This window comes from Mesoplodon bidens (assembly GCF_964165515.1).
Source record: "Mesoplodon bidens genome assembly, chromosome: Y".
NCBI lineage: Eukaryota > Metazoa > Chordata > Mammalia > Artiodactyla > Ziphiidae > Mesoplodon > Mesoplodon bidens.
The window spans coordinates 39,894,000-39,954,947 of NC_138180.1; the positions used below are offsets into that span (position 1 = coordinate 39,894,000).

General features: G+C 40.5%; 1 pseudogene across 1 annotated transcript; it reads left to right on the forward strand.

Annotated features, from left to right (window-relative positions):
• Positions 1-15,505: 15,505 nt before the first annotated feature.
• On the forward strand, positions 15,506-58,469 carry LOC308609663 (ubiquitin-like modifier-activating enzyme 1; annotated as a pseudogene). The gene is made up of 20 exons: positions 15,506-15,901; positions 41,735-41,900; positions 46,460-46,557; positions 46,646-46,792; positions 46,916-47,091; positions 47,211-47,315; positions 47,406-47,486; positions 47,817-47,972; positions 50,444-50,610; positions 50,733-50,929; positions 52,570-52,634; positions 52,856-53,051; positions 53,713-53,774; positions 53,897-54,079; positions 55,742-55,828; positions 56,254-56,346; positions 56,470-56,651; positions 56,938-57,039; positions 57,144-57,216; positions 58,333-58,469. The product of its transcript is annotated as a ubiquitin-like modifier-activating enzyme 1 (transcript).
• The last annotated feature ends 2,479 nt before the right edge of the window (positions 58,470-60,948 follow it).

Genomic DNA, 60,948 nt, shown 5'->3' on the forward strand with positions numbered 1-60,948 from the left:
TGGCACTATCACCACAGGCACGGTCAATGTGGGCCCTGTCACCATGGGCCTTCTCACACTGGGCACTGTCATCATGGGCACTGTCACAATGGGAAGTATCACCATGGGCTTTGTCAGCGTGGGCACTGTCTCCGTGGGCACTGACACTATGATATCTATCACCATAAACACTGTAAACATGGACACTGTCACCATGAGCATGGCCACCATGAGCACTGCCACAATGAGCACTGTTATTTATGGCACTGCAATCATGAGCACTGTCACCATGAGCACTGTCACCATGGGCATGACACCATGGGCACTGTCACCATGGGCATTTTCACACTAGGTTCTCTCACCATAGGCATTATCACTGTGAGAATTGTGAACATGGGCACTGTTACCATGGACACTCTCACCATGAACACTCTCACCGTGATCACTGTTACCATGGGTACTGTCACTGTGAGCACTATCACCATAGGCAATGGCAGCGTGGGCACTGTCACCATGGGCACTGTCATCATGGGTATTGTCACCGTGGGCAGTGTCACCATGGGCAAGGCCACCATGGGCAATACCACTGTGAGCACTGTCACCACGGGTACTACTATCATGTGCACTGTCACTGTGAGCAATGTCAGCATGGGTTGTCACCGTTTGCACTGTCACCATGATAACTGTCAACATGAGCACTGTCACCATTTTCCACTGCCACAATGTGCACTACCACCATGTGCACTGTCACCATGGGCACTATCACCATGAGCACTGGCACCATGAGTACTGTCATCATGGGCACTCTCACCAAGGGCACGGCTACCCTGTGCACTGTTACCATGGTCACTATCACCGTGAGTACTGTCACCGTGGGAACTACCAACATGGGCACTGTCATCATGAGCACTTTCACAAAGGGCACTGCCACCACGGCACTATTCACGTGAGCAAACTCACCATGGGCACTATCACCATACGCACTGTCAGTTTCAGCACAATCACCATGGGTACTGTAACCCTGACCAATGTCACCATTAGCACTGTCATCATTCTCAGTATCACCGTGTGCACTGTCACCATGGGCACTATCACCATGAGAACTGTCAGTCTGAGCACTGTCACCATGGGTATTGTGACTTTGGGCACTGTCACCGTGAGCTCTGTCACCATGGTCACTTTGCCATGAGCACTGCCACTCTGACCACTCTCACTATAAGAACTGTCACCATGGGCACTTTCACGATGGGCCCTTCCAACATTGGCACTATCACCATGAGCACTGTCAACAAAAGCACCGTCACTGTGGGCAGTGTCAGCATGCACAATGTCACTGCAAGGACTATCACATTAAGAAATGTCATGAAGGGCACTGTCAACATTTTGCACTGCCACCATGTGTACTATCAACTTAGGCACTGTCACCATGAGCACTTTATCACTGAGTACTCTCACCATGGGTAATATCACAATGGGCACTCTCACCATGAGAACTATCACCATGAGCAATGTCATGATGGGCACTGGCGCAATGGGTCTTGTCACTATGAGCACTGAAACAATGGGCACTATCACCGTGAGAAATCTCACCACGGTAACTGTCCCCAAGGGCACTGTCACAGAGAGAAAAGTCATCATGGGAACTGTCCCAGTCAGTATTCTCACCATGGGTACTCTCATTGTGGGTAATGCCTCCGTGAGCACTATTACCATGAACACTGCTACCGTGAGCAGTAGCATGATAAGAACTGTCACCATGGGCACGGCCAGCATGGGCACTCTCAGGGTGTGCACTGTCACCAGGGGCACTGTCACCATGAGCAATGTAACCATGGGCACTCTCACCATGAGCAATATCACCATGGGCACTGTCACTCTTTGCACTGCCACCAGATGCACCATGACCATGTACACTGTCACCATGGGCAGTGTCACCATTGGTAGTCTCACTATGGGCACTGCCACCATGAGCACTGTCACCATGAGCACAGCCACCATGAGCACCGTCACAAGAGCTGTCATTATGAGAACTGTCACCATGGGCACTTTCACATGATTACGGTCACCGTGGTTATTGTCACCTTTGGCACTGTCAACGTGAGTACTATCACCGTGAGCACAATCACCCTGAGCACTGTCACCATGGGCACAGCCTCAATGCGGACTGTCACCGTGAACACTGTCACCATGGGCACTACCATGGTGAGAACAGTCACCATGGTCACTGTCACCATGGGCACTGTCCCCGTGAGCACCATTACTAAGGGCATAATCACCATATGCACTGTCACCATGATAACAGTCACCATGGGCACTGTCAACATGGAAACTATCACCATGAGCAATGTCACCATGAGTAATTACAACAGGATCACTTTCACCGTTAGAACTGTCACCGCGGGGACTCTCACCATTGGCACTGCCACCGAGGGTTTGTCATGATGAGCACTATCACCATGGGCAGTGTCTCCATGGGCAGTGTCACCGTGAGCACTCTCAATATTGGCACTATCAACATCAGCACTGTCAGCATAGGCACGGTCACCGTGAGCACTGTCATAAAGGGCATTGTCACACTGTGTGCTGTCACCATGGGAACAGTCACCGTTAGCGCTCTCACCATGGGCACTGTGATCTTGGGCACTGTCACCATGGACTCTGCCCCCGTTGGCACTGTCACAATGGGAAGTATCACCATGGGCTTTGTCAACCTAGGCAGTTTCCCCGTGGTCACTGACACCGTGACATCTATCACCATAAACATTGTAAACATTGGCACTGTCACCATGAGCACTGGCACAATGAGCACTGTTATTTATGGCACTGCCACCATGAAAACTGTGACCCTGAGCACTGTCACCATGGGCATGACACCATGGGCGCTGTCACCATGGGCTTTGTCACCCTAGGTATTCTCACCATAGGCATTATCACTGTGAGAATTGTGAACATGTGCACTGTCACCATGCGCACTGTCACTGTAAGGACTATCCCTGTAAGCAATGTCACCGTGAGCAATGTCCAGTGGGCACTGTCACCTTTTTGCACTGCCACCATGTGTGGTGTCACCATGGGCACTTTTACCATGAGTACTCTCACCATGGGTAATATCACCATGGACACTGTCACCGTGAGCACTGTCACTATGAGAATTTTCACCATAGCCACTGTCACAATGAGAACTGTCACCATGGTCACATTCAATGTAATAACTTTCACCTCGGGGACTATGACCATTGGCACTGTCACCGTGGTGTTGTCACCATGAGCACTATCTCCATGGGCAATGCCTCCATGGGCAGTATTACCATGAGCACTGTCACCATGGGAATTGTCACTTTAGGCTCTGTCAGCATGGGACTGTCACCATGAGCACTTTTTCGATGAGCTCTGTCACCCTGGGTATTGTCACCATGGGCACTATCACCGTGAGAGTTGTGAACATGGGCAATCTCACTGTGGACACTATCACCATGAGCAATGTCACCATGAATACTGTCACCCTGTGTATTGACACCATGGGCACTGTCACCATGAGCACTATACCGTGAGAATTGTGAGAATGGGCACTGTCACCATTGGCACATTCATCATCGGCACTATCGCCATGAACACTGTCACCATGAGTACTGTCACTGTGTGCAGTTTCACCATACACACTATCACCCTAAGAACTATCACCGTAAGCAATGTCACCAGGAGCAATATCACCATGGGCACTGTCACCATTTTGCACTGCCACTATGTGCAGTGTCACCATGGGTAATATCACCATAGGCACTATCATCGTGAGAAATGTGACCATGCAGAATGTCTCTATGGGCACTGGTACCATGGGCATTGTCACTGTGAGCACTGTAACAACGGGCACTCTCACCGTTTGAAATCTCACCATGCTAACTGTCCCCATGGGAACTGTCACCGTGAGAAGTGTCACCATGGGCACTGTCACTGTCGGCACTTTCACCTTGGGCACTGTCATTGTGGGCACTCTCACCATGGCCATTGCCACCTTGGACTCTATCACCATGAACACTGTAACAATGCCCATTATCACCGTGTGCAGTGTCACCATGGGCACTATCACCATGAGTACTGTCACGTTGAGTAATATCACCATGGGCACTGTCACCGTGAGCACTGTCACTATGAGAATTTTGACCATAGGCACTGTTACCATGAGAAATGTCACCATGGGCACCGTCAACATGGAGACCATCACCTTGAGCACTGTCACCATGTGCACTGTCACCATGGTCACATTCAATGTAAGAACTGTCACCACGGGGACTATCACCGTTGGCACTGTCACTGTGGTGTTGTCACCATGAGCACTATCACCATGGGCAATGTCTCCATGGGCAGTTTCACCATGAGCACTGTCACTATTGGCCATCTCACTATCGGCCCTGTCACCATGGTCATGGTCACCATGAGCACTCTCACCATGGGCCTTGTCACCCTGGGTGCTGTCACCATGGGTGCTGTCACCGTGGGCACTATCACAATGGGAAAAATCAGCAAGGGCTTTGTCACCAAGGGCACTGTCCCCATGGGCACTGACACCGTGACCTCTGTCACCTTAAACACTGTAAACATTTGCACTGTCACCATGAGCACGGTCACCATGAGAACTGCCACAATGAGCACTGTTATTTATGGCACTGCCAACATGAGCACTGTCACCATGAGCACTGTCTCCATGGTCATGACACCATGGGCACTGTCACCAGGGGCATTGTAACCCTAGGTACTCTCACCATAGGCATTATCACTCAGAGAATTGTGAACATGGGCACTGTCCCATGGGCATTATCACCATGAGCACTGTCACCATGAGTACTCTCACCCTGGGTATTTTCACCATGGGCACTGTCACTGTGAGCCCTACACCATGAGAATTGTGACTATGGGCACTGTTACTATGGACACTCTAACCATGGGAACTATCACCATGAACATTGTCACAATGAACACTGTCACTGTGTGCACTGTCACTATGTGCACTGTCACCATAAGGACTATCACTGTAAGTAAAGTCACCATGAGCAATATCACCATGGGCACTGTCACCTTCTTGCACTGCCACCACGTACACTGTCACCATGGGTAATATCACCAAAGGCACTTTCACCATGAGAAATATGACCGTGCGGAATGTCTCTATGGGCACTGGCATCATAGGCCTTCTCACGGAGCACACTGTCACAACGGGCAATATCACCGTGAGAAATCTCACCATGCTAACTATCCCCATGGGCACTGTGACCGGGAGAAGGGTCACCATGGGAACTGTCACTGTCGGCACTTTCACTTTGGGCACTGTCATTGTGGGCACTGTCACCATGGCCACTGCCACCTTGGGCTCTGTCACCATGAACACTGTAACAATGTCCATTATCACCGTGTGCACTGTCACCATGGGCACTATCACCATGAGCACTGTCAGCATGTGCACTGTCACTATTTAGCACTGTCACCAGGTGAACTACCACCAGGGGCACTGTCACGATGTGCACTATCACCGTGAGCACGGTTACCATGGGCACTGTAACAATGCACAGTGTCACCATTGGTACTGTCCCCATGGGAACTGCCACCAAGTGCACTGTCACCATTAGCACTGTCACCACGAGCACTGCCACCTTGGGAACTGCTATTATGAGCACTGTCACCATGAGAACTGTCGCTATGAGAACTGCCACCATGGGTATTTTCAACATGAGTACCGTCACCATGGGTATTGTCACCATTTGCACTGTCACCATAAGCACTATTACCGTCAGCACTATCACCGTGAGCACTCTCACTGTCGTCACTGTCCCCACGAGCACTGTTGCCCTGGGTACTGACACAATTCGGACTGTCACCATGAGCCCTGTCACCATGGGCAATATCACTGTAAGCACTCTCACCTTACTCACTGTCTCATGGGCACTGTTACCATGAGCACTGTCAACATAGACAATAGTGCTGTGGGCAGTGTCACCATGGGCAGTGTCACCATGGGCACTGCCACCATGTGCACTATCTTTGTGAGCACTGTCACCATGGGTACTGCAACCATGAGAAATATCACCGTGAGTACTGTCTGCATGGGTTGTCACCATGTGCACTGTCACCATGAGAACTGTCAACATGGGCACTCTCACCGTTTTTCATTGCCACCATGTGCAATGTCACCATGGGCACTATCACCGTGAGAATTGTCACCAAGAGTACTGTCATCATGGGTACTGTCACCAAGGGCACTGCCACCACGTGCACTGTTATCATGGTCACCAGCATCGTGAGCAATTTCACAATGGGTACTACCACCATGGGCATTATCAACGTAAGGACTCTCACCATGGGCAATATCACCATGGGCACTCTCACCATTGGCACTATTGCCATGAACACTGTCACCATGAACACTGTCACCGTGTGCAGTTTCACCATACACACTATCACTGTAAGGACTATCACCGTAAGCAATGTCACCATGAGCAATATCACCATGGGCACTGTCACCATTTTGTACTGCAACCATGTGTAGTGTCACCATGGACACTTTTACCATGAGTACTGTCACCATGAGTAATATCACCATGGGCACTCTCACCATAAGCACTTTCACTATGAGAATTTTCACCAAAGGCACTGTCACCATGAGAACTGTCACTATGGTCACATTCAATGTAAGAACTGTCACCACGGGGACTATTACCATTGGCACTGTCACTGTGGACTTGTCACCATGAACACTATCAACATGGGGAATATCTCCATGGTCTGTTTCACCATGAGCACTGTCACATTTGGCACTCTCACAATCGGCACTGTCACTATGGGCACAGTCACCATGAGCAGTGTCACCATGGGCCTTGTCACACTGGGCACTGTCACCATGGGCACTTTCACAATGGGAATTATCACCACGGGCTTTGTCAGCGTGGGCACTGTCCCCGTTGGCACTGACACCGTGACATCTATCAGCATAAGCACTTTAAACGTGGGCACTGTCACCATGAGCACGGTCACCATGAGCACTGTCACCATGGACCTTGTCACATTGGGCGCTGTCACCATGGGCACTGTCACCATGAGCATGCTCACCTTAAGCACTGCCACAATGAGCACTGTTATTTATGGCTCTCCCAACATGAGCACTGTTACCATGAGCACTGTCACCATGGGCATGACACCATGAGCACTGTCACCATGGGCATTGTCACCCTAGGTACTCTCACCATAGGCATTATCACTGTGAGAATTGTGAACATGGACACTGTCACCATGGGCACTATCACATTGAGCAGTGTCACCATGAGTACTGTCACCCTGGGTATTTTCACCATGGGCAGTGTCACTGTGAGCACTACACCATGAGAGTTGTGACTATGGGCACTGTCACCATGGACACTCTCACCATGGGAACAACCACCGTGAACACTGTCATCATGAACACTGTCACCATGTGCACTGTCACCATGAGAACTGTCAGTATGGGCACTGTCACCATTATTCACTGCAACCGTGTGCACTACCACCATGGACACTGTCACCATGGGCACTATCACGGTGAGCACTGTCACCATGAGTACTGTCATCATGGGCACTGTCACCAAGGTCACGGCCACCATGTGCACAGTTACCATGGTCACTATCACCGTGAGCACTGTCACCATGGGAACCACCAACATGGGCACTGTCATCATGAGCACTTTCACAATGGGAACTGCCACCATGAGCACTATTTTTTTTTTTTTTTTTTTTTTTTTTTTTTTTTTTTGCTGTACGCGGGCCTCTCACTGCTGTGGCCTCTCCCGTTGCGGAGCACAGGCTCCGGACACACAGGCTCCGCGGCCATGGCTCGCGGGCCCAGCCGCTCCGCGGCATGTGGGATCTTCCGGGATAGGGGCACGAACCCGTGTCCCCTGCATCGGCAGGCGGACTCTCAACCACTGCGCCACCAGGGAAGCCCCATGAGCACTATTAATGTAAGCACTCTCACCATGGGCACTATCACCAAGGGCACTGTCAGTTTCAGCACTATCACCATGGGTACTGCAACCATGACCACTGTCACCACAAACACTGTCACCATTCTCAGTATCACCATGTGCACTGTCACCATGGACACTATCACCATGAGAACTGTCAGCCTGAGCACTGTCACCATGTGTATTGTGACTTTGGGCACTGTCACCATGAGCACTGTCAACTTGGGCACTGGCACAATGTGAACTTTCACCATGAACATTGTCATCATGTGCACAATCACTGTTAGAACTGTCATGGTCGTCACTGTCAAAATGGGAACTGTAACCGTGAGCACATTCACCGTGAGGGTTGTGACCATGGGCACTGTCACCATGGGCAAGGTTCCCATGGACAATTTCACTGTTAGTACTGTCACCATGGACACTATAACTATGGGCACTGTCACCGTGAGCTCTGTCACCATGGGCACTTTCACCATGAGCAGTGACACTCTGACCACTCTCACCATAAGAGAGGTCACCATGGGCACTTTCACGATGGGCACTTCCACCATTGGCACTATCACTGTGAGCACTGTCAACAAGAGCACTGTCACAGTGGGCAGTGTCACCATGTGCACTATCCCCGCAAGAACTATCACATTAAGCAATGTCACAATGGGCACTGTCACCATTTGCACTGCCACCATGTGCACTATCACCTTAGGCACTGTCACCATGAGCATTTTACACTGAGTACTGTCACCATGGGTAATATCACCATGGGCACTGTCACCGTGAGAACTGTCACCATGAGCAATGCCATGATGGGCACTGGAGCCATGGGTCTTGTCACTATGAGCACTGAAACAATGGGCACTATCACCGTGAGAAATCTCACCATGCTAACTCTCCCCAAGGGCACTATCACAGAGATAAAAGTCACCATCGGAACTGACACAGTCAGGATTCTCACCTTTGGCATTCTCATTGTGGGCACTGCCTCCGTGGGCACTATTATCATGAACACTGGTACCGTGAGCACTATCATGATAAGAACTTTGACCATGGGCACGGCCACCATGGGCATTCTCATGGTGTGCACTGTCACCAGGGGCATTGTCACCATGGACACTGTCACAATGAGCATGATAACCATGGGCACTCTCACCAATGGCACTATCACCATGAGCAATATCACCATGGGCACTGTCACTATTTTGCACTGCCACCAGAGGCACCATGACTATGTGCACTGTCACCATGTGCAGTGTCACCATTGGTATTCTCACCATGGGCACTGCCACCATGAGCACTGTCACCACGAGCACTGCCACCATGAGCACTGTCACAAGAACTGTCCCTATGAGAACTGCCACCATGGGCACTTTCACCATGATTATTGACACCGTGAGTATTGTCTCCTTGGGCAATGTCATCGTGAGTACTATCACCATGAGCACTATCACCCTGAGAACTGTCACCACAGGCACAGCCTCAATGCGGGCTGTCATCATGAACACTGTCACCATGGGCACTATCACGTTGAGAACAGTCACCGTGGTCACTGTCACCATGGGCACTGTCACTGTGAGCACTGTCACTAAGAGCATTGTCACCATGAGAACAGTCACCATGGGCACTGTCAACATGGAGACTATCACCTTGAGCACTGTCACCATGAGCAATTTCAACAGGGTCACTTCCACCGTGAGAACTGTGACCATGCATACTCTCACTATTGGCACTGCCTCTTAGGGGTTGTCACGATGAGCACTATCACCATTGTCAGTGTCTCCATGGGCCGTGTCACCCTGTGCACTCTCAGTATTGGCACTATTACCATCGGCACTGTCATCATCGGCATGGTCACCGTGAGCACTGTCACAATGGGTGTTGTCACAATGGGCGCTGTCACCATGGGCACAGTCACCATTAGCACTCTCACCATGAGCACTGTGATATTGGGCACTGTCACCATGGGCTCTGTCACAGTGGGCACTGTCAGAATGGGAAGTATCACCATGGGCTTTGTCAGCATGGGCACTGTCACCATAGGCATGGCCACCGTGACATCTATCACCATAAGCACTGTAACCAGGGGCACTGTCACCATAAGCATGGTCACCATGAACACTGCCACAATGAGCACTATCACCATGGGCAATGTCTCCATGGGCAGTTTCACCATGAGCACTGTCACTATTGGCACTCTCACCATCAGCACTGTCACCATTGGCACGGTCACTGTTAGCCTTGTCACCATGGGCCTTGTCACACTGGGCGCTGTCACCATGGGCACTGTTAAGGTGGGCTCTGTCACAATAGGAAGTATCATCATGGGCTTTGTCAGCGTGGGCACTGTCCCCGTGGACACTGACACCGTGACATCTATCACCATAAACACTGTATACAAGGGCAATGTCACCATGAGCACGGTTACCATGAGCACTGCCACAATGAGCACTATTATTTATGGCACTGCCAACATGGCACAGTCACCATGAGTGCTCTCTACCATGGGCATGACCCCATGGGCACTGTCACCATGGGCATTGTCACCCTAGGTACTCTCACCATAGGCATTATCACTGTGAGAATTGTGAACATGGGCAATGTCACCAAGGGCACTGTCACCATGGGCACTCTCACCATGAGTACTGTCACCCTGGGCATTTTCACTTTGGGCACTGTCACTGTGAGCACTACAGCATGAGATTTGTGACTATGGTCACTGTCACCATGGACACTCTCACAATGGGAACTATCACCGTGAACACTGTCACCATGAACACTGTCACTCTGTGCAGTGTCACCATGCACACTGTGACCATAAGGATTATCAATGTAAGCCAAGTCACCATGAGCAATGTCACCATGGGCACTGTCACCATTTTGCACTGCCACCATGTGCAGTGTCAAGATGGGTAATATCATTATAGGCACATGCACTCTGAGAAATGTGACCATGTGGAATGTCTCTATGGGACCTGGCACCATGGGCATTGTCACTGTGAGCACTGTCACAATGGGCACTATCACTGTGACAAATCTCACCATGCTAACTGTCCCAATGGGTACTGCCACCGTTAGAAGTGTCAGCATGGGCACTGTCACTGTTGGCACTGTCACCAAGGGCACTGTCATTGTGGGCACTGTCACCATGGCCACTGCCACCTTGGGCTCTGTCACCATGAACACTGTAACAATGTCCATTATCACCGTTTGCACTGTCACCATGGGCACTATCACCATGAGCACTGTCAGCATGTGCACTGTCACTATTTAGCACTGTCACCAGGTGAACTACCACCAGGGGCACTCTTACGATGTGCACTATCACCGTGAGCACGGTTACCATGAGCACTGTTACAATGCACAGTGTCACCATTGGTACTGTCCCCATCGGAACTGCCACCAAGTGCACTGTCACCATTAGCACTGTCACCACGAGCACTGCCACCTTGGGAACTGCTATTATGAGCACTGTCACCATGAGAACTGTCGCTATGAGAACTGCCACCATGGGTATTTTCAACATGAGTACCGTCACCATGTGTATTGTCACCATTTGCACTGTCACCATAAGCACTATTACCGTCAGCACTATCACCGTGAGCACTCTCACTGTCGTCACTGTCCCCACGAGCACTGTTGCCCTGGGTACTGACACAATTCGGACTGTCACCATGAGCCCTGTCACCATGGGCAATATCACTGTGAGCACTCTCACCTTACTCATTGTCTCATGGGCACTGTTACCATGAGCACTGTCGACATAGACAATAGTGCTGTGGGCAGTGTCACCATGGGCACTGCCACCATGTGCACTATCACTGTGAGCACTGTCACCATGGGTACTGCAACCATGAGAAATATAACCGTGAGCACTGTCTGCATGGGTTGTCACCATGTGCACTGTCACCATGAGAACTGTCAACATGGGCACTCTCACCATTTTTCACTGCCACCATGTGCAATGTCACCATGGTCACTATCACCGTGAGAATTGTCACCATGAGTACTGTCATCATGGGCACTGTCACCAAGGGCACTGCCACCACGTGCACTGTTATCATGGTCACCAGCATCATGAGCACTTTCACAATGGGAACTACCGCCATGGGCATTATCAACGTAAGGACTCTCACCATGGGCACTATCACCATGGGCACTCTCACCATGAGCACTGTCACTAATTGCATTATCACCATAGGCACTGTCACCATGTGAACAGTCACCATGGGCACTGTCATCATGGAGACTATCACCTTGAGCATTGTCACCATGAACACAGTCAATAGGGTCACTTTCACCATGAGAACTGTCACCACGGGGACTCTCACCATTGGCAGTGCCTCCGAGGGGATGTCACGATGAGCACTATCACCATGGGCAGTGTCTCCATGGGCAGTTTCACTGTGAGCACTCTCACTATTGGCACTATCACCATCGGCACTGTCAGCATCAGTACGTTCACCGTGAGCAGATTCACAATGGGCATTGTCACAGTGGGCACTGTCACAAAGGGCACAGTCTACATTAGCATTCTCACTATGGGCACTGTGATCTTGGGCACTGTCAACGTGGGCTCTTTCACTGTGGGCACTGTCACAGTTGGAGGTATCACCATGGGCTTTGTCAGCGTGGGCACTGTCACCGTGGGCATGGCCACGGTGACCTCTATCACCATAAGCACTGTAACAATGGGCACCGTCCCTCTGAGCACAGTCACCATGAGCTCTGCCACAATGAGAACTGTCATTTATGGCACTGTCCACATGAGCAGTTTCACCATGATCACTGTCACCATGGGCAGGACACCCTGTGTATTGTCACCATGGGCACTCTCACCATGATCACTCTCACCATGGGAATTGTCACCTTAGGTACTGTCACCATGGGCACTGTCACCATAAGCACTTTTACCATGAGCTCTGTCACCCTGGTATTGTCACCATGAGCACTATACCGTGAGAATTGTGACTATGGGCACTGTCAGCATGGGCACATTCACCATCGGCACTATCGCCGTGAACACTGTCACCATGAGCACTGTCACTGTGTCAAGTTTCACCATACACACTATCACCATAAGAACTATCACCATAAGCAGTGTCACCATGAGCAATATCACCATGGGCACTGTCACCATTTTGCACCGCCACCATGTGCAGTGTCACCATGGGCACTTTTACCATGAGTACTCTCACCATGGGTAATAACACCATGGGCACTCTCACCGTGAGCACTGTCACTATGAGAATTTTCACCATAGGCACTGTCACCATGAGAATTGTCACCTAGGTCACATTCAACATAAGAACTGTCACCACGGGGACCATCAAAATTGGCACTGTCACCGTGGAGTTGTCAGCATGAGCACTATCACCACGGCTAATGTCTCCATGGGCAATTTTCCCATGAGCACTGTCAATATTGGTTCTCTCACTATCGGCCCTGTCACCATGGGCATGGTCACCATGAGCACTGTCACCATGGGCCTTGTCACACTGGATGCTGTCACCATGGGCCATGTCACCATGGCCACAGTCACAATGGGAAGTATCACCATGTGCTTTGTCATCCTGGACACTGTCCCCTTGGGCACTGACACTGTGATATCTATCATCATAAACACTGTAAACATGGGCACTGTCACCATGAGCATGGTCACCATGAGCACTGCCACAATGAACACTGTTATTTATGACACTGCCAACATGAGCCCTGTCACCATGAGCACAGTCACCATGGGCATGAAACCATGGGCACTGTCACCATGGGCATTGTCACCCTAGGTACTCTCAGCATAGGCATTATCACTGTGAGAATTGTGAACATGGGCACTGTCACCATGGGCACTATCACCATGAGCACTCTCACCATGAGTACTGTCACCCTGGGTATTTTCACCATGGGCACTGTCACTGTGAGCACTACACCATGAGAATTGTGACTGTGGGCACTTCCGCCATCGGCACTATCACTGTGATCACTGTCACCATGTGTACTGCAACCATAAGAACTGTCACCGTGAGTACTGTCTGCTTTGGTTGTCACCGTGTGCACTGTTATCATGAGAACTGTCAACATGGGCACTGTCACCGTTTTTCACTGCCACCATGTTCAATGTCACCATTGGCACTATCACCGTGAGAACTGTCACCATGAGTACTGCCGTCATGGGCACTGTCACCAAGGGCACAGCCACCATGTGCACTGTTGCCATGGTCACTATCACCATGAGCACTGTCACCATGGGAACTACCAACATGGGCAATGTCATCATGAGCACTTTCACAATGGGAACTGCCACCATGGGCACTATCAATGGGCAGACTCTCACCATGGGCACTATCACCATGGGCACTGTCACTGTGAGCACTGTCACCATGAGCACTATTACTGTGAGCACTACCACCGTGAGCGCTCTCACCATGGTCACTGTCACCATGGGCACTGTCACCATGAGCACTGGCACAATGCGGACTGTCAAAATGAGACCTCTCACCATGGACATTATCACCATGAGCACTCTCACCGTGGTCACTGTTACCATGGGTACTGTCACAGTGAGCACTGTTACCATAGGCAATGGCACCGTGGGCACTGTCTCCATGTGCACTGTCATCATGGGCATTGTCACTGTGGGCAGTGTAACCGTGGGCACCGCCACCATTGGCACTATCACTGTGAACTTCTTTACAAAAACAACTTTGGGCACGTTCTTTACCTTATTATGTCAGTCATGTAAGGTCACATTCTAACTTGCCTGGAATCATATGTGAAGGTAATCGCCAAGCTGACCTTTTGACACGAATTGTCACTTTCCCTTGTATTGAGGAGGCACAAGGTTCACATAATTTGCATCATCAAAATTCCGTAGCTCTGTGATATCAATTTCAACTGCCCTGGGAGATAGCCAGATCTATAATTAAAAATTGTCCACATTGTCCAACTTATTCATCCAGTTTGCCCATGGGGGTCAACCCTAGAGGATTATTACCTAATATGTTATGGCAAATGGATGTAACTCATGTGCCAACTTTTGGAAAGCTATCTTATGTACATGGTTCTGTGGATACCTATTCTCATGTAATTCTTGCCTCAGCAAGAACCGGGAAAGCTTTTAAGTATGTTATGCAACACGTATTTTTCTGTTTTGCCTTTCTAGGCATTCCAAAAGCTCTAAAAAATGATAACGCTCCTGCCTACATTTCTAAGGCTTTTAAAGACTTTTGTGAAAAATTTAATATTTCCCATTCTATGGGAATCCCCTATAATCCTCAGGGTTATGCCATAGTGGAAAGAGCCCATCATAATTTAAAAGTTCAAATTACAAATTTACAGCAAGGGGAATTCAAATACACTTCTCCACATCACACCTTCAACACACACTATTTGTATTAAATAATTTGAGTACTGATTCACAAGGTAATACTGCCATGATGAGGCATTGGAATCCCGATATTAATAAACCTAAACATAGGGTGAAATGGAAGGATATGCTCACTCGTCAATGGAAAGGACCTGATATTTTCTAACCACCGGCTAAGGGTATGCTTGTGTATTTCCACAGGACGCTGACTCGCCGTTGTGGGTGCCTGACCGTCTCATCAGACATGTCGGGCCCTCCGACCCCGCCTTACCACTTCCCAGTCAGGCACAAGGCACCACAGCCGGAGACGTCAGCTAATGAATCACCATCAGCTAAAGAACCACTTCTGCAGCAGATACAAAAGCTCACCATTGGAGAGAGACCAATTCTTTGTCTTCCGCATCCGCACCCAAGACCTCGCAAGACACAAGCCATCTCAACAAGAACTTCGAATCCACCAAATTGGGGTCAGATTAAACAACTTGCTGATGACGCCAAGAAAGTGGTAACAGACCAGGGAGCTACCTTATCACCTGGAAATCTTTTTTTTGCTATGCTTGCTATATTGGCCTGCCAGGTAACTAGGGGAAATGCTTTGGATAAATCTTATTGGACATATCTCCCTGATCCACCGATTTTACAAACTGTAGCCTGGGATAATGAGGGTATACCAGTGTCTACTACTATGCCCAGGTTAATGGGAGGAGCCATAAGCTCCTATCCATATAATAAATTTAAAATAAATAATAATTTTACACTTCATGGAAAATCAGGGTTCCATACTCTATGTTTTATATTTCCATCAATTAATAACTCTGTAGCCTCTCGTAAGGATGGACGTATACCGGTTTTTCTTAAAGGACAGCTTACTGCTTCTCCTTTGAGTCAATCTAATAAGAGACTTCTTTGGTCTTTGATTTACCTAGCACCTGGAGAAGATCCAACTTATAATCAACCTTCCTCTCATCTTTAAAATGTCTTCCTTGTAATCCTCCTTATGGTATTCATACAGGAGTACAATCATCTATCTTACAATCTCCAGAAGACGAATTGGATAGTAACTGGGACGCTGTAGATACCAATACCAGATTTCCTACATGGAATTATTGTATATATTCTTCAAGAATTGATATTCCCATAGAGGATACCACAAAAAATGTGCATGATTGGAGTAATCCTGATCCATGTAAGGATTATAGATCTTATTTACAACATCATGCACATTATGATTGGAATAATTCACTCATTCCTGCTTCTATGCTTGTTAATAGATGGCACACTGGAGGATGTGTGCCTCCTATACTAACTATGGCTCAAGAGAGTATGTATTATGCACAGACCCAGCTTTGGAAAGTTATTGCTGCACCACAACCAGTTATTCTTCATAGACCTAAAAATATGGGCATTTATTCTATGCAGGCTTGTGTGTCAGCACCTTATGTATTCTTGGTAGCCCCAAAATATGTGGATCTAAATATTTATTATAATACTTCTGATTCTACTTTTTGGACACATTGCTATGATTGTATTTCGACAAGTTGTATAAATCCCTCTATGAATGTACAAGTTTTAATGATTCTTAAACGACCTCCATACATTATGTTGCCTGTAAAATTATCCTCTGCCTTGTATGATGATTATGGCTTACAAGTTTTGCATGAAACTGAACTTTTATTACATTCAAAGAGACTTGATGCAGCTTTAATTCTAGCAATATCTACATTTATAGCTGTAATAGCATCACTTTCTCTTTCAATAAGTTCCTTAGCTCAACATGTACATACAGCTCAACATGTAAATGAGCTTTCAAAAATGTATCTTTAGCTCTGGCTACTCAGGAAGTTATAGACAGAAAGTTAGAAGCAAAGGTGGATGCCTTAGAAGAAGCAATTTTACACATAGGGCATGAATTAACAGCGCTCAAAGTAACATTAGCTTTGAGGTGTCATAAAAAATATAGATGGATTTGTGTTACTCCTCTAAAAGTGAATGAATCATTATATTCTTGGGAATAAATTCGTACTCATATTATGGGAGTTTGGAACCAAACAGATGCTAGTTTAGACCCTACTAAATTACATCAAGAGATTCATGACATAGGAAATACAAACTTAGGTTTATCTCCGGCACAGTCTGCTCAGAAATTTTTTGAAAGTATTAAGTCATTTGTGTCACATAAAACCTTATTCTCAATGCTCATTAATGGAGGAATCATGGCAGTTGTTGTACTAATTCTGATATTTTTACTTCCAGTCATCATTAGAATAATTATTAAAAGCATCAAACAACTTTCCGTGGAGCTACATACTGCACTTTTAAAAAATAAAAAAGGGGGTGATGTCGGAAGCCATTCTGGAGGCATTGCACCATGACAAAGTCATGAGCAACGGAAGGCAAAACTGCAAGGCAGTGCCGTGCCAGTCAGGTGGACTACAGCTCCGTTGTATGTTTTATGATAATAACTTTACATACAGGGGCAATTTTGGGGGGATGTTGCTCCAGGTGAAAAAAATTCCTCTAGGTCTCCCCCTCCTGAAACTATCATAGGATGGGAAGTACCCACTAAAGCCCTGTGTAAATGGTAAAGAATTAAGAGCCTGGAGCTAAGGGGATGTTTTTGTGAAAAACACCCTCTAGTATGGAGTTACGGCCATGGGCTGGAGTTCCTGATGATGACATAGGAAATTTATGGTTCTATTATAAAGGAAAATTAATTATAGAAAAACAAATGACTAGAGCAGAATTCGTTGCCCAGATAGGGAGAAAACGCTGTCTCAGTTGAAGGAAACAACGAGAAAGAGCATGCAGGTACATTGTAAATATTTTCCTGGAACCATTGTAAAAGGATGCACATGCAAGAAGAAAAATAGGAACAAGTAGCTCCAAATTTTACAATTGAAATAATCATAGAACTGCTTGGCTTGGTTACTAAGAAACAACCTGTGATTAATGGGAACTTGGGGAAATATTTTAATAGGACATCTAGAAACTAGGGGATGTTTGTTTTAAAAAATCTTTATAGAACATTTTCAGGTTTGATTGTGGTAAGATTGTTTGGCCACGTACCTGGTAATGTAATCAACTACAATATATAAACCTGTGATTGTAAACAATAGAGGAAGAATGAAGAATAAAGACATGAGAAAGAGAAACACGCAATGCCGATACTTTAAGAAGTGTAATAGAATTATTTCCTTTGCCGACGCTATCCATCCCTCGGGTATCCCGAGACTCACTAGAGCTGGACTCTGGCAATATATGGCCTATATTATGTTGTTGAATCTTCCTTCGATGTCTACTGTGTGGAGGGTTTTTATCATAAACTGGTGTTGAATTTTTTCAAAAGCTTTCTCTGCTTCTATTGAGATGATCACATGTGTTTTCTCTTTCAATTTTTTAATATGGTGTATCACATTGATTGATTTGCATATATTGAAGAATCCTTTTATTCCTGGAATAAACCCCACTTGATCATGGTGTATTTTCCTTTTAATGTGCTGTTGGCTTCTGTTTGCTACTATTTTGTTGAGGATTTTTGCATCTATATTCATCAGTGATATTGACCTGCAGTTTTCTTTTTTTGTGATATCTTTGTCTGGTTGTGGTATCAGTGATGGTGTCTCCATAGAATTAGTTTTGGACTTTTCCTCCCTCTGCCATATTTTGGAAGAGTTTGAGAAAGACAGATGTTAAACTCTTTAAGCCAGAAAGGACTGGCAGGACATCTTAAGTGATGAAGGAGAAAAACCTGCAACTAAGATTAATTTTTTTTGAAATATGTGAGATCACACCATGTTTTTTTTATATGCCTGACTTACTTCTTAAGTACTTCTCACTTCGTCGTACTTCTGCTCAACATCTCTTACTATTAGAGATGTTGACTTAACATAGTGCCCTCAAGGTGCACCCATTTTGTTACAAAAGGCAGCATTTTCCTTCTACTATGCCTGAATATATTTTTATTGTGACACATTTTTTCCTGCCACACAAAATACTTTTCTGTGCCACATTTTCTTTTTCCATCTATTTAGCCTAAGTGTGTTGTTTCCTGTTATGGCATTTGAGAATGATGGTGCAGTGTACATGGGATGCAGGTATCTTTATGACTCGGTGATTTTCCTTCCTCTATAAAAATATCCAAAGATTTTTTCTGGATGATTTAGTAGTTCTACATTTTTAGCTTTTTGAGGAATCTTCAATCTGGTTTCTAGAGTGGCTATACCAGTCAGCATTCCTAACAAGAATGTAGGAGGGTTCCCTTTTGTCATGCCTGCTATCTTCTCTTTTTTTTTTATAATAGACAATCTAATAGATATGAGGTGATATTCCACTACAGAGGTTTTGCACTTTCCTAATGTATGTTTGTTATTAGCTGCTTATCTCGTATGTGTTTCTAATATTTTCTGCAATTCTGTAGATTGCCTGTTAATTCTGTTGATTGTTTCCTTTATTATATAGGAATGTTTCAGTTCAATTTCACTTCACTTAACTTTTGATTTTGTTGCCTGCTCTACTGCTGTCATAGCCAAGAAATTATTGCCAAGGCCAATCTTGAGAAGTTTGTTCCTTATCTTTTCTCAATGGATTTGAAACATTTTGGTCTTATCTTTAAAGCAATTTCCCCAACATTTCTGAGATACAATTGACATATAACGTTGGCAGTTTTAAGGTACACAGCATGATGGTTAGATTTACATCTATGCTGTGAAATAATGTGATAATAATGTTAGTTAATACTTCTATCACCTCACATGGTTACCAAATTTGTGTGTGTGCTGTAAGAACATTTAAGATCTACTTTCCGAGTAACTTTTAAACATGCAATAACGTATTGGTAACTAACTCACTATCCTGTAATTTAGATCCCTAGAAGTTACACATTTTATAACATGAAATTTATGCTCTTTGACTATCATCTCCCTATTTCTCCGAACCTCACACATATTAAATACGTATACACTCTTTTTTTTGAAGACCTCAGCCATTTAGATTTCATAAATAAGTGGGATCACACAGTTTGTCTTTATGTCTCTGATTGTTTCACTAAGAATAATGCCTGCAAGTTGATTATATGTGGTCACAAATTGCAGGAATTTCATTATATGACTGTATAATATCCACTGTCGTAATATATACATTTCTTAATCCATTTAATCATTGATAAACGGTTAGTGACTATGCCTGGCATATTTTAGATAAATATTTACACAGTGAACATGGGAGTGCAAATATCTCTGTAAGTTAACTGATTTCATTTTTTTCTATTATGTATATTCAGAAATGGAATTGCTAGGTTATATGGTGGTATTACTTTTAGAATTTTGAGGAACATCCATATTATTTTCCATAGTGGTTGTACTAAGTTACATTACCACCAAAAGTCTGTAAGTGTTCCCTGTTTTCTACATGCTTGACCACACTTTTATGTCTTTTCTTTTTCATAATAACCACTATGAAATGCGTGAGTTGCTATCTCATTGTGGTTTTATTTTGCATTTCTCTTACTATTCAAGAGGTTGAACAAATGTTCATGTGTCAGTTGCTCATTTGTACGTCTCCTATGGGGGGAATATATCTGCTAAGATCTTCAGCCCACCTTTTAATTAGATTATTCAACTTTTCTAAAAAAAAACTAAGTTTTTTTTATGTTTCAACATTAGTCCTGTAGCTGGCATGTTGTTGGCAAATATTTTCTCCCATTCCATAGGAGAATTCCTATGCCTCCTGTTCCATTGCCTCTTCACTCTGTTCAAGTTACTTTTTTGCAGAGGCTTTTAAATTTGATGTTTTTACACATGTTGAATTTTCTTTTTGTTCCTTCTACTTTTTGTATCATATCCAAAAGAATCATTGCTGACACAAATGCCTTTGAGATTTTTTTTCTGTTTAATTCTAAGTATTTTGTGATTTCTCTTCACGTTGTGTTAATTTTTGAGTCATCTAAGATGGGTGTTCAATTTTATTCTTTTCCATGTGGATATCCAGCTTTTCCAACACTACTTAGTGTAAAGTCTATTTTTACTCCATTGTTTATTCTTGTCTTCTTTGTCATGTGTTAGTTGACTGGACATAGCTGAGTTTATTTCTGGGCTCTCAGTCCTATTCTATTGGTATTTTGTCTGTTTTTATTCTAATTTCACATTATTTTGGTTACCGTAACTTTGTATAATAGTTTGAAACCAGGAAGTGAGTTGCACCCAGCTTTGTTTATCTTGCTGAAAATTGCCTTGTCTATTTTCAGTGTCCTTTTTTGTTTCGTACAATTTTTAGGATTATTATTCTATTTCTGGGAAAATTATCATTGAAATGTTGATTGGGATTCCATTGAAACTATAGATAGCTTGAGGTAGCGTGAACATTTTAACAGTATTCATTCTTTCAATTTAGAAATATGGGATACTTTTCTATTTACATATATCTTCTTCAGTTTCTGTAAATGTTATATTTTTAGGTGTACAGATGGTTTTGTCTCCTTGCTTAAATGTATTCCTAACATTTTATTGTTTTAGGGGCTGCGGTAAATGGAAGTGTTTTTTTTTTTTTAATTTTTCTGTCAGGTATTTTCTTGTTAGTGTATAGAAATGCAACTAATTTTGTATTCTTATTTCAAATGCAACAAAATTACTGATTTCATGTATTAGTTCTAACAGTTTCATGGGGTTTTGGTGGAGTCTTTAGGATTTCCTGCATACAGAATATGTCATCTTCAAACAGAGACATTTTAAATTCTTCCTTTCCACTTTGGATCCCTTTCATTTCTTTTCCGTGCCTAATGGTTCTGGCTAGGGATTCTACTATTATGTTGAAGAGAAGTGGTGATAGTGAGCATTTTTTATTTGTTCCTGTCTTAGAGGAAAAGTTTTCCGCTTTTCATCATGAATATGATGTTAGCTGTGGGCTTGATAATATATGATCTTCATTACATTTAAAATGTTTCTTCTCTCCCCAGGTAGTTGAAAGCTTTAATCAAGAAAATTTAGAAAATTATTTCCAACATTTCTTCTGCATGCTATTCGTGTCGTAAATTAAAATTTTTGATTTAAAAATGTTAACTGCCCTTGCATCACCAGGAATTATCTCACCTTAGCATGTTGAACATTTTAGTGTGTTTTTGAATTTGGTTTGCTAGAATTTTGTTGAGAATTTTTGCATCTATATGTACAAGGATATTAGCTTGTAAGTTCTGTGCTTTTTGTTTTGTTTTGTTTTGTTTTGTGTTCCCTTCTATTTCCTTATGTGGCTTTGTTAATCAAGAAAATCCTGGTTTTATAAAATGAGTTTGGAAATGTTTCCTCTTTTGTAGTTATTTGGGAGAGTTTGGGAAGGACTGGCAATAAATCTTCATTAAATGTTCAGTAGAATTCACCAGTGAAACTAACTGATCCTGGGCTTCTCTTTGTTGGGAGAGTTTTGAATACTGCTTCAATTTCCTAAGTCATTATTTGTATGATCAAGATATTTTTTGTTTGTTTGTTTTTTGCTTCTTCATGATTGTCTTGCTTCATTTTATATAGGAGTTTTTGGAGATTTATCCATTTTTGTAACCCAGTTTTTTAGCATTCTTTATAACTATTTGTATGCTATGGTGTCAGCTGCAATTTCTCCTCTTTCAGTTAAAGTTTTATTTATTAAGCACTTTTTTCTTTCGTTAGTCTTGCTAAATCTTGTCAATTTTATGATCCTTTCCAAATTCCAACACTTGGATTCAGTTTTTCCTAATTATCTGATATTTGTTTTATTCATTTCCATTTGAATCTTTCTTATTTTTTTCCTTTTATTCCTGGTGCTTAATTTGTTCATTTTTCTTAGTCCTTCATGTATATGCACAAGTGGTTTATTTTAGATTATTCTTTTCTCTTTTAGAAGAATTTATGATTGCTAAAATTAATTCATCCATTGACTGATTTTTCTATATTCCAATCGTTTTGGTATGTTGTCATTTTCGTTTATCTGAAGGTAGTTTCAGATTTCCCTTTTGACTTCTTCCTTGACCCATATATATTTCCAGTGTGTGTTGTATAAGTTTACATATAAGGGATTTTTCTTTTTATCTTGTTATTGATTTCTAGCTTCATAACATTATGATCAAAAAAGTTGCTTATTGTGATTCTGATCTTCTTAAATTTGTTAACGCTTGCTTTATGTTTCAAGACAGTGTCCATTCTGGGAAATGCTCCTTCAGCACTTAAGCAGAATATGGATTTTGGTACTGTTGAATGGAAGTTTTCTATAAGTTTATTAGGTACATTCTGTTTCTTTATTAATTTTCTAAGGTAGAAAGTGGGATAATACAGTCACTTACTATTATTTGTTTTATTGTTGATTTATCCTCTCAGATCTTTTTTTTTTTTTGGTGGGGGGTGTGGGTATACTGGTCTCTCACTGTTGTGGCATCTCCCGCTGCAGAGCACAGGCTCCGAACGTGCAGGCTCAGCGGCCATGGCTCACGGGCCCAGCTGCTCCACGACATTTGGGTTCTTCCCAGACCGGGGCATGAAGGCATGCCCCCTGCATGGCAGGTGGACTCTCAAACACTGTGCCACCAGGGAAGCCCTCTATCAGATCTCTTAATGGTTGATTTAAATATTTGTTTAATCCCGCAACGTACAGTACATATATATTTACAATTATTATTTTATCTTGATAAATTGATCCATTATCATTGTATACTGACCTTATTTATCACTTGTGACTTACTTTGACTGGAAGTCTGTATTACCTGAGATTGGGAGATCAAGTCCTGCACTTGTTTGGAAACTGTTTGGACTATCAATTTCTATTCCCTCACCTTCAGCTTATGTGTGTCCTTAATGATAAAATGGTTCTTTTAGACAGCATATTGTTTTTTTATCATTTATATGGCAATATAATTGTTTTACACTGTTGTGTTAGTTTCTGCTGTATAGTAAAGTGATTCAGCTATAGGTATATTTCCATATCCACTCCCTCTTGCATCTCCCTCCCACCCTCCCTATCCCACCAAGCTAGGTGGTCACAAAGCACTGAACGTATCTCCCTGTGCTATGCAGCTTCTTTCCACTAGCTATCTATTTTACATTTCGTAGTGTATATATGTACAGACGACTCTCTAACTTCATGCCAGCTTACCCTTTCCACTCACTATATTCTCAAGTCAATTCTCTATATCAACGTCTTTATTGCTGTCCTACGCCTACATTCATCAGAATGTTTTTTTTAATTCCATATATATATATATTAGCAAAAAGTTTGTCTTTTTTTTTCTTTCTGACTCATTTCACACAGTATGACAGACTCTAAGTCTATCCACCTAACTGCAAATAGCTCAATTTTTATTTCTATTTATGGCTCAGTGATATTCCATTGTATATATATGACACACCATCTTTATCCATTCTTCTGTCAATTGATACTTAGGTGTTTACCTGTCCTGGCTATTGTAATTACACCTGTAATGAACTTTGTGGTCCATGACCCTTTTGGAATTATGTTTTTCTCAGGGTATATACAAAGAAGCGGGATTGTGGGGTCATATATTAGTTCAAGTTTTAGGTTCTTAATGACCTCCATATTTTTCACCATAGTGGCTGTAACAATTTACATTCCCACTAACAGTGCCAGAGGGTACTGTTTTCCATACACCACTCCAGAATTTAGAGTTTGTAGAATTTTGAAGTTGATGGCTATTCTGACTAGTGTGAGGAGACACCTCATTGTAGTTTGATTTATATTTCTTTAATGATTCATGATATTGAGCAACCTTCTATGTGTTTTATTGCAATCTGTGTATCATCTTTGGAGAAATGTCTATTTAGGTCTTCTGCCCACTTTTGGATTGTTGTTTGTATTTTTTGGTTTAGAGCTGCATGAGCTGCTGGTAAATTTTGAAGATTAATTGTTTGTCAGTTGCTTCATTTGCAAATATTTTCTGATTCTGAGGGTTGTCATTTGGTCTTGTTTGTGGTTCCCTTTGTTGTGAAAAATGTTTTAAGTTTCATTAGTTCCCATTTGTTTAATTTTGTTTTTATTTCCATTTCTTTAGGAAGTGGGTCAAAAAGAATCTTGCCGTGATTTATGTCATAGAGTGTTCTGCCTATGTGTTCCTCTAAGTGTATGATAGTGTGGAAACTTACTTTTAGGACTTTAATCCATTTGTGTTTATTTTTGTGTATGGTGTTAGGGAGTGTTCTGATTTCATTTTTGTACATGTAGCTGTTCAGTTTTCCCAGCACAACTTGTTGAATAGGATTTCTTATCTCCATTGTATATTCTTGCCACCTTTATCAAAAAGTAGGGGACCATATGTGCATGGGTTTACCTCTGGGCTTTCTATCCTGTTCCGTTGATCTATATTTCGGTTTTTTTGCCAGTATCATACTATCTTGATTATGGTAGATTTGTAGTATAGTCTGAAGTCCTGGAGCCTGATTCATCCAGCTGCGTTTTTCTTTCTCAAGAGTCCTTTGGTATTCAGTGTCCTTTTTTGTTTCCATACACACTGTGTAATTTTTTCTCCTAGTTCCCTGGAATATGCCATTGGTAATTTGATAATGATTGCATTGACACTGTAGATTGTGTTAGGTCATATAATTATTTTCACTATGTTGATTCCTACAACCCAAGAACATAATATATCTCTCCATCTCTTTGTATCCTCTTTCATTTCTTTCATCAGCGTCTTATAGGTTTCTGCATACAGGTCTTCTGTCTACCTTGGTATATTCGTTCCTATTCTATTTGTTGCAATGGTAAATGAGAGTGTTTCCTTAATTTCTCTTTCAGATTTTTCATCATTAGCCTATAGGAATCCCAGAGATTTCTGTGCATTAAATTTGTATCCTGCTACTTTCCCAAAATCATTGATTAGCGCTAGGCATTTTCTGGTAACATCTTTAGGATTCTCTCTGTGTAGTATCAGGTCATCTGCAAAGAGTGACAACTTTAATTCTTCTTTTCCAATTTGGATTCCTTTTATTTCCTTGTCTTCTCGGATTGCTGTGGCTGAGACATCCAAAACTATGTTGAATAAGAGTTGAGAGTGTGGGCAACCTTGCCTTGTTCCTGATCTTAGTGAAAATACTTTCAGTTGTTCACCATTGAGGACGATGTTTGCTGTGGGTTTGTCATATAAGGCCTTTATTATGTTCTGGAATCTTCCCTCTATGCCTACTATGTGGAGGGTTTTTATCATAAACTGGTGTTGATTTTTTTCGAAAGCTTTCTCTGCATCTATTGAGATGATCAGATGTGTTTTCTACTTCAATTTGTTAATATGGTGTATGACATTGGTTGCTTTGCAAATATTGGAGAATCCTTGTATTCCTGGAATAAATCCCACTTGATCATGGTGTATTTTCCGTTTAATGTGCTGTTGGATTCTGTTTGCTACTATTTTGTTGAGGATTTTTGTATCTATATTCATCAGTAATATTGGCCTGCAGTTTTATTTATTCATTTATTTTTTTGATATTTTGTCTGCTTTTGGTATTAGTGATGGTGTCTCCATAGAATTCGTTTTGGATTTTTCCTCCCTCTGCTACATTTTGGAAGAGTTTTAGAAGGACAGGTGTTAAACACTCCAAGCCAGGAAGGACTGGCAAGACATCTTAAGTGATGAAGGAGAAAAACCTGCAACGAAGATATATATATTTTTTAAATATGTGAGATCACACCATGTTTGTTTTTATATGTCTGACTTACTTCTTAAGTGCTTCTTTCTTCGTCGTACTTCTTCTCAAAATCTCTTACTATTAGAGATGTTGATTTAACATAGTGCTCTCAAGGTGCAGCTATTTTGTTACAAAAGGCAGCATTTTCCTTCTACTATGCCTGAATATATTTTTATTGTGACACATTTTTTTCCTGCCACACAAAATACTTTTCTGTGCCACATTTTCTTTACCCATCTATTTAGCCTAAGTTTGTTGTTTCCTGTTATGGCATTTGAGAATGATGGTGCAGTGTACATGGGATGCAGGTGTCTTTATGATTTTGTGTGTTTCTTTCCTTTATAAAAACACCCAAAGAGTATTTTTCTGGATGATTAATTAGTTCTAATTTTTAGCATTTTGAGGAATCTTCAAACTGGTTTCTAGAGCGGCTATACCATTCAGCATTCCTAACAAGAATGTAGGAGGGTTCCCTTTTGTCATGCCTGCTATCTTCTCCTCTTTGATATTAGGCAATCTAATAGATATGAGGTGATAATCCACTACAGAGGTTTAGCACTTTCCTAATATATGTTCGTCGTTAACCACTTATCAGGTACTTGTTTCTAATATTGTATGCTATTCTGTAGATTGCCTCTTAATTCTATTGATTGTTTCCTTTATTATATAGGAATGTTTCAGTTCAATTTCAATTCACTTAACTTTGGTTTTGTTGCCTGCTCTACTGCTGTCATAGCCAAGGAATTATTGCCAAGGCCAATCTTGAGAAGTTTGTTCCTTATCTTTTCTCAATGGATTTGAAACTTTTTGGTCTTATCTTTAAAGCAATTTCCCCAACACTTTTGAGATGTAATTGACATATAACGTTGGTAGTTTTATGGTACACAGCATGATGATGAGATTTACATCTATGTTGAGAAATAATATGATAATAATGTTAGTTAATACTTCTATCACCTCACATAGTTACCAATTGTGTGTGTGTTCTGTAAGAAAACTGAAGATATGCATTCCCAGTAACTTTTAAACATGCAATAAAGTATTGGTAACTAAGTCTCTATCCTTTAATTTAGATCCCAATAATTTACACATTTTATAACAGGAAATTTGTGCTCTTTGACAATCATCTCCCTGTTTCTCCCCACCTCACACCTAATAAATATGTATAAACTCTCTTTTTGATGAACTCACCATTTAGATTTCATAAATAAGTGGGACCACACAGTTTGTCTTAATGTCTGATTGTTTCACTAAGCATAAGGCCTGCAAGTTGATTTCATGTGGTCACAAATTGCGGGAATTTCTTTATATGACTGTATAATACCCATTGTGGTAACATATACATTTCTTAAGCCTTTTTATCATTGATAAACAGTTAGTGACAATTCCTTGCATATTTTAGATAAATATTTATTCAGTGAACATGGGAGTGCAAATATCTCTGTAAGTTAACTGATTTCATTTCCTTCAAATATGTGTATTCAGAAATGGAATTGCTAGGTTATATGGTGGTATTATTTTTAGTATTTTGAGGAACATCCGTATCATTTTCCATAGTGGTTGTACTAAGTTACATTCCCACCAAAAGTCTGTAAGTGTTCCCTGTGTTTTACATGCTTGACTACACTTTTCTCTCTTTTCCTTTTCATAAAAACCACCAGGAAATGTATGAGTTGATATCTCATTGTGGTTTTATTTTGCATTTCTCTTACTATTACAGATATTGAGCCAATATTCATGTGTTGCTTGGTCATTTGTATGTCTCCTATGGGGGGAATATATCTGCTAAGATCTTCAGTCCACGTTTTAATTAGATTTTTCGCTTTTTTTTTAACTGAGAGTGTTTATGTTTCAACATTCTCCTGTAGCTTGCACGCTGTTGGCAAATATTTTCTCCCATTTCACAGGACCATTCCTATGTCTCCTGTTCAGTGCCTCTTCACTGTTCAAGTTTCTTTTAGTGCAGAGGCTTTTAAATTTAATGTTTTCACACATGTTGAATTTTCTTTTAGTTCCTTCTACTTTTGGTATCATATCCAAAGGAATCATTGCTGAGACAAATGTCTTGGAGATTTTTTTTCTGTTTAATTCTAGGGATTTTGTGATTTCTGCTCATGTTGTGTTAATTTTTGAATCGTCTAAGATGCATGTTCAATTTTATTGTTTTCCATGTGGATATCCAGTTTTTCCAACAACACTCAGTGTAAAGCCTATTTTTACTCCATTATTTATTCTTGTCATCCTTGTCAAATGTTAGTTGACTGGACATGGCTGAGTTTATTTCTGTGCTCTCAGTCCTATTCTATTGGTCTATTGTCTGTTTTTATGCTTGTCTCACACTATTTTGATTTCCGTAACTTTGTATTATGGTTTGAAACCACGAAGTGAGTTTCATCCAGCTTTGTTTATCTTGCTGAAAATTGCTTTGTCTATTTTCAGGGTCCTTTCTTGTTTTGTACAATTTTTAGGACTGTTATTCTATTCTAGGAAAATTGCCATTGAAAAGTTGATTGGGATTCCATTGAAACTATAGACAGCTTGAGGTAGCATGACCATTTTAACAGTATACATTCTTTCAATTTAGAAATATGGGATAGCTTTCTATTTACTTGTTTCTTCTTCACTTTTTGTGAATATCATATTTTTAGGTGTACACATGTTTTTGTCTTCTTGCTTAAATGTATTCCTAAGATTTTATTGTTTTTGGTGCTGCTGTAAATGGAAGTGTTTTCTTTATTTTTCTGTCAGCTATTTTCTAGTTAGTGTATAGAAATGCAGCTAATTTTGTATTTTTATTTCATATCCAACAACATTACTGAATTCATTTATTAGTTCTAACCGTTTCACGGGGTTTTTGGTGGAGTCGTTAGGATTTCCTTCATACGTAATATGTCATCTTCAAACAGAGACATTTCTTATTCTTCCATTCCACTTTTGATCCCTTTTATTTCTTTTGCTTGCCTAAAGGTTCTGACTAGTGTTTCTAGTATTATGTTGAATAGGGGTGGTGATAGTGGGCATTCTTTATTTGTTCCTGTCTTAGAGGAAACGTTTTCAGCGTTACACCATGAATATGATGTTAGCTGGGACCTTGATAATATATGACTTTTATTACATTTAAAATGTTTCTTCTCTCCACAGGTAGTTGAAAGCTTTAATCAAGAAAATTTAGAAAATTCTTTCAAACATATCTTCTGCATGCTATTCGTGTCATAAATTAAATTTATTGATTTAAAAACATTAACTGCCCTTGCATCCCCAGGAATTATCCCACCTTATCATGTTGAACATTTTATTGTGCTATTGAATTAGGTTTGCTAGAATTTTGTTGAGAATTTTTGCATCTATATATAAAAGGATATTAGCCTGTATGTTCTGTGGTTTTCACTTGTTTGTTTGTATGTTTGTTTTGTTTTCTTTTGTTTTGTGTTTCCCTTGTTATTTCCTTATCTGGCTTTGTTATTCAGGAAAATGTTGGTTATGTAAAATGAGTTTGGAAATGGTTCCTCTTTTGTAGTGATTTGGGAGAGTTTGGGAAGGACTGGCAATAAATCTTCATTAAATGTTCAGTAGAATTCACCAGTGAAACTAACTGATCCTGTGCTTCTCTTTGTTGGGAGAGTTTTGAATACTGCTTCAATTTTCTAAGTCATTATTTGTATGATCAAGATATTTTTTGTTTGTTTGTTTTTTGCTTCTTCATGATTGTCTTGCTTCATTTTATATAGGAGTTGTTGGAGATTTATCCATTTGTGTGACCCGGTTTTTTATCATCCTTTATAATGATTTATGTGCTATGATGTCAGTGGCAATTTCTCCTCTTTCAGTTGAAGTTTTATTTATTAAGCTCTTTTTTCCTCTTTGTTAGTCTAGCTAAAGCTTGTCAATTTTATTATCCTTTCCAAATACCATCACTTGCATTCATTTTCTCCTAATTATCTGATATTCATTTTATTCATTTCCATTTGAATCTTTCTTATGTTTTCCTTTTATTACTCGTGCTTAATTTGTTCATTTTTCCTAATCCTTCAGGCATAAGTTTAAGTTGTTTATTTAAATCATTCCTTTCTCTTAATATAAGAATTTATGATTGCTAAAAATAATTCATTCTTTAGACTGATTTTTCTACATTCCCAAAGTATGGGTATATTGTAATTTTTGTTTATCTGAAGGTAGTTTCAAGTTTCCCTTTTGAGTTCTTTCCTGACCCATAGATTTTTCCAGTGTGTGCTGTATAATTCTACATATTAGGTTTATTTTTTTCACTTTTTCTATTGTTATTGATTTCTAGCTTAATAACATTATGATCAAAAATGTTGCTTAATGTGGTTTTCATCTTCTTAAATTTGTTAACGCTTGCTTTATATTCCACGACAGCATCTATCCTAGGGAATGCTCTATCTGAACTTAAGAATAATGTGGAATCTGATTCTGTTGGATGGAACTTCTATATAATTTTATTGGGTACATTCAGTGTCTTTATCAATATTCTAAGGTATAAAGTGAGATAATATAGTCCCTTACCATTATTAGTTTTACTGTTGATTTCTCCTATCAGATCTGTTGATGGGTAATTTATATATTTGTTTAATCCTGCAACGTTCAGTACATATATATTTACAATTATTATAATCTCTTGATAAATTGATCTATTATCATTGTATACTGACCTTCTTTATCAATTGTGAACTATTTTGACTGAAAGTCTGTATTACCTGAGATTGGGGGAGCCAGTCCTGCTCTTGTTTGGAAACTGTTTGGACTATCAGTTTCTATTCCCTCACCTTCAGCTTATGTGTGTCCTTAAAGTTAAAATTGCTCTTGTAGACAACATATTGGTTTTTTTTATCATTTATATGGTAATTTAATTGTTTTACAATGTTGTATTAGTGTCTGCTGTATAACAAAATGAATCAGCTATAGGTATACATATATTCCCATATCCACTCCCTCTTGCATCTCCCTCCAACACTCCATATCCCACCAAGCTTGGTGGTCACAAAGCACTGAACGTATCTCCCTGTGCTATGCAGCTGCTTTCCACTAGCTATCTATTTTACATTTCGTAGTGTATATATGTACATACGACTCTCTCACTTCATGCCAGCTTACCCTTTCCACTCCCCATGTTCTCAAGTCGATTCTCTACATCTGCATCTTTTTTCCTGTGCTGTTCCTACCTTCATCAGAACCTTTTTTTTAGATTCCATATATATGTGATAGCAAAGTGTTTTTCTTTTTCTCTTTCTGACTTCACACAGTATGACAGACTCTAAGTCTATCCACCTAACTGCAAATAGCTCAATTTAATTTCTCTTTATCTCTGAGTAATATTCCATTGTATATATATATATGCCACACCTTCTTTATTCATTCATGTTTCGATTGACACTTAGCTTTTTCCCTGTCCTGGCTATTGTAATTACACCTGTAATGAACTGTGTGGTCCATGACTCTTTTTGAATTATGGTTTTCTCAGGGTATATGCACAGTTGTGGGATTGTGGGGTCATATATTAGTTCTAGTTTTAGTTTCTTAATGACCACCATACTGTTCTCTATAGTGACTGTAACAATTTACATTCCCATTAACAGTGCTGGAGGGTTTCCTATTCCCTACACTCTCTCAAGAATGTATAGTATATTGATTTTTTGATGACGGCTCCTCTGACTAGTGTGAGGTGATACCTCATTGTAGATTTGATTTATATTTCTATAATGATTCATGCTCAACATGAAAGGTTGAGCCAACTTTCATGTGTTTTATTGCAATCTGGGTATCATCTTTGGAGAAATGTCTATTTAGGTCTTCTGCCCATTTTTGGATGGTTTGTGTTTTTTGGTTTACAGCTGCATGAGCTGTGGGTAAATTTTGGAGATTAATCCTATTTCAGTTGCTTCATTTGCAAATATTTTCTCCCATTCTGAGGGTTGTCGTTTCGTGTTGTTTATAGTTTCCTTTCCTGTGAAAAATTTTTGTTTCACTATGTCCCATTACTTTAATTTTGTTTTATTTCCATTTTTCTAGGAAGTGGGTCAAAAAGAATCATGCTGTTATTTATGTCATAGAGTGTTCTGCCTATGTTTTCCTCTAAGTGTTTGATAGTGTCTCACCTTACATTTAGTCCTTTAATCGATTTGTGTTTATTTTTGTGTATGGCGTTAGGGAGTGTTCTAATTTCATTCTTGTACATGTAGCCATTCAGTTTTCCCAGCACCACTTGTTGAAGAGGATGTCTTATCTCCATTGTATATTCTTTCCTCCTTTATCAAAAATAAGGTGACCATATATCTGTGGGTTTACCCCTGGGCTTTCTACCGTGCTCCATTGATCTATATTTCTGTTTTTGTGCCAGTACCATACTGTCTTGATTACTGTAGCTTTTAGTATAGTCTGAAGCCATGAGCCCGATTCATCCAGCTCTGTTTTTCTTTCTCAAGATTGTTTTGGCTATTCGGCATGTTTTTTTTTTTTTTTCCATACACACTGTGAATTTTTTTCTTCTAGTTCCCTCGAAAATGCCATTGGTATTTTGATAGGGATTGCATTGACTCTGTAGATTGCGTTATGTCATACAGTCATTTTCACTATGTTGATTCTTCAAACCCAAGAACATGGTATATATCTCCATCTATTTGTATCCTCCTTCATTTCTTTCATCAGCATCTTATAGGTTTCTGCATACAGGTCTTTTGTCTACCTGGGTATGTTTCCTTCTATTCTATTTGTTGCAATGGTAAATGAGAGTGTTTCCTTAATTTCTCTTTCAGATTTTCCATCATTAACCTATTGGAATCCCAGAGATTTCTGTGCATTAATTTTTTATTGTGCTACTTTACCAAATTTATCGGTTAGCTCTATTCATCTTCTGGTAGCATCCTTAGGATACTCTATGTGTAGTATCAAGTCATCTGCAAAGAGTGACAGCTTTACTTCTTCTTTTCTGATTTGGATTCCTTTTATTTCCTTTTCTTCTCTGATTGCTGCGTCTGAAACGCCCAAATCTATGTGGAGAAAGAGCTGTGAGGGTGGACAGCCTTGTCTTGTTCCTGATCTTAATGAAAATACTTTCGGTTTTTCACCATTGAGGATGATGTTTGCTGTGGGTTTGTCATATATGGCCTTTATTATGTTGAGGAAACTCCCCTCTATGCTTACTATGTGGAGAGTTTTTATCATATATTGGGTTTGAATTTTTTCGAAAGTTTCCCTGCATCCATTGAGATGATCATATTGTTTTTCTCCTTCAATTGGTTAATATGAAGTATCACGTTGATTGATTTGCATATATTGAAGAATCCTTGTATTCTTGGAATAAACTCCACTTGATCATGGTGTATTATCCTTTTAATGTGCTGTTGGCTTCTGTTTGCTACCATTTTGTTGAGGATTTTTGCATCTATATTCATCAGTGATATTGGCCTGTAGTTTTCTTTTTTTATTATATCTTTGCCTGGTTTTGGTATCAGGGTGATTGTGGCGCCATAGAATTAGTTTTGGAGTGTTCCTCCCTCTGCTATATTTTGGAAGAGATTGTGAAGGACAGTTGTTAAATTCTCCAAGCCAGAAGGGACTGTCAGGATATATTTAAAGTGATGAAGGAGAAAAACCTGCAACGAAGATTAATTTTTTTTCCTATAAGTGAGATTACACCATTTTTGTTTTTATTTGTCTGATTTACTTCTTAAGTACTTCTTACTTCTTCTTTCATCATACTTCTTCTCAACATCTCTTACTATTAGAGATGTTGACTTAACATAGTGCCCTTAAGGTGCACCCATTTTGTTACAAAGGCACCATTTTATTTCTAGTATGCCTGAATATATTTTTATTGTGCCACTTTTTTTTCCTGCCACACAAAATAACTTGCTGGGGCACATTTCCTTTATCCATCTATTCAGGCTAAGTGTGTAGTTATCCTGGTATGGCATTTGAGAATGATGGTGCAGTGTACATGGTATTCAGGTGTTTCTTAGAGTCAGCATTTTTCCTTCCATTTTATAAATAACCAAAGATTTTGTTCTGGATGATTTGGTAGTTCTAATTTTTGGTTTTATGAGGAACCTCCAAACTCTTTTCTAGAGTGGCTACACCAAACAGCATTCCCAACAAGAGTGTAAGGTGGTTCCCTTTGGTCATGCCTGCTGTCTTCTCTTTTTTGATAATAGCCAATCTAACAGATATGAGGTGATATCCCACTACTGAGGTTTTGCACTTTCCTTATGTATGTTGGATATTAGCCACTTCTAAGGTACGTGTTTGTAAATATTTTATACTATTCTATAGATTGCCTGTTAATTCTGTTGATTGTTTCCTTTATTATGTAGGAATGTTTCAGGTCAATTTCACTTCACTTAACTTTTGATTTTGTTGCCTTCTCTCCTGCTGTCATTGTCAAGAAATTATTGCCAAGGCCAATCTTGAGAAGTTTGTTCCTTATCTTTACTCAAAGGCTTTGAAACATTTAGGTCCTATCTTTAATACATTTTCCCCAACATTATTGAGATATAATTGACATATAACCTTGGTAATTATAAGGTACACAGCATGATGATTAGACTTACATCTATGTTGTGAAATAATGTGATAATAATGTTAGTTAATACTTCTATCACCTCACATAGTTACCATTTTTGTGTGTGTGCTGTAAGAACATTTAAGATCTCCTTTCCTTGTAACCTTGAAATATGCAATAAAGTGTTGGTAACTAAGTCACTATGCTGTAACTTAGATCCCAAGAATCTACATATTTTATACCAGGACATTTGTACTCTTTGACTCTCATCTCCTTATTTTTCCCAAACCCACACCTATTAAATACATATCAACTCTCTGTTTTGATGACCTCTGCTGTTTAGATTTAATAAATAAGTGGGACCACACAGTTTGTCTTTATGTCTCTGATTGTTTCACTAAGCATAATGCCCACAAGTTGATTTCATGTGGTCACAAATTGCAGGATTTTCTTTATATGGCTGTATAATATCCATTGTGGTAATATATACAGTTCTATCCGTTTATTCATTGATAAACAGTTAGTGTCTATGCCTTGCATATTTTGGTAAATATTAATACAGTGAACATGGGAGTTCAAATATCTCAGTAAAGTAACTGATTTCATTTCCTTCAAATATGTATATTCAGAAATGGAATTGCTAGGTTATATGGTGGTATTATTTTTAGTACTTTGAGGAACATCCTAATTATTTTATGTAGTGGTTGTACTAAGGTATATTCCCACCAACAGTCTGTAAGTTTTCCCAGTTTTCTACATGCTTGACTACACTTTTCTGTCTTTTCTTTTTCATAATAACCACTAGGAAATGTGTGAGTTGACATCCCTTTGTGGTTTTATTTTGCATTTCTCTTACTATTACAGATGTTGAGCAAATGTTCATGTGTCTCTTGGTCACTTGTAGGTCTCCTATGAAGGTAGTATATCTGCTAAGGTGTTCAGCCCACGTTTTAATTAGATTATTCAACTTTTTTTTAATTGAATCCTTTTATGTTTGGACATTAGTCCCGTAGCAGGCATGTTGTTGGCAAATCTTTTCTCCCATTCCATAGGAGAATTCTTATGCCTCCTGTTCAATGCCTCTTCACTCTGTTCAAGTTTCTTTTTGTGCAGAGGCTTTTAAATTTGATGTTGTCACACATGTTGAATTTTCCTTTTGTTCCTTCTACTTTTGGTATCATACCCAAAAGAATCATTGCTGAGACAAATGCCTTGGAGATTTTTTTTTCTGTTTAATTCTAGGCATGTTGTGATTTCTGTTCATGTTGTGTTAATTTTTGAATCGTCTAAGATGCATGTTCAATTTTATTGTTTTCCGTGTGGATATCCCGTTTTTCCAACACCACTCAGTGTAAAGTCTATTTTTACTCCATTGTTTATTCTTGTCGTCCTTGTCAAATGTTACTTGACTGGACATGGCTGAGTTTATTTCTGGGCTGTCAGTCCTATTCTATTGGTCTATTGTCTTTTTTATGCTAACTTCACACTATTTTGATTACCATAACTTTGTATAATAGTTTGAAACCAGAAAGTGAGTTGCAACCAGCTTTGTTTATCTTGCTGAAAATTGTTTTGGCTATTTTCAGGGTCCTTTGTTGTTTTGTACAATTTTTAGGATTGTTATTCTATTTCTAGGAAAATTGCCATTGAAAATTTATTGGGTTTCAATTGAAACTATAGATGGCTTTAGGTAGCGTGAACATTTGAACAGTATTCATTCTTTCAATTCAGAAACATGGGATAAGTTTCTATTCACTTGTATCTTCTTCAGTTTTTGTAAATGTCATATTTTTAGGTGTACAGATGTTTTTGTCTCCTTGCTTAAATGTAGTCCTAACATTTTATTGTTTTTGGTACTGCCGTTAATGGAAGTGTTTTCTTTATTTTTCTGTCAGCTATTTTCTTGTTAGTGTATACACATGCAACTAATTTGGTATTTTTGTTTCACAGCCAACAACATTACTGAATTTGTTTATTAGTTCTAACAATTTCATGCGGTTTTTGGTGGAGACTTTAGGATTTCCTTCATACATCATATTTTATCTTCCAACAGAGGCATTTTTACTTCTTCCTTTCCACTTTTGATCCCTTTCTTTTCTTTTTCTTGCCTAATGCTTCTGGCTATGTATTCTAATATTATGTTGAATAAGAGTGGTGATAGTGGGCATTTTTTATTTGTTCCTGTCTGAGAGGAAAAGTTTTCAGCTTTTCACCATGAATATGATGTTAGCTGTGGGCTTGTTAATATATGACCTTTATTACATTTAAAATGTTTCTTCACTACACAGTTACTTAAGAGCTTTATTCAAGAAAGCCTAAAAAATACTTTCAAACATTTCTTCCGCATGTTATTCATGTTGTTAATTAAAAGCATTGATTTAAAAATGTTAACTACCCTTACATCCCCAGGAGGTATCCCACCTTATCATGTTGATCCTTTTAGTGTGCTATTGAATTTGGTTTGCTAGAATTTTCTTGAGAATTTTTCGATCAATATGTACAAGTATATTGGCCTGTAAGTTCTGCGTTTTTTTGTTTGTTTTGTTTTGTGATTCCCTTGTTATATCTTTATCTGGCTTTGTTAATCAGATAAATGCTGGTTTTATAAAATGAGTTTGGTAATGTTTCCTCTTTTTTTATTTATTTGGTAGGGTTGGGAAGGCCTGGCAATAAATCTTCATTAAATGTTCAGTAGAATTCACCCATGAAACGATCTGATCCTCGACTTCTCTTTGTTTGGAGAATTTTGAATACTGAATCAATTTTCTAATTCATCATTTGTATGATCAAGACATACTTTTTTTTTTTTTTTGTCTTCTTCATGATGGTCTTGCAACATGGTACATTGGAGTTAGTGGAGATTAATGCATTTGTGTGACCCTGTTTTTTAGCTTTCTTTATTATGATTTTTATGCTATGGTGTCAATCACAATTTCTCCTCTTTCAATTAAAGTTTTCTTTATTAAGTTCTTTTTTCTCTTCATTAGTCTAGCTAAAGCTTTGTCAATTTTATTATGCTTTACAAATACCAGCTCTTGGATTCAGTTTTTAAATAATTATATGATTATTGTTTTATTCATTTCCATTTGAAACTTTCATATTTCTTCCTTTTATTCTTGGAAATTAATTTGTTCCTTTTTCCTAGGCCTTCATGTATAAGGATAAGTCGTTTATTTAAGATCATTCTTTTCTCTTAATTAAAGAAGTTATGAATGCTAAAAATTCACTCCTTAGATTGATTATGCTACATCCCCAAAGTTTTGGTATGTTGTCATTTTTGTTTATGTGAAGGTAGTTTCAGATTTCCCTTTTGACTTCTTCCTTGACCCATAGATTTTTCCAGTGTGTGCTGTATAATTTTACATATTAGGAATTTTTCACTTTTTCTCTTGTTACTGATTTCTAGCTTCATAACGTTATGATAAAACAGGATGCTCAATGTGGTTTTGATCTTCTTAAATTTGTTAAGGCTTGCTTTATGTACCAAGGCATTGACTATCAGGGGGAATGTTCCATCAGCACTTAAGAAGCATGTGGATTCTGGTTCTGATGAATGGAAGTTCTCTATAAGTTTATTATGTACCTTCGGTGTCTTTATTAATTTTCTAAGGTAGAAAGTGGGATAATATAGTTCCTTAGTATTATTATTTTTACTGTTGTTTTCTCTTATCAGATCTCTTAATGGTTGATTTAAATATTTGTTTAATCATGCAACATTCAGTACCTATATATTTACAATTATTATAACCTCTTGATAAATTGATCCGTTATTATTTTATACTGACCTTATTTATCACTTCTGAACTACTGTGACTGAAAGTCTGTATTACATGAGATTGGGAGAGCCAGTCCTGTTCTTGTTTGGAAAGTGTTTGCACTATCAGTTTGTATTCCCACACCTTTAGCTTATGTGTGTCCTTAAAGTTAAAATGGCTCTTATAGACAGCATATTCCTTTTTTTTAACACCTATATCGGAGTATAATTGCTTTAGAATATTGCATTAGGTTCTGCTGTATAACAAAGTGAATCAGCTATAGATATACATATATTACCTTACCCACTCCCTATTGCATTTTCCTCACACCATCCCTATCTCACATGGCTAGGTCGTCACAAAGCACTGAACTTATCTCCCTGTGTTATGCAGCTGCTTTCCACTAGCTATCCATTTTACATTTGGTAGTGTATATACGTCTATATGACTATCTCACTTCGTGCCAGCTTATCCTTGCCCCTGCAAGTGTTATCAAGTCGATTCTCTACATCGGCATCTTTATTCCTCTCCTGCCCCTACGTTCATCAGAACCTGTTTTTTTTCTGATTTCGTACATAAATCTTAGCAAACAGTTGTTCTTTTTTCTTTCTGATTTACTTCACGAAATATGGCAGACTCTAAGTCCATCCAACTAACCACAAAGAGCTCAAATTCATTTCTATTTATGTCTGAGTAATATTCCATTTTATATATATATGCCACACATTCTTTATCCATTCTTCTGTCCATGGACACTTAAGTTGCTTCCATGTCCTGGCTATTGTAAATAGACCTGTAATGAACTTTGTGTTCCATGACTCCTTTTGAATTATGGTTTTCTCAGGGTATAAGCACAGTAGTGGGATTGCTGGGTCATATGCTATTTCTAGTAGTAGTTTCTTATGACCTCCATACTTTTCTCCGTAGTGACTGTAACAATTTACATTCCAAACAACAGTGCCAGAAGTTTCCCTTTTCTTCACACCCTCTACAGAATTTATTGTTTGTACCGTTTTTGTTGATGGTCATTCTGACTAATGTGAGGTGATACCTCATTGTAGATTTGATTTACATTTCTTTAATGATTCATGATATTGGGCAACCTTTCATGTGTTTTATGGCAATCTGTATATCATCCTTGGAGAACTGTATAGTTAGATCTTCTGCTCATTTTTGGATTCTTGTTTGTGTTTTTGGTTTGGAGCTGCATGATCTGTTGGTAAAATTTGGAGATTAATCATTTTCAGTTGCTTCATTTGCAAATATGTTCTCCTATTCTCAGGGTTGTCTTTTGGTCTTTTTTATGGTTTCCTTTGCTGTGCAAAAGCTTTTAAATTTCACTAGGTCCCATTTGTTTATTTTTGTTTTTACTTCCATTTCTCTAGGAGGTGGGTCAAAAAGAATGTTGCTGTGATTTATGTCATAGAGTGTTCTGCCTAAGTTTTCCTCTAATTGTTTGGTCATGTCTGACTTTACATTTAGGACTTTAATCCATTTGTGTTTATTTTTGTGTATGGTGTTAGTGAGTGTTTTAATTTCATTCTTGGACATGTATCCGTCCAGTTTTCCAAGCACCACTTGTTGAAGAGGATGTCTTATCTCCATTGTATATGCTTGCCTGCTTTGTCAAAAATAAGATGACTATATGTGAGTGGGTTTATCTCTGGGCTTTCTATACTGTTACATTGATGTATATTTCTGTTTTTCTGTCAGTACCATACTGTGTTGAGGATTGTAACTTTGTAGTATAGTCTGAAGTGCAGGAGCCTGATTCATCCAGCTCCGTTTTTCTTTCTCAAGTTTGCTTTCGTTATTCGGTGTATTTTTATTTCCATACACATTGTGCAATATTTTCTTCTGATTCCCTGGAAAATGCGATTGCTAGTTTGATAGGCATTACATTGAATCTGTAGATTGATTTGGGTAATATAGTCATTTTTACAATGTTGATTCTTCCAACCCAAGGACATGGCATATCTCTCCGTCTGTATCATCTTTCATTTCTTTCATCAGCATCTTATAGTGTTCTGCATACAACTCTTTTCTCTCCCCGGGTATGTTTATTCCTATTATTTGTGTTGCAATGGTAAATAAGAGTGTTTCATGATTCAAGGGGAGTTCAAGTTGTCTAAAAGCCTACATGTAATTTGTAGAAAGGATCTAAACTTCAGGTATACCCTGAGGTATGTCTTTGCATCTATGGCCCATGGTGCCATTTAGGGGATGTCTATTCTGGAGGGGACCTATAGAGGTGGTGTTTAGGGACTGAGGGGAGGGATTTGGATGTCTCTTTGGGGGCATATCATTTTGCGCCAGGGCTTAGGAATATTTGGTGGATGGTCATTGGTGGCCATGTTTCGATAGCACATGGTATTTGCAATGTTCTCCAAAGGGAGGTGGATTTGGGTAAAATTGGAGATTTCTAATCAAGGCAGGATTTGAGGAATATTGTTTAAGTAAGGGTCCTAGTACAAGTGTTGGGTTCTTGCCAGAATGACTTTTGTGACCCAAGTTCCATTATAGGGTCCTTCAAGCATTTGGAGATCTGTGTCAATAAGATTCGATTCATCGGAGATCACTTTTCTCGTAAAGATAGTCTTCAAATCAGGCTAAGAAAGGATACTGGAGATAGTCAACCAGGATCTGGAGAGAAACAGGGTACCATTAGGACTTCATTTTCTATAGTTTTACTACCATTCATGAACATATGGCGTCCTTCTTGTCAGGAATGGAGAAAGAACAGTTGTGCTGCTGGGACACAAATATTATCATGCAAAATTACATGCATTGGTTATTCATGAGGGAGAGTATAGTCCCAATTTAGAGAGGCTCTATTTAGGACAGTTGTACATCTATCATGAAGAGTATGGCCTTTGCTCATTCATGTACATAAACTATGTATAATTTTCCCTAACGGGTTATAGAGTTGTGAGACTTGTGTCTAGCGAAGAAGTACATACTTCTGTATATGAGGAAGGGAAAGCCTTCTGGTCCAGTATGTCAGTTACCTGCAAAGTTTCTAAATGAAAAATCCAGCATTGTTCTCTCCCAGCTGTGTGATCACAGGCAATTTCTTTTCAGCATCCATTGGTGGTATGAAGGTGATGATAAGAAGAACAGCAAATACTTACATGATCTTTACAGTGTGGTGAATGTAAGTCTTTATCAGGTGTCATAATACACCAGGTAATTTAATAGTATTCCAGCTACTAATGTTAATTAGGTAGTATGTACTGTGTGTCACACTCTTTTTTAAGCCCTTTATTCATATTTAGTCATTTAAACTCTACCAATGGGGAAAGGTACAATCATTATCCTCATTTTATAGATGGCCCAGAGAAGTGAGGTCCCTGTCTTCAGGTCACACAGCTGATAATCATGGAAAGAATTACTGGAAGGGTCCAACACTTCTCTTGTGCCAACTGCGGGCTGGAACACGAAAGGATCATTGTTTCTTCCTCAGAAAGGACAGCTAATGAGTTATGTCAGAAGATGATAGTGTAAGGCCCTCCAAAAATTCTTTACATTACAAACCTACAAAGTTGTCAGACTCAACTTTTTCAGAACTCTGGAAATTGACAAAATTTCACAGGAACTAGGGAAGTATTTACGTGTTGAAAAATGACTGAATCTTGGTAAGATCAGCAAGCTCTAGAGACTTTAAATGGTCACAATCCCATCCTCCTTTTTTCCAGCTTAATAATAGTACATATTGAAAGAGTATGCATTCCTTTTGCATCCGAGTAGCCACCAGAAGGAGAAGAACAAAGTGAGAATTCTTTCAGAACCTAATCTCCAAAGATTTATCATTATCTGACGTGACTGAGATGTTCCTTGGAATTCTGCGTTTGCAAGACTGGCTATATTTGACATAATTTGGACGTCACCCAGTTCGAATGTACTTTGACATGGGGAGTTGTCAAAATAATTATGGGGGCAGAAAGAATGTTGTAAGAATTAATGCCAAGAAACATCCCAAATTTGATGCAAAACATCATTATACAGATTCGCCCAGCTAAACAAACTCAAAGCAGGTTAAACTCACAGAGATCCATAGCAACACATATCATAAACTACTGAAAGCCAAAAACCAAGAGAGAATTGTGAAAGCACTGTGAAGCAACCCATGGCATGTAAGAGATTCTCAATTAAACCAAAAAAAAAAAAAAAAGACTACTCATCAGACAACATGCAGGGCAGAAAACACTTCGATACATTCATAGTGCTAATAGAAAAAAAAAAACCTGTCAACCAAGAATTTTATATGCAGCAAGACCATCTTTTGAAACTGAGGACAGGATTAGGACAATTCCAGATAAGCACAAAACGGAGAGGATTTATTGCTAACTATCTGCCCTACAAGATGAGATAATTCTAGGAGAGAGTCCAAACTAAAATGAAAGACACTTTGATGATAACTCAAATCCAGAGAAAGAAAGAACATCAGTAAAAGTAATTATAAAGGTAAATACAGAGGATAATTTAAACGATTTTTTGTATGATTGTAGTCTGAATAATAGTCCCCCAATATGCCCACATTTTAATACCCAGGACATGTATGTTATTTTATGCAGAAAACTTTGCATATATGATTATATTAGAGTCTTCAGATGGGAAATTTTCTTGGGTTACCTTGGGTGGATCTAATCAAAATATTTCTTATAAGAGGAATGAAGGATATGTCGGTGACAGAGGACAAGTTAATGTGATGACAGAAGTAGATAATGAACTGATGTATTTGAAGGTAGTAGAAGGGGTTACTAGCCTAGGAATACTGGCAACCACTAAGCAAAAAAAAAGGGCAAGGAAACACATTCTCGCAGCAGAGCCTCCAGATGGACCCAATCCTGCCAACATATTGACTTTAGCCCAGTAAAATGGATTTGGGACTTGTAACATGTAGTATTTTAAGAGAATAATTTGTAAAGTTTTAAACAATTGAATTCCTGAAAATGTGTTTCAGTAACAATAGTAAACTAATGCAGTTATTTTTTTCTCTTACCTGATTTAAAACATTACTCCACAGGAAAAAAATTAATTGGTGCTGATGTATAAAGTGTATAAAGATGTAATTTATGATAAGAACAACACAAGAAAAAGGATAAACTAGATAAAAGAAAAAATTCATATTTTGAAATTAAGTTGGTATTAATGTGAACTAGGTTGTTAGAAACTGTCAGTTTACTTTATAACAACCTAACTCCAGAGCAACCACTAATAAAATGGCTCTAAAATGTATATAGTAAAAGAAATAACAAAAAACCATAAAAGTGGTACACTAGAAGATGTCCAATTAAAAAGCAGATTGTAAGTATGGATTTTTTAAAAACATGACCACGTATATGTTGTTAAAGAGACAAATCTTAGTGTGAAACAAATAGATTTTAAGTAAAATGTTGCAAAGATAAGTCTCATGCCAAGAAAAATCGAAAGAGAGTTATAGTGACTATACTAACAACAGACAAAAAAGATTTTACATAAAAAAATAATGAGACAAAGGACAGTATATATTACTATATTATTATATTAGATTAATAATATATTATTGATAAAAGGGTAAATCTGTTGAAATACACAAGAATTATAAACAAATGCTCACCTAACAAAAAAGTTCCAGATACCTGAATCAAAAACTTACAAAATTTGAGAGAGAGATAAATAGGTTCAACAGCATATCCAAATGAATGACAAAATATATGATCACCAAGGGAAGAGAAGACCTAAACAAAACTATGATTTAAACCGAGTGCACTTAACAGACATGTACACAACATTCCTCCCAAGAACAGAAGAATACAATTTCCTTTCACTTGAACTAGGAATGTTCTCCAGGATAGACTTCAAGTTATGCCATAAAACAAGTGTCAATAATTTAAATCACACCAAATTTTTCTCTGACCACAAAGGAAAGAATAATGGGCATCAGTAATAGGAGGAACTTGTGAAAACTTGTAAATATGTGGAAATTAAACAACGCATTCCTAAGTAATAAAAGAGTCAAACAGTGTCCAAGAGATATTAGAAAATACTCTGAAGTGAATGAAAATGTAAACACAACATACCAAAACATGGGATTCGGCAAAAACAGAGCACAGAGGAATATATATATATATATATATATATATATATATATATATATATATATATATATATATATATAAAATACATTATATACATTTGTATAGTTTTCTCCATGTCTCTTTTGCAGTTTATTAAATATTTATTAAATATGGGTTTATAGTTTTATCAAATTGGGAAAATTTCTGCCCACATGTTTTTTGAAAATATTACTTTCGGAGCTCACTGCCATACCATTATCTCTTTCCAGAACTCCAATTACATGAGTACTAAGGCACTTGACTTGTTTGACTTTCCCCCACACACACCTTTTGTATTTTGCATAGTTTCTTCTACTTTGTTAAACTTCCTAATTTTTTCTTGTGTGTTAATTTGTTAATCACATCTGTTATGTAAAATCACAGGTTAAGAACATTAAAACATCTATTATAAATATATTTCACATGTCAAAGAAATTCCCAAGAAAGGGGTGGGCCAAAAGAGTTTTTGAAAAAATAATGGACAAAAAATTTACAAATTTAATGAAAACTAAAGCCACAGATGTTGCTGGTAAGTTTCTGGTAAGTGTTGATAGATGGAAGGTAATTGTGAATGTTAGCGTTTTGGAGTTGCGTTTTGTGTTCCTTTAATATTTTTGAGTCTGCTCTAGAGAACTTATGTAGTTGCCATCTGATCCTTTCAGGCCTTACTTCTTTTTCTCTAGAGTGGCATTTAGACATAGAATACCTGTGTTGTCTGAAGAAATCAGCATTGTGTTTTTGTTTTTGATTTTGTTTTATGATGTACGATACATTATTTTTATTTCTTAATTGAAGTATAGTTGATTTAAAAATTAGTTACTTTTTGCTTTACAGCAAAGTAACTCAGTTATCTATATATACATTCTTTTTCATATTCTATTCCATGATGGTTTATCTCAGGATACTGAATAGATTTCTGTGTGCTCTACAGTAGGACCCTGTTGTTTACCCATTCTATATATAATAGCTTATATCTGTTAACTCCAAACTCCCACTGTATGGGGGAGGGTGTTAGGTGAGGAAGAAGGTGGGAGGTTTTCATATTCCTGTTTTGATAGTGCTGTTGATCTTGGGAGGGAATGAATTGACAGATAACCCTTCATTCTTTTCATCCCCCAGGTCCCTACACCTTTAGTATCTGTGATACCTCCAATTTCTCTGACTACATCTGTGGAGGCATTGTCAGTCAAGTCAAAGTAACTAAGAGGATAAGCTTTGTGAGTATGAGCAGGAGGGTGTGTTGTAGGCTTCCAGGCATCTCCACGTTTTTTTACTTTTTTGGTTCTGATATCTTGCTCTTCACAGAAAACCTTGCCTACTTCACAGGCAGAGCCGGACTTTGTGATAACAAATTTTGTCAAGTATTATCGCCCTCCTCAGCTACAAATTGGCTTCCAGGTCCTGCACCAGTTCCGTGCCCAGCATGGCCAGCTCTCTCGGCCCCACAATGAGGTAGATGGGTGGGCAAGCCAACCAGGTCCTTGAACCAAAGCTGCTCTATGCCTTTTCATCTATTTAGTGTTTCTCCCTCTCCCTCTCCCCACAGTGGTGTGATTGTTCTTTTACTCCTTCCAGGAGGACGCAACAGAACTGGTGACCCTAGCACAGGCTTGAATTCTCAAGCTCTGCCAGCAGTGTAGCAAAACAGTCTGGATGAAGAACTCATCCAGAAGCCGGCTTATATGGCCCCTGGGGATCTGGCACCCATCAACTCCTTCACTGGTTGCGTGGCTGCCCAGGAGTTTATGAAGGTCAGCGTGAGTGGAGACGGACAGTGCTGGGCCTGGGCCAGGTTCCTTTCCGGCCCTGCTGCTTGCTTTCCAGCTCTGATTAACCAGTGATCACATTCTCTTTCTAACCGACTCCTCAGGGCTGCTCTGGAAAGTTTATGCCTGTTATACAGTAGCTGTACTTTGATGCCATTGAGTGTCTCCCTGTGGAAAAAGAGGCCTTTACAGAGGACACGTGCCTTCCAGTATGTGATTTGGGCCCATGGAGAAGACATTATTGTGGATCTTTTTAACGTGGCTTTTCCCTAACCCTCTCTTCCCTTCACATGACTCAGTGCCAGAACCATTATGATGGGCAGGTGGCTGTATTTGGCTCTGACCTGCAAGAGAAGCTGGGTAAGCAGAGATACTTCTTGGTGAGAGAACCTTGTGGTCAAAAGCTACCTTTAGGTCCCCTAGGCTCTGGCCACCTCTTCTGGAGTCTCCTCGTGGTGTACAAGGGATGGTGTTGGCTTGTACCCTCATCTCATCCCTCTTCCATTTTCTTCACACCAGGTCCTTTATATCCTGGTCTTGTGCCTCTTTCCTTAGAGGACCATGGATTTTTATGGCACTGTGACTTAAATATGCAGTCATAGATCCTCTTACCCTCTCTTGCCATCTGCAGGGGTAGTGAGGAGTGAGGAGTGGTTTTGTTACCCAGTGACCCTAACCATCTTGTGTCTCCCTTCTTGGCCACCTCCCAGGTGGGTGCAGGGGCCGTTGGCTGTGAGCTACTTAAGACCTTTGCCATGACTGGGCTAGGCTGTGGGGAGGGTGTGGCAATCACCATTACAGACATGGACACCATAGTAAAATCCAATCTGAATCGACAGTTTCTGTTCCAATCTTGTGATATCAAGGTGAGTGGAATGGATATGGTATGTGGTTCAGCTTTGTTTTTCACTTTTCTCCTGTCTTTTTCTGGTTATCTGCCTTATTGCCTTTGGACTTTTTTTTTTTTTTGGTACGCGGGCCTCACACTGTTGTGGCCTCTGCCATTGTGGAGCGCAGGCTCTGGACCTACAGGCCCAGCGGCCATAGATCATGGGCACAGACGCTCCATGGAATGTGGGATCTTCCTGGACAAGGGCACGAACCCATGTCCCCGAAACGGCCGGTGGACTCTCAACCACTGCGCCACCAGGGAAGCCCACCTTAGGACTTTTTGTTTGTCTCTTTCCTTCAGTTCTTACCTTATTTCTTTTCTCTACCACTCACTCTTTCTTCCAGGAGATATTTATTGAAAACTTATTACATCTTTCTTTGTGAGTTTAAACCTGTCCCCAGCCATTTTTTTTTTCTTTGGTTTTTGGTTACGGCTAATGTGGAACTCTGGAAGCTAGATTATAGAGGGATCTATCTGGGGCGTCTCTGTAAAGTTCAGTGTTATTTTGCCTGGCCAGTGTTTATCTTTCCTTTCATTTTATCATGCAAATATTAGGTACTACTTAAGTAGGTAGAATGTATAAGATAGCAAATGAAAGGTTTCTGCTTTTGTCTAGTGAGAAGACATAGTAAATGAGAGATTCTCTAATGCAGTGGAGGTTGGCAGCACACTTTCCTCAAGTCCAAAAGATCACAACTCTTTTAAGAATACTAAGACATTATGTCCTTTTTATCCTCATTTTATCAGGTGAAAGGGTAATTTTCCACTCTGTTCTAGGAGGCTGTCCATTACCCCAAAACACAGTATTTTCCAAATGACCAGACCAATTCATGATGATACAGAACTGTGCATTAACTAAAGAGCCATTAAAAATACAGAGAAAGACAGTGGGTATTGATGTGGATCAGTATTTCACCTTTCAACTAAACATTAAAGAAATATTGCTTGTCAAGTTTTGATATATATATATATATATATATATATATATATATATATATATATATATATATATATATTAAATATCAACAGTCATCTGAAAATGTTTTTGATTTTTTTTTCTGTGAGGCTGGATATCCCTGACATCTTTCAAGCAAAACATGTAATACATTAAAGTCAGTAAATAATGAAAATTTAGCTATCTTCTAAGACATTATATAAGTAAAATTTGTAAAACTGTAAATACAGATTGACTCCTGTCATTAACGCTTTGTATTGGAGTTTCTTTCATAGTGTTTGTACTATATAATGGAATTATTCCATATTTATTAATTAATTAATTTATTTATTTTTGGCTGTGTTGGGGCTTCCTTTCTGTGTGAGGTCTTTCTCTAGTTGTGGTAAGCGGGGACCATGCTTCATCGCAGTGTGCGGGCCTCTCACTAGTGCAGCCTCTCTTTTTGTGGAGCACAGGCTCCAGACACGCAGGCTCAGTAGTTGTGGCTCTGGCCTAGTTGCTCCGTTGCATGTGGGATCTTCCAAGACCAGGGCTCAAAACCATTTCCTCTGCATTAGCAGGGAGATTCTAAACCACTGTGCCACCAGGGAAGCCCCTCCAATTTTAAATGGAGTAATAATATTTTAAAATGTTCTCAGATTAAATATCAAACGTAGGAAATCCTGATAGCTGTGCATCAGATAAAAAAGAAACCACAAACTTTGTTTTAACTTCATTTTGGACAACTGCTAGAGCAAATAATAAATACAATAGCACTGTATGTGGTTAGAACATAACAAAGTGAAACATACTGTGTAGGGGCAAGAATGAAAATCAAGATATAGAACTGGAAGTGCCATGAGAGGGTGGTTTGCAGTGTGGTAAAGGAAATCCACATTGGAAAGGTGGTATAACCGCAGATAATTAAAGATGGTATACGAGAACAGGAAGAAATCTCAGGGAAGAGTATGCCAGGTGAAGTTAACAGTGTGAGCAAAACCCTGAGTTTGGAATATGACTGCTATGTTTAAGGAGTAGAGACAGAGATAGATCATGGTAAGAGAGAAGGTTGTCAAAGGAATAGGGACCAGCTCATTTCACCCTTAGTGAAAGTGGGAATCAATAGAGGGCTTTGCGGAGAGGAATGTGATCTGACTTGGACTTTCAGAGGATCCTTTTTGTTTTTGTAAGTTCAGAGGACCTTGGTTTTCTTTGCGTGAATGCATTCCAACTCGGGGTGCTAGTAACGAAAAACAGTGGATGTTCGGTAGACAAAAGAACAGATACTCAACCCATTGTCTCCTATTGTATCACTGTTTTCCTTTTTTATTCACGCCATTCCTCATTTGTCCCAGCCCAAGCTGTGTGGCATTTGTCATAGACCACAGAGCCTCCTGACCTCAGAGCCTAGGTCTTGTGCATCATTACTTAAATCAGTTTTCAGAACAGCTCTGTAAAGTTTTGTTGGGTGATTATGTGAATGACAGTTCTGTTTCTCCATCACTACCCAGAAATTGAAGTCTGATACAGATGCTGCAGCTGTGAACCAGATAAACGCACACATCCGTGTGATGAGCCATCAGAACTGTGTGGGCCCTCACACAGAGCATGTGTATGATTGATAAATTCCTCCAAAACCTGGATGGTGTGGACAATGCCTCGGACAATGTGGATGCCCGTGAGTTTTGGGGATGGGTGAGGACGAGGCGAGAGTAATGTGTGTGTTTTAGGGAGTGTGTGTCACCGTGTCCTATCCTGATGTTATTTTCCCCACCCTCACCTGCTGCAACTTTCTCACAGGCACGTATATGGACTGCTGCTGTGTGTTGTACCGAAAGCCTCTTCTGGAGTCAGGCACACTGGGTAACAAGGGTACTGTGTAAGGGCTTATCCCCTTCCTGACAGAGTCATACAGCTCCAGCCAGGACCCTCCTGACAAGTCCATCCCCAGGTGCACACTGAAGAACTTCCCGAATGTCATCGAGCACACTTTGCAGGTGATCAGCCTTGCAGGGAGAAAGAGGTGGAACAGATATGTACTGGGACAGTGTCTCAGTTGCCAAACTCTTGTTATTCCGATGATGAAGCCTCAGTGTATGTAATATCTGCCCTCTCTTTAACTCTCCTTCACTCACTTTAAACCTAGGAGCCTAACGCTTTTCATAATGATTTTTTTTAACTTGAAATTTTTATTTTGCAAACATACAGGGAAGTATTATTTATACCATGTGAAATACTTTATGTGAGAAGTGTATATCTAAACGGTGAGGATATGTTTCTTTGTGTACAGGATACTATTTTGTCATTGAACAAAATTAACTTAATATCATCTCTGCTAGTTATTTAGATATCTCTAATATTAAGTCCATATTTAGGAATAATTTTCTAATTGTTTCCCAAAATATGTTTAATAGTTTGTCAGCATAGTTGTGTTTATATAGTACACATACATACAAAAGAGCATAACTCTCATGTACATTGACAAAGTAAAAGCACCCCATTAACTGGTCCTCAGAACTTGGCCCTGATTACAGTCCCCTTTCAAACCACAAATAACCATCCTTTTATCAAAATGATTCTTAACCCAGTCTTTGAGGCTATGTTTAGGAAGTATGGGAACAGGAAGAAAATGAGCAGTAACAGTTCAGTCTGTCACTTTTCCTTCCAGAAGGGAAGAGTTTATACTTGTGGAGTCAGTTCAGTATGTGTCTTTCTCCCTTTCCATGAATCCCATGTTGGTGTGTGTGTGTGTGTGTGTGTGTGTGTGTGTGTGTAGATACAGAGAGACGGAGAAAGAGATGTGTTTGTGTGTGTGTGTTCATTTCTATACATATAAATCCTGTCCTAGGTTATGGTTCTATTATTGTGTTTCTCTCTACCCAGTATGCAGAAAGGCCAATAAAAAGGATTTTAAAACTAATATACTATGTGCCCTTGGACTTAACCACTTCATGCTTCAGATTCCTTATCTGTAAAATTGGAATGACAGTAGTAACTCTCACAGGAATTCTGAAAAACATGTATACTTAATATGCCCTTGTGACTTTCAAACTAAGCTTTAAATGTGTACATGTTTGCTTATTTCTTATTAACTCCATGAGGTGTAGTTTTACTGTTACAGTGTTTGTCTTTAAAATTAGGAAACACAAGTACAGATATGCCTGATTGTCACAAGACTGTGGCACAGCTGGCCTTTGAACCTGGATTTCGAGCATCAAGGTGCTCCAGATCACTTCACCAGTGACTATTTATCGACCTCTGAATTCACAGGGGTCAAACCTCTATCTTACTTTCTTCCCAGTCCCCAGAACCTGCATAGAGATCGTTCATGTTTTATTCTTGGTGTGAACTTTTTCTTGAATTGATGCATGACATACCTAGGGTAATGTGTACATCTTAATAAATTCTGCATGAATGTACACTTGTGTGTAAACCTCTTCCCAGATTAAGATCATAGGTTTTTACATTGAAGTGGTGAGGGCTTGACAAGTTTGAGGAGACACATTGGGAGGGTTTTCTTCCTCTGTTCTCCCATAACAGCCATGCTCTTCCTATTTGCTGTATTTCCTGATGGTGGTCCTAAGGCCTACAGAAACTTATTTGTTTCCCGTAACCCACATAGTGTTGATTTGCTCTGTCTGCCATGGATGAGTTTGAAGGTCTCTTCAAGCAACCAGCAGAAAACGTCAACCAGTACGTAATGTGAGTAATTCTGTCCAAATCCTCGCTCACCGTGTCTGCTGCCTGTCAGTCAAAGCATTCTGTAACCAGTGTAACACTTAGGACCTGGTCTACTTTTCAAATAATCTAATGATTCCTTGGGCCTTATACATTTGGGAGTCAGCACTGACTTTTCATGCTGTTAAGCTCCCTCTGGGATCACTGTGTAACTCTGTGTTTTTGTCCTCTCTAATTCTTGATAGGGATTCAAAGTTTGTGGAGCAAACACTGCACCTGGCAGGCATCCAAACCCTAGAGGTGCTGCAGTCTGTGCAGCTCAGCCTGGTGCTTCAGCGGCCACATACATGGGCTGACTGTGTGACGTGGGCTTACTAGCACTGGCACAACCAGTGCTCCAACAACATCAGACAGCTGCTGCGCAGCTTTCCTCCGAACCAGGTATTACACTCTTCTGGTCTCCATTTGTCAGAATAGGCTTACTGGAAGCAGTTTGTTACACGCTTTTGACATGGTTCATTGCAGTTCATCCATTTGTGGCAAGACCACCAAGTCCCAGAGATCTCATTAAATGATTAAGTGAGTGATTTTTGAAGTCAAAGACCTGTTCCTCCCAACCTCTCTCCTCTACCTGCCCAGCCCTGTTCTCTCAAGCAACATACTTGGTACCTATTTCCCTTAGATATGACATGAGTCATTCCAGATTCCCTGTCAGGGCTATAGAGATTGTAGAAGATAAATTTTGGTGTTAAGAGCACAGGACCTAGGTGGCTTCAAGTCTCAACTGCATTTGATATTGGGACTAATCATGTATTTTCTCTCTGTGCCTTAGTAGCCTCATGTAGGAAGTTGGAATATTGGTGACCTAATTTCATGAGAGTTCTATGAGGGTTGATTTATATTTACTAAGTTAATAAATTAAATATGTTACTACATGACTGGCAATCCATAAAAGTTTCATAAATAGCTCTGTGTCTGGCACAAAGGGAGTGCCCAGCGATATACTAATTTGGGACTTCCGGGCTTGAAAATGAGGAGTCACAATTATGAGAAAGACCTCTCCTCTCAGGTCCCACTCTCCCACATCTTTCTGTTTTCCTAGCTTACAAGCTCAGGAGCCCCTTTCTGGTCTGTGCACAGCCGCTCATCTTTGATGTCAGCAATGAAGTCTCCTCCCTCAGGTCTCCTACAGTCGGGTCAAATGTGGGTACGTGGATGGGAAGGAGGCTGCAGCTCCTTAGGTGAGTACTGATATGCTTACCCCTCCATACCTTGCCTTCTCTTAGCCCCTGCACCTGGACTAGGTGATAGCTGCTGCCAACCTGTTTGCCCAGGCCTATGGGCTGAGGGGCTCTCAGGACCGAGCTTCTGTGATCATACTCATTCAGTCTGTGCAGGTCCTTGAGTTCACCCCGAAGTCTGGTGTCAAGATCCATGTTTCTGACCAGGAGCTGCAGACCACTTCGTGTGTTGGTGAGGATGTTTATCTAGTTGGCCTAGAGCTAGCATCCTACTTATCACCTACCTATGCAAGCCTCCCCTGTACTTGTGTTTTGCCACTGGCTCTGCTCTGAGATCTCAGGCCTGAGATTAATCCACACTGTCCTTTGGTCCTTGCTTCTTCCAATTTAAAATAAGGTTGGTTGGTTGAGGCAAGTTCTCTGATGCCCTACTACTTTGTTCTTCCCACTGTTTCTCCCTCAGGTGCACCAGTTGTCCAGCTCTTTTCTGTGTGTATGTTTGCTTTGTTTTGTTCTTTCTCTGTTTCTTTTTGTGTCCATATGCAGGGACAAATGGATATGATCTTTACCAGTAGGCTCTCTGCCTTGATTTCTTCCTTGATTCATTTCATTATAGATCTCCTCATCCACCTCCCCCCTTCTTTGGTATGCCTGTTTACCCTATTGTTATTTATTTATTTACTGATTTATTTATTTATTTAGGCTGTGTTGGGTCTTCGTTTCTGTGTGAGGGCTTTCACTTCTTGTGGCTCACGGGCCTACTTGCTCTGTGGCATGTGGGATCTTCCCAGACCAGGGCTCGAACCCGTGTCCCCTGCAATGGCAGGCATATTTTCAACCACTGGGCCACCAGGGAAGGCCTAACCTATTTTTAACCTCCATATATCTTTCCTCATCTCCCTCTCTAGATAGCCCTCCTCATCTCTCCATCTCTAACTACCCCCCAACTCAAATTTCCCCCCCTCTACCGTATTCTGTCTCATGCTCTGTAAGTTTTCCTCTACATTTCATCTTCTTTGTATATAACCTTCAATTTCTTCGTCTGTATATCTCTCCCCTCCTGATGTATGCCCCGCATTTCCCTTCCGAAATAACTACTCTCTCATGCTTCTCTTTGTATATTTTCTTTATTTATCTCCCTACGTGTCTCCCTTTCAGGTGTTTTGAACTTTCCCATTCTCTGAACGTTCTCATAATCTTCACATTTATCCTCCTTGGTCTCCCTCTTCAGATATTTTTCACGTCTCTCCCATTTCATATTACTCTCTTCTTTGCTGTCTGTACACTTTCCCCCTATGTTCCTTTCTGTATCTCTTATCCCTCTGTCTCTTGTTTTCCCTCGTATCTTCCTTCATGTCTCCCCATCTCTCTCTATGTCTTTCTCTTGAAGTATGTTCTCATTGACTCCCTTTTTTTTTTTTTAATTGTGGTAAGAAACACAAAGGATTTACCATCTTTAAATATAGTAGACTTCCAGTTTGGAAGGCTTAATATTTAATGGAATGGATTTTAAGGCTTAATATTTCATTGGATGGATAGATCACATTTTTCTGTCCACTCATTCAGCAGTGAACAACTTCTGTGCTTTCACCTCTTATCTGTCATGATTAACGCTGCTGTCTATATCCTTTCTTAGTGGCTTTACCTGTTGCCCTCAGTGTCTCTACAGATCTCCATGTCCCACACACCTGTCTACCTTTTTCTTTTCTGACATGTTTTCTGCCCTATCTTTCCCCCTTCTTTTCTCTTTCCCATGATGTCTCTCCTTTTCAAATCCTTTATCTGCCTGAACATCTCTGCCCCACCCTGGATTCCTGCTGGCACCTCAGACCGTGAACAGGGATTTAACATGTATCTAAGGACTAACGTGTACTTCCTCCCTTTCCGCAGTGGATAATCACCTGCAGGAGCTCAAGCCATGCTGACCAACCAGAGAGCCTCCCTGGGTTCAAGATCTACCCCGTCAACTTTGAGAAGGTGCTGTGATGGGGACCTCAACCGTGTATGAGAAATGGCTGAGCCACCCTAAGCTTTTTTGGGGATTACAGGCCTGACTGTAATTATGTTGTTGTTGTTGTTGTTGTTGTTGTTGTTGTTTTTCGGTACGTGGCTTTCTCTCTCTTGTGGGCTCTCCCATTACTGAGCACAGGCGCCGGATGGGAAGGCTCAGCGAACATGGCTCCTGTGCCCAGCCGCTCCCTGGCATGTGGGATCTTCCCCGACTGGTGCACGGACCCGTTTCTCCTGCATCGGATGACCCAAGTATCTTTTGTGGTCTGGACTAGTATTTGGCTGGTCTGGCAGGTAATTGAGGTGAATATACCTCAGTTCCCAGTATCCAGGAAAACTTTTTCTCCTTAACTCTGTCTCTCCTGTTCTTCCTCTGTCTCCACTCACAACAGGATGATGACAGCAACTTTCATATGCATTTCATTGTGGCTGTATTGAGTCTCCGGGCAGAGAGCTATAACATTCCCCCTGCTGACCGGCATAAGACTACAATAGTCTATACCTAACCTTGCATCCTTTTCCAAGTTTAACTCTGCCACATTTGAAGTCTTCTGTAGACCTTGAACGTCTCTAACAACTACGTCTTCTCATCACCTTCTGTATTACAGATCAAGCTGATTGCAGGGAAGATCATTCCAGCCATAGCAGCTATAGTTGGCCTTGCAGGTCTGGAGCTGTACAAGGTAGTTCAGGGACACCAACAGCTTGAGTCCTATAAGAACAGCTTCATCAACTTGGCCCTTCCTTTTTTTTCCGTTTCTCTGAGCCCCTTGACCCACACCATCACCAGGTAAGGGCTTGCTTTTATAGAAACCTTTGGTGTTGCCCATCAGTGATTGATGCTATGTGTGTGTGTGCATGCGTAGAAGTTGTGTGTATCTTATTTCGGTAGAACAGGCTCTAGTTTTCATCATACCTGGTGAGAGGCTTTTTTAATTTTGTGTATCCTTTGTTCATTGTTTGAACCTGTGCAAAGTAGGAATGGAACTGGCATGTTTGTGAAATGAAGAGGAGCGTATGATTAGGGCTTGCTCCCATTTTACTCTTGGTGCTTTACTCTGTGCTTTGTCCCATAATACTACAACCAGCAGTGGTGACTGTGGGATTGCTTTGAGGTACAGTGGCTGCAGCCTAATGGTGAAGAGATGCCCCTCAAGCAGTTCCTTGACTATTTTAAGGTAAGACCCTTTCACTCACTGCACCTGTGGTGGTGGTTGCCCAGGTTACTGGTACTGTCCATCCCAGTGACCCTGTTGCCCCTCCTCGTTTCCACCCTCTTCAGACAGAGTACAAGTTAGAGATCATCATGCTGTTCCAGGGTGTATCTATGTTCTACTCCTTTATCAAGACAGCAAGTAAGATCAAAGATCAACTCAGGCTTGAGTTGGGTCAGTGTGCAAACAGAAACAGGTCCTGCCTGGGGTGGGAAACATCAGCTAGCTATGCAACTCATCTTCACTGTTCTCTTAACTTTGTCTCTGTAAGTCTTTCCTCTCTGTTTACTTCACAGACTCTCTTTCTCCTCACCCCAGGATGTCAGCAATAGTGAAACGAGTATCAAAGCAAAAGCTGGGACACCACATTCAAGCACTGTTTCTTGAGCTGTGCTGCAACTAGAGCGGCAATGATTTGGATGTCCCCTATGTACGATACACCATTCGCTATTCCCTCTACACCCATCTACCTCATTCTCAGTCAAATCAATCTATTTCCATTTCTCTTATAGTTGTCGCAAATGCTGAGCCTTAAGTTCTTCTGAGGACTTTTTGTTGTTGCTGCTGCTTTCTACTGTTTGGAGTTGGAATTCTTAATAAAGAGTTATTAATCCAAGTGTGTCATATCATTCTTTTGTCAAAGGCCCGTACCCTGTTGTCTGTGGGAAAGACCAGCCTTTCTTTAGCTCTGTAGGTTCAGGTGATAGTATGAAAGGCTCAGCCCCTCCCACCAGCATGGAATTTGCCTCACATCCAAGCTTATGAGAAAAGATTAAATCCACCTGTTCTGGTAAACCATTGGTTTGCTATTTTTTCCTTTGTCCTCTCTGTTTAAAAAGAAATAGAGGGGGAGTTCAGGAAGATGGCAGAAGAGTAAGTCACGGAGATCACCTTCCTCCCCACAGATACATCAGAAATACATCTACACGTGGAGCAACTCCTACAGAATACCTACTGAACGCTGGCAGAAGGCCTCAGGCCTCTCAAAAAGCCAGAAACTCCCCCACGTACCTGTGTAGGGCAAAAGAAAAAAAAAGAAAAAACAGAGACAAAAGAATAGGGATGGGACCTGCACCAGTGGGAGGGAGCTGTGAAGGAGGAAAGGCTTCCATACACTAGGAGCCCCTTTGTGGGCGGAGACTGCTGGTGGTTGAGGGGTGTAGCTTTGCAACCACATAGGAGAGCACAGCAACGGGTGCGGAGGGCAAAGCAGAGAGGTTCCCACACAGAGTATCGGTGATGACTGGCACTCACCAGCACAAGAGGCTGGTCTGCTCAATGGCCGGGGCATGCAGGAGCTGGGAGCTGAGACTCGGGCTTGGGTCAGAGCGCAAGGAGAGGACTGGAGTTGGCGGTGTGAGCACAGCTTGAAGGGGTTAGTGCAGCACGGCTAGCCGGGAGGGAGTCCGGGAAGAAGTCTGGAGCTTCCAGAGAGGCAAGAGACATTTTCTTCCCTCTTTGATTCCTGGTGCGCGAGGAGAGCGCTACTTAAAGGAGCTCCAGAGAAGGGTGCGAGTTGTGGCTATCAGCGTGACCCCAGAGATGGGCATGAGATGCTAAGGCTGCTGCTGCCACCACCTAGAATCCTGTGTAGAAGCACAGGTCCCTCCTCATGCCTCCGTGAACAGGAAGCAGAGCAGCCCGCCAGTGTCAGGGTCCCGAGATCCAGGGACAACTTCCCCAGGAGAATTAATTGTGCACCTCAGGCTGCTGCAAAGTCACGCCAGATTTGGACACCACAGGCCAGACCTGCATCCATATGCCTCCATCCCCACGGCCTGAGAGAGGCAGAGCCACTGAATCAGTGGCTCCTTTAACCCTGTCCTGTCTGAGCGAAGAACAGACACCCTCAGGCAAGCTACATGCAGAGGCATGGCCAAATTCATAGCGGAAACACAGGAGCTGTGCGAGCAAAGAAGAGAAAGGGGGGCTTCTCTGGTGGCACAATCATTGAGAATCCGCCTGCTAATGCAGGTAACACGGGTTCGAGCCCTGGTCTGGGAAGATCCCACATGCCACGTGGAGCAACTAGGCCCGTGAGCCACAACTACTGACCCTGCACGTCTGGAGCCTATGCTCCACAACAAGAGAGGCCACGACAGTGAGAGGCCTGCACACTGTAATGAAGAGTGGCCAGTGCTTGCCAAAACTAGATAAAGCCCTCACACAGAAATGAAAACCCAATACAGTTAAAAATAAATAAATAAATGAAAGTACACTTAATTAAAAAATATATTTTTAAAAAATATTTCACACCAGGGTCAAAAACAAAAACAAACAACAAAACACAGACAACAAAAATAAAAAAAGATAAAGGGAGATCTCTCCCAGCAGCCTCAGGAGCAGCGGACTAATTCTCCACAATCAACTTCATGTACCCTGCATCAGTGGAATACCTGAATAGACAATGGTTCATCCCATATTGACGGGTGGACTTTGTGAGCAAGATATATTATTTATTCCTCTTTTCCTCTTTTTGTGAGTGTGTATGTGTATGCTTCTGTGTGAGATTTTGTTTGTATAGCTTTGCTTTCACAATTTGTCCTATGGTTCTGTCTGTCAATTTTTTTTTACTTATAAAATATTTCTTTCCTTAATAATTATTTTTTATTTTTGTTTTAATAACTTTTTAAATTTTATCTATCTTTTCTTTTTTCTTGCTTTCTTTCCTTCCTTCCTTCTTTCTTTCCTTCTTTCTACTTTTTCTCCCTTTTATTCTGAGCCATGTGGATGAAAGGCTCTTGGTGCTCCAGCCAGGAGTCAGTGTTGTGCCTCTGAGGTGGGGAAGCCAAATTCAGGACACTGGCCCACAAGAGACCTCCCAGCTGCACATAATATCAAATGGTGAAAATCTCCCAGAGATCTCCGTCTCAATGTCAAGACCCAGCTTCACTCAACAACCAACAAGCTATGGTGCTGGACACCATATGCCAAACAACTAGCAAGACAGGAACACAACACCACCCATTAGCAGAGAGGCTGCCTGAAATCATAATAAGGCCACAGACACCCTAGAACACAACACTAGACCTGGAAATTTTCACCAGAAAGACAAGATCCAACTGCATCCACCAGAACACAGGCACCAGAGTCCCCTCCACCAGGAAGCCTACACAACCCATTGAATGAACTTTAGCCACTGCAGACAGACACCAAAAACAATGGGAACTACGGACCTGCAGCCTGCAAAAAGGAGACCCCAAACACAGAAAGATGAGCAAAATGAGAAGACAGAAAAACACACAGCAGATGACGGAGCAAGGTAAAAACCCACCAGACCTAATAAATGAAGAGCAAATAGGCAGTCTACCTGAAAAAGAATTCAGAATAATGATAGTGAAGATGATCCAAAATCTGTGAAATAGAATAGAGAAAATGCAAGAAACATTTGACAAGACCTAGAACAAGTAAAGAAGAAACAAGTAATGATGAACAGCACAATAAATGAAACTAAAAATACTGTAGAATGGATCAGTAGCAGAATAACTGAGGCAGAAAAAATGGATAAGTGACCTGGAAGTAAAATAATGGAAATAAAACTGCAGAGCAGAATAAGGAGAAAAGAATGAAAAGAACTGCAGACAGTCTCACAGACCTCTTGGACAATATTAAATGCACCACATTCGAATCATATGTGTCCCAGAAGAAGAAGAGAAAACAAAAGGGACTGAGAAAATACTTGAAGAGATTATAGTTCAAAATATCCGTAATATGGGAAAGGAAAAATTTAATCAAATCCAGGAAGCACAGAGTCCCATGCAGGATAAATCCAAGGAGAAACACGCCAAGACACATATTAATCAAACTCTCAAAAATTAAATACAAAGAAAACATATTAAAAGCAGCAGGGGAAAACAAACAAACAAACAAACA